We start from the raw sequence: 72,089 nt of genomic DNA on the forward strand, positions 1-72,089 counted from the left end.
TACAGAAGCAGTTTAGCAAAAGTAGAAACTTTCTTGAGGAAAGAGGGAACCTTAGAATCCTACAATGGCTGACATTTCTGGGATTCTATGGAGCGAGGGAGTACCACCTTTCTCCCTCACCTGAGTCTCTGCACTTCCAGAAGTCCCTGCAACCACACACACAAGCCACAGCTGCCACATTATGAACTCATTGGCCCAGCATCACAGATCTTTAAAGCACATACATGAGACCATGGTCTCATGTGGCCATGAGACTGAAGTTTTAATATTGACAACCCAGTAGGAATGTGCCCAAATAGATGTGAAATTATTATAAAAGACATGAAGTTCAACTAACAGAGCAGAATGCTCAAGGATTAATGAACAATATAGTACAATGACATAATGACTCCATTTCAATGACACACAGTTTTCATGTGTGTGTGTGTGTGTGTGTGTGTGTGTGTGTGTGTTTGTGTGTGTATGTGTTTGCCACACTCAGAGGTGCTCAGGAGTTACTCCTGGATCTGTTTACAGGGGTCATTCCTGCTTGTGTTTGGGGAACCATGTAGGATGCCAGGGATCAAATTTGGGTCAGCCGTGTGTAAGGCAAATGCCCTACCCACTGTGCTATTGCTCTGCCCAAAATATGACTATTTTAATAAATTTTGTTTTAATAAACTTTCCCCCCAATAATTCCATTATCATTTATTTGTAACAAGCAGTATTTAGTAAGTTATTTGTTTCTGCTAGAGGCAGGCTTGGAGGATATTGGAAAACTGGGGAAAATGGTGGAAGGAATATTATACTAGCAGTAGAATTGGTGTTGAAACATTGAATGCCAAAAGCAACTGTATTAAGACAAACTTTATAAACCAAGGTGTCTAAAATAAATAAGTTTATAGTAAAAAATAAAGAGAAATCAGAAACTCAGAAAAATGGAGGTGCTGGCCTAGAAACCTTCAGCCCAATGTGTTTGGAGCTAGAAAAGAGCATCACTGTCCTTCCCAGAACAGAAAAACTTCCAGTCTATCCTATTTCTGCTGCCTGCATTTTAATTCCTAAGTTTCTGTTTTGTTTTATTTTTAGACCACACCCTCAGGGAGTCCTCAGGGCATACTCCTAGCTTTATGCACTGTGATCACTCCTGGCAGGGCTCCAGGGAACTTATCCAGTGTAAAGAATTTGAACCCGATGAGCCATGTGCAAGGCAAGTGCCTTAATCCCTATATAATCCCTCTAGCTCATTTAATTCTTAATTTTTTTCTTTAGAACTACCAAGAGAAACAACAACAACAACAACAAACCTAGAGTGAAATGTAATGCTCAGGAGTGGAATTACCTGGATGAATGGTTTTATGTTTTATAAATGAGATAGCAGAATCTTAACATTCAGTAAAGAAAGGTGATGCTTTCTCCAAGAGATACAAAGCAAGTTTTAAAACTTGGCCTCTTGAGATAAGCAAAAAGGATGCTATTTCTCTCTTCACTACTCCTGGGCATGAAAATGCCTAGAATAGCAGCAAACTGTTCATCTTACATGTATCCAAGTGTATTTTCATGTTAAAAGTGAAATGTAAAAATCCAGTCATTTTGTGTTCCTTGACATTTTAAAATGGTATGTTTTTCTTTGGTACCTTAAAACTGAATTCATATTAGATTAGATTAGATTAGATTAGGTTAGATTCAATAGCAGAGCTAAGTTTGTTTTATTCCTTGTATATCCTGTCAAATTTGATCGAAAGCCAAATGAAGGAAGATTCCAATAGTTTCACCAAAGTATGGGAGACTTAAATTCTCCTGGATCTACATTACTAGCAGCATCTTGTATGGCAGACAAAAGCCAGAAATATGGCTTTCATCTGTGTGCTAATTTAATTGTGCTTCTTTAGATCATAGCATCCACGTACCTATTCGTTAGAAATTCCCTAAGGGAGGTTGGTTTCTACTGTTCTTTCCTTTAAAGAAAAAGTGACTCTAAGTCTGGTCTCATGGGGCATGTGGGAAACTTAAAGCAGCTTGGAGAAGAGTTATGGAAATGATTAAATTTTGGGGGAAAAGTGATGTAGGAAGAAAGAGAATAGCAATTGGAAAAAGCAAAGAGCCATGACGAAATGTTGAGTCTTTGCCCCAGACTGCTTTCAGCCTTCCGTCCAAATTCTACTGAAATTGTTTACTATGTTAATTGCATCACATGGCAGGCCCTGATATCTACCTGCCATATATTTATGCCTTTTTTTTTTTTTTTTGTCTTACAAAATTACGATTTTGGTTTGGAACTGCATGTGCCCAGGAAAATTCCTCCTCCACATAGCAGCAGGGGTGGGTTATGTGCTACTTGTCTGATCAGGGAAATATGAGCTCTGAATTTCTGGAAAAGTACTTTTCCCATCCTCTAGAGCAGCATCTCCACGCCTGGTTTTCTGGCTAATGGACAGAAAAGCGTTAAGAGGTTTTTCAGGATTTTCAATCATAACATACCAAAGTGTTCCTCAGGGACTTCCTATAGTTACTTCTAAAGTTTCCTATTTGAGTTAAGTGATTATTACCATTCATGCTGTTGCTAATATAACAAACTTGAATATTATCCTTATAGCCCCCACCCCAGTAGTGCTACTTTGTCTTTTCCCTTTTTAGGTGGAAGTTGGGGGAGAGGGTGGGATGGGGGAACTTTAGAGGAGGCGCAGAGGTGCACAGTGTTTATTACTGGTGGTGCTTGGAGACCATATATGAGGCTGGCCACATACCAGGTAATTGTCTTACCCTCTGTACTATTCTCTGACCCCTCTACTTTGTGTCTTCTTGTATCCTTTTTTTTCCTTATCGTGGAAAAAAAGTCAGATAAATTGGACCACTTAAAACCAGCTGAAGTATAAATTCAGTGGCATTTATTATATTCACAATATTTTGCAGTCATTACCCTTATTTATTTTTAGGATTTTCATCATCCTAAAGTGATGATGATGCTACTCACTTAGCAATACTTCTTATTCACCTCTATCCCTAACTCCTGGTAACCACTATTTTCTTTCTGTCTGGCCTAAATATTACTTTCTTTTGGGGCTTGGGGGAGAAGGGGACACTCAACTGCTCTCAGAGATTATTTCTGGTAGTGCCTGGGGACTATATGTAATACTGGCTATTGAGGGGCCGGTGAGGTGGCACTAGAGGTAAGGTGTCTGCCTTGCAAGCACTAACCAAGGAAGAACCTCGGTTCGACCCCCCAGCCTCCCATATGGTCCCCCCAAGCCAGGGGCGATTTCTGAACGCTTAGCTAGGAGTAACCCCTGAGCATCAAACGGGTGTGGCCAAAAAAAAATTAAAAAAAATACAGGCTCTTGAACCTGGATTAGCTAGGTAATATCTTTCTGACACCTAGCTTGGATCTTTCTTAAGAATAAAATCATAATATGTGTGACTCTTTTAGGTCTAGCTTTTTTCACTCAACATAAAGTTTCCAAAGTTCATCCATGTTGTAGCATGTGTTACTCTTGACAAGGGACACATTCCATTCCATTATGTGGATATACCACATTTTGTTTGTCCATTGCTGGACATTTGTGTTATTTCTACCTTTTGGGTGTTGCAAGTAGAGCTACTATAAACATTTTTGCTCAAGATGTTAACACCTGTTTTCAATTTGGAAGATAAATTTTCTGGGTCACAAGAAAAACTCTGTTTAACTCACTGTGGAATTGCCAAACTTTTTTAGCTGTAGCTGTATAATTTTACATGCCCACCATAAATTGTAGGATTCCAATTACTTCACATTTTTACCATCCATGTCACTTTCTTTTACTTTTTCAAATTTATAGCTATCTTATTTGATTGTAAAGTGATATCTCACTGTAGTATTATTTGCAATTTTAATGATTTTTTTAAAAAAAAGAATAAGATCTCTATTTAGACACCATGATTACAAACATGATTATAGTTGGGTTTCAGTCATAAAAAGAACACCCCCCCTTTACCAGTATAACATTCCAACCATCAATGCCCCTCATTGCAATTTTAATGATTAATATTGAGCTTTCAAATGCTTGTCTAAACAAGTTTGGACACTTGTTTACCTTCTTTAGAGAAATGTCTATTTAAATCCTTTTTTTTTTTTTTGGACTTGTTTCAATTCTGTTAGAAAGGCTGAGTTGAACTTGGGTATATGGATCATACCTGAGTCTCCTGCATGCAAAGCATGCAGCCTATTGAATAAAATGTTTGGCCCCTGACTTGTTTGATTTCTTGTTGCTGAAATGTAAGTGTTCTTTTTTTTTTTTTTTTTTTTTTTTTTTTTTTTGGTTTTTGGGCCACACCCGGTGACGCTCAGGGGTTACTCCTGGCTATGCGCTCAGAAGTCGCTCCTGGCTTGGGGGACCATATGGGGCGCCGGGGGATCGAACCGCGGTCCGTCTCCTAGGCTAGCGCAGGTAAGGCAGGCACCTTACCTCGAGCGCCACCGCCCGGCCCTTTTTTTTTTTTTTTTTTTTTTTTTTTTAATGTAAGTGTTCTTTAGAGGTGTCAGAAAAATGGTTAAAGAACAGTAACGTCAGCATGAAGCACTGCTCAATGTGACCCCCCCAAACAAAACAACCAAGTTCTTTATATATTTAGAACATTGGAGTCTTATCATGTGTGGTTTGTGAACAGTTTCTTCATTTGTCTTTTGGTCTTTTTTAGTAATGTCCTTTGATTAGAAAAGACATAATTTTAGTGAAGTCCAATTAATGTTTTTCTTTATTACCTGTGCTTTACTGTATTGTATCCATGTTTGTGTCTTTTACATCATGCACAGAACAGATAGTTGGCAAATCTCATTTTCTTTTTTCTTTTCTTTTTTTTTTGTTTGTTTGTTTTTTTTTGTTTTGTTTTTGGGCCACACCCGGCTTTGCTCAGGGGTTATTCCTGGCTGTCTGCTCAGAAATAGCTCCTGGCAGGCACGGGGGACCATATGGGACACCGGGATTCAAACCAACCACCTTTGGTCCTGGATCTCCTGCTTGCAAGGCAAACGCCGCTGTGCTATCTCTCCGGGCCGGGCAAATCTCATTTTCACTCCTCAGTGTAACACCTTCAATGCTTTTCCATTGTACAAAGAAGAAGGTTAAGAGTCTGCCTGGATAGGAAAGAAACTGGGGCCATGAGTAATGAGAACTGTGCACTGGTGAAGGATGTTGTACATTGTATGACTGAAATTTAATTATGAACAACTTTGTAACTGTGTATCTCACTGTGATTCAATAAAGAGATTTATTTATTTAAAAAAAAAAAGGAGTCTAAGACATTCTTGCAATAATAATTTTCAGACACAAGAGAGAAAAGAGCTGGAAGTTCCAGCTCACCTCAGGAAGCTCACCACAAAGAGTGATGAGTTTAGTTAGAGAAATAACTGCATTTTAAACTGTCCTAATAATGAGAATGTATGAGGGAAATGGAGGGCCTGTTTAGAGTACAGGCGGGGGTCGGGTGGGGAGGAGGGAGATTTGGGACATGGGTGATGGGAATATTGCACTGGTGATGGGTGGTGTTCTTTACATGACTGAAACCCAAACACAATCATGTATGTAATCAAGGTGTTTAAAAAAAAAAAGTTCACAGTATGGTGAAATGGAAAAAAAAAAAAAAAAAAGGAGTCTGCCTAAAGCTGCAATATTTGTTCCCTCTTTTTTCCCTAATCTCTTTTTTCAATCGCTTTCGTTTCTCTTCAGCTCTTAAGATTTTAGATTCTCTTTACCCCAGAAACTTCTTGCATATTATTGCTCCTACCTGAAAGAGTTTTCACCTTTTCTGTATGTAGCTCATTCTAATTCTTCAATCAAGTTGCGTCAGAATTTTATAAGCCGATTGTGAAAAATAGTCATCACTAAAAATTGTGTAGGCACAAATAAACTATATTAAAATATAATAAAACATGGAAATTTTATTATGTCATTAAGCTCTACTCTAATGATTTTGTTACATAATAGTATTAGCCATGCTTCTGGAGGTTATGTGTATACCAAAAATATAATATGATAGTCTGCTGCTATGCATCACATCTTTTACTGAGAATCAGTCATGCTGATTGTATGCGTGTGTGTTTGGACTACACCCAGCAAATGCTGTGGACTATGCCTGAATCTGTGCTGGGGGGGTATCACTTCAGATAGTAGCCCCAAGATTACTTTATATTTCCAGCGCCTAGCACTGTTCTTGGCCCCTAATAAATGCAGTGCCAGGCACTAAAATGAAGTTGACCATCTCAAGGTAAATGCCTTATCCCATATGCTATCTCTCCAAGCCCATTCATGGTGATTTTGAAAAAAGGCCATGAATTAAGGTTTTTTTGGGGAGAGCAGCTGTCAATATTTTCCAATATATCTCATCCATCAGATTTTCCATTGCATGTTGACACCTGGCATCCTAAATTTTTCTGGTTCTTTCCACACTTGCCTATTTTTATTGTTGTTGTTGTTTTGGTTTTGTTTTGGTTTGGTTTTGTTTAGTTTTTGCGTCAGACCCAGAGACGCTCAGAAGTTACTCCTGGCTCTATACTCAGAAATTGCTCCTGGCAGGCTTGGGTGACCATATGGAATACCGGAATTTGAACCACTGTCTGTCCTACGTCGGCTACGTGCAAGGCAAATGCCCTACTGCTGTGCTATTTCTTGGCTTCTCACTTGCCATCTCTTTGCTCATTTTGAAATGAAGTGCATTTACTTTTTCTCACACGAATAGGAACTGAGTCTTGGTTGTTCCTTATGAATCTATGTATTCCCAACCCCTAGCACTGTTCTTGGCCTCTAATAAATACTAATAACTTTTCCAAAAAAAAAAAAAAAAACACAAGAAAAAGGGGGCCGGGTAGGTGGCGCTGGAGGTAAGGTGTCTGCCTTGCAAGCGCTAGCCAAGGAAGGACCGCGGTTATATCCCCCGGCGTCCCATATGGTCCCCCCAAGCCAGGGGCGATTTCTGAGCACATAGCCAGGAGTAACCCCTGAGCGTCAAACGGGTGTGACCCAAAAACCAAAAAAAAAAATAAAATAAAATAAATACTAATAACTTTTCAAAAATTGTCAGCCAGGCCCATGAGGCAAATTTTAAATATAGACATATTAAGTGACATATTGATGGCAGTACTTTATCGAAAAGAGTATGAACTTTCCATTCCACCAACTGAGCTATTTTAAGGACTTAAGTATTTATGATCATTTAATTACATTCAAAGGTTTATGAAACAGATATTGTTTGGATGCACTTTCATTTATTTTTACCCCATTTTTATTGAGGTATATGATTTATAATACTGTTTTATGCATACATTACCCTAATATGGTTACTCTTAATTAGAAGATAATCATGGGGTCAAAGGTGACTTTTCTCTATGCTCTCATAGCCCTTCCTACTGTGTACTGGTTTCCTAATGTGACTTACAGTACAGATCCTTTGCTTCTGCCTCCTCTTCATACTGTTCATTTAAAAAAAAAATAAATTCTTTAATTGAATCACCATAAGATATACAGTTCTTCTTCTTCTTCTTCTTCTTCTTCTTCTTCTTCTTCTTCTTCTTCTTCTTCTTCTTCTTCTTCTTCTTCTTCTTCTTCTTCTTCTTCTTCTTCTTCTTCTCCTCCTCCTCCTTCTCCTTTTCTTCTCCTCCTCCTTCTCCTCCTTTTCCTCCCTCCCTCCCTCTTTCCCTCTCCCTCTTTCTCCCTCCCTCCCTCCCTCTCTCTCTCTCTCTCTCTCTCTCTCTCTCTCTCTCTTTCGATTTAGCACTGTGGTGAACACTCTACTATGGACTGGTCCTCCTGACCTTTGTCTCTATTGTCTTTGAGTATTATTACCATAGTGTCCTTTTCACATATATCCCACAAATAAGTGTGATTGTTCTATTCATCCCTCTTCCTCTTACTCATTTTGCTCAGCATAATACTCTCCATATCCATTCATGTATGTGCAAATGTTATCACTTAATTTTTTACCAACAGAATTTCCACTCTGTAGATATACTATAGTTTCTTTATCCACTCAGCTGGGGTTGTTTCCAGATTTGAGCTATTATTAATAGTGCTGTAATGAACATAGGAGTGCAGATATCTTTTCTGCATTGTGTTTTTGGGCCCCTAGGGTATATTCCCAGGAATAGTATTGCTGGGTTATATGGGATATCAATTTCTAGTATTTTTTGTTTGTTTGGTTGGTTGGTTTTGGAGTCACACCTGGCAGTGCTCAGGGGTTACTCCTGGCTACGCTCAGAAATTGCTCCTGGTAGGCTCGGGGACCATATGGGATGCCGGGATTCGAACCACTGCATTCAACCACTGGATTCGAACTTCTGCATGCAAGGCAAATGCCCTACTTCCATACTAATTATCCCTAGTTTCTAGTTTTTTGAAGAATTTCTAGTTTTTTTGAAGAATGTCCTATTGTTTTACAAAAAGGCTGATTAGTTGACATTTCCACCAACAGTGAATGCAAATCCCTCTCTCCCCATATCCAATTAAGCACTGGTTATTCTTGTTATTCTTGATTTGTGCCAATCTTTGTGGTGTGAGATGATATCTTATTGTTTTGACTTGCATCTCCCTGATGATTAATGATGTCTTCTCAGTGTTCTTGCTTTGAATCTCACCATCTTTCTATAAATCCTATTGGGGTCCAGTTAAGTACAGTAGAACCTGTTTTAACTAATGACACCTAAAATATCTATCACTTCTATTATATTCACATTTAAGGTATTGATCTTAGGACCTTAGCAAATCAACTTTTGACCAAATGAGTAAAGTGGGGGACTGAAGAGATACTACTGATAACAGAGCCACTTGCTTTGTTCATTGACAACCCAGACTGGATCCCTGCACCATATATGGTTCTCTAAGCCCTGCTAGAAGTGATCCCTGAACTCAGAGCCAGGAGTAATCCCTGAGCACTGCTGGATGCACTCCCCCCAAATACAAACAAAACAAAGAAAAAAATTTTAAAAAGAGGGGCCACTCCCAGTGATGCTCAGTGGGTACATTGATGCTCAGGGACTTTGCTCTCAGGGGTAACTGTTATTGGTGTTCAGGGACACCAGAGAGAATTTAGGGGGATTGAAATCATGTCAGCTGTGTTCAAGGTAATCACCTTAGTAGCTGTACTATTTCTCCAGCTACCCTCCCAATCTTATTTTTGAGAAGCATTTCATCCCATAAGATCTGCAACCCACTCACTTTAGGGAGTACATGCCCAGTGTATTTTAGCCAGCTGGACCCTACAGATAACAGCTCCTCTAGACAGCTTCAAATATTCTTCGGTCTCTTTGATGGTGGCCTGGAGGGTCCTGCAATGCCAGAGATTACCTGGATCACCTTGGTAGTGCCTGGGAGTCTTTCAGGGCACCAGCTATTGATGCATGGGATACAAGTAGTACATGCAAGCCATAAGCTCCAAACTCTGTATTTTCTCTTCAGACTTGAGTGTTTGTCCAGCTCTTTACTTTCTCTTGCTCCAGAACTAGGCTCCTTAATCAGAGGAGGGAGTTCCCAGAACTTCAAATAGCACCCAAGTACAAATATCATCTTTATATCTTGTTAAAGGATTTAAATTAAAGAACCCACAGTCCTTAAGATCCAGGGACTTGAAGCTGACATATGGGCACAAAAATACATTTTTATTCTTCTACTATGAGAGGAGAGAAATGCTCTTAGAATCATTGAAATACAAATGTGATCTCTACCTCAGGACCAGGCCTATGTATAAAGGAGCTAGACTAATGATTGACTAAGACTCACAGGCTCATTCCTCCATAGAAATGGATTCTGTTTCTACAGCCTTCTGAAGATATTTATTTGTACTGAGCATGGATAGAAGCTTGCTGTTTGCAGAATTACAAAGAAACAGATAATTTATCCAAGAAAACTGTTTATTTCACATAAACTAGATAATCCAGAGAGTACCTAGTACTAGGGATTTTGGGTTCTAAAGTGACAAAGTCACTTCTCTAATGGCAACTTTGCAGTGTGATGGCCATACTACAAGGACCAAAATCTTTTGTCTGTTCAAGATTCTGGTTTTAAGCCTTAGGGAGAATTGCGAAGTATAGGAAAGTGTGAACCTGATTTCAGAGTATAGGAAAGAACATGTTCATTAAAATGTCTTAATGAGAAGAAAATAAACTATCCCCCTCCCCTGCCAATCTAATTTACTATAATAGTGATCATTTGTGGCTTAGTAAAAGAAAAAAATCCCTATTATTATTGAGAGTAGCTTAATTATTATCAGAACACTATGATTACCTTTGCAATAGTTCTGAAAACACTGTATTTCAGGTTCTGAAATACAGTTTTATGTAGACTTAGGGAGAATTAAGAACATTTTGCAAAAATATGAATAGGCATTTAGTACCATACACCCTGATGGTTCTTTCAGAGGCCAATATGGCACATTTGAACTTTTGTGAAGGCAGTTGAATTGAAAATTATTGCCATAATTATGTACTCTTCTTTTAAAAGAAGAGTTAAAACTTTTTAGTCTAGCAGATTAAATACTGACTTATATTCCCTGTCTCTGAAATGATAATCAAGGAGGAAAAATTTACAAATGAAAAGTTCTTAGAGATGGAAGTGGAGATGAGACACAAACACACACACACACACACACACACAAACACACACAACACAACATTGGGGGGAACTAGAAACAGAAGAAAGTTGACTCATTTATCAGATCAAAGAAAACAAAATCTCAGAAGGAATCCAAGAAGGAAGTTAATTTGCTCTGCAGAACCCTAAAAAGCCTAGGGAGTCTGAAAAAAGGAAGAGACAGGAACTGATTCCCTGGGTCTATGGAACCAGAGAGGATCCCAGTTTTTCTCTGTAGTTCCATAGAACCAGATGACTACATCACCTCAATCTAGATAGAAAACTAGTGTCTGAGTCTTATCCCAGTCATAGAGGAGAAAATTGAAATTGGGGAAAAGTCTATCAATAAAGCCTCTTTCAGAGAGAGAGTGAAGTAAAATGCCTGCCCCAGAGGACGGCAGGAGAGAGTGGGTGGGAGGGAAGAGGGCATCAGGGAGGATGAGAGGGAAATTGAGTACATTGGTGTTGGGAAATATGCACTGGTGAAGGTTGTTATACATTGTATGACTGAAACGCAATCATAAAAAACTTTATAAGAAAAACTGTATTATGAACAACCTTGTAAGCATGGTATTTAAATTAAAATTTTTAAATGTAAGCAATTAATACATTAAAAAATAAAGCCTCTCTCTTGCTTTATTCTTAGAATACCAGTAGCCAGACACATGCAATCTGTGCAAGACATTGGTGAATTCTCTGCACTCGGGTAAGCTCAAGATAAAGAATAGATCCTGGTGTCTCACAGCAAAATAGTCAGATTTTTGTGTAATCACTCAGAGGGTTCTTAGAGAAGAGCAAATCTTGTATTTGTAATGACAACTGACTACCCTGCTTAATGAGTTCAAACAAAATTCCTGCACACTTGAACAAAAGGGAAACCCTGAGATTATCTGAAAAATTAGAAATTGAGAGGCTTGAGAGATAGGAAAGAAATTTAGGCATTTATTTTGTATCAATCCAGCTCAATCACCGCATCATATGGTCCCTTGAACACCACCAGGAATGATCCCTGCAGAGCTAGGAGTAAACCCTGAGCACCCATGAGAGTGGCTTCTCAAAATGTGATAAAGAGAGAAAGAAAAAAGAAAGAGAGAAAGAGAGAAAGAAAAGAAGGGAGGGAGGTAGGAAGGGAGGAAGGATGGGAGGGAGGGAGGGAGGGAGGAAGGGAGGAAGGGAGGAAGGAAGGAAGGAAGGAAGGAAGGAAGGAAGGAAGGAAGGAAGGAAGGAAGGAGGGAAGGAAGGAAGGAAGGTAGGAAAGGAAGGAAAGGAAGGGAGGGAAGGAAGGGAGGGAAGGAAGGAAGGAAGGAAGAAAAGGAAGGAAGAAAAGAAAGGAAAGAAGGGAGGAAGGAAAGGAAAGAAGAAAATGAAAGGAAAGAAGGAAGAAACAAAAGGAAAGAAGAAAGAAACGAAAGGAAAGAAGGAAGGAAAGGAAAGAAGGAAGGAAAAGAAAGAAGGAAGGAAGGGAAAAAAGAAGGAAAGAAAAGAAAGAAGGGAAAGAAAGAAAGAAAATAAAGAAAGAAAGAAAAAAGAAAGAAGAAAGAAAGAAAGAAAGAAAGAAAGAAAGAAAGAAAGAAAGAAAGAAAGAAAGAAAGAAAGAAAGAAAGAAAGAAAGAAAGAAAGAAAGAAAGAAAGAAAGAAAAAGGAAGGGAGGAAGGAAGGAAGGAAGAAAGCAAAAGGAAGGAGGGAAGGAAGAAAAGAAGAAAGAAAAGAAAGAAGAAAGAAAAGAAAGAGTCAAAGATCAGAAATTAGGATGGCACAGTATGACAGGAAGCTAGAGAATATAGAGAAGCGTGTGACTATCATCCAGAATTTCCTGCTCTGACAATCAAGTGAATGTGAAGACAGTTTAAGTCTGTAGTAACAAGAACTTTGCCTTCTAGTCACTCCCTCTTTGTGGCAACTGAATGATGGTTCATTTAAGTTGGTAAAAAAAAAACAAAAAAAAAACAGAAGAAGCCACAGGTCTAGAAAATGTATACTCAATTGGAAGATGTTTTCTTGGTTTCATAAATGAAGTTGAAAGGACATTATGGGGTCACCAGGAATAATTCCTGAGTGCAGAGTCAGGAGTAAACCTTGAGTATCTCTAGCTGTGACCCAAACAAAAATAAAATGAATACAGATACTCCTCACTTAACCACCTACCTGTTTAGTGAGAGCTCGCACTTATGACCATCTCTTCACTGTTATTTTATTTTATTTTAAATATTCTTTTTCCATCTTGTACACTCTATAGTACAGTACTGTGGTTTTTGGTGCTTTTATGAACCTACTTTACTAACGTTATATTCTGTAATACATTGCAGTGATGAGGAAAAATTTCTTAAATGTTTTTAGGTCTTTTATATTTTAAACTTCTCTTTTTCAAAGACTGCCCCATTTTAGAATTCTAGCCTGCAAACAGAAACCCCTGCCAGAAGAGCAGGGAGCCACAGAGACAAGAGGCCTCAGACAGTTAGAAAGAGGCCTCAGACAGTTAGCTCAAGTTAAGATAAGCAAGTTCTGCTCTCACAGCTCCCAAGGACAGCAAGCCTGGGAGATAAAGACTTGGGCATGTGGGATCAAGGCTCATTTATACTTACTATTATGTTATAGCTGCCACTTTAAGTAAGTTTTAAGTTTTATAGGATATATATGTATAACAATAAGTTAAGTTAGCCATTAAGTATTCTTATATTATTGCTAATAATTATAAGCCTAGAGTGATTTCAGCAGTACCAACCAGAGGGGGCTTTCGGTGCCAGAAAGTCCAACTCCCATGCTTCTGAGGCTGACATATGTGCCACTCTGTGCAAAGGAATCTAACAATTAGCTACATTTGAACCTTGAGTTTTAGTGATCCCGTTTCTTCTCTGTAACTAATAATGCCAGGTTGTTCCCATCCTGACCCACTGTGGTAAGCTGACACGTACAATATGTAACACTGGGGTTGATAAGTTTAATAACCATATCTGTTCATTGAATATGTTTCTTTCTTCTGACTAAGTTATGATGTAAAAATGCACAAACTGTGCCTGCACCTGTAAAAATGATGACACTTTTCCTTTAAGAAATGATCTATATAAACCTTGCTCAAACAAAGCTTGAGGTCTTTGCTTTGGGATCTGTCCTGAGGCACTGACCCTGGATCCAGAATAAAATCTCACCTGTGCTCTAAGTCATTCTTTGGAACTCTCGGGGCACCCTGAGGATGGGGATTTTTCCCAGACCCTAACAGCAGTACTGTGTGTAAATTACACAACTTATACTAATTAAAACAAGTGGAAGTTTTCAGTTTGATCTTTCTCATGATTTTACTTATTCAGTATACTTATTTTCAAGTACTATGCATATACTGTACTACTGTATACAGTACATGCAGTTCCTCACTTAACGACCAAGTTGCTTAATAACCAAGTCATTGAAACGGAACTTGATCATTAAGCGAGGAATATCTGTAAATAAATAAAACATAAAAAATTAGTAATAGAAAAATATCAGGTTGTCTATTCATTCTTATTTCTTACACATTTCACATCATGGAAGAATAGTTAATATAATTTTTATTCAGAAGGACAACAAGTTTCAAATGAAGCAGCATGAACTAGTGTTCAAATTCTAGAAAGTCAACCATTTTCTTTCCGTTTTCTCATGCTAGATGATTTAATCTACTCAAAACAAAATATAATAGAGCAATGAAAGAAATTAAAGAAGTTACAAATAAAGGGGAAATATTATGTGCTCATGGGTTGAAATAATTAATATTGTTAAAATATCTGTAAAATAGGGGCCAGAGCAATAGCATAGCAGTAGGGCATTAGCCTTGCATGCGGCTGTTCCAGGATGGACCTCAATTCAATTCCCAGTGTCCCTTATGGTTTCCCCAAGCCAGGAGTGATTTCTGAGTGCATAGTCAGGAGTAACCCCTGAGCGTCACCGGGTGTGGCCAGAAAACAAAACAAAACATCTGTAAAATAAATGTCCATACTATCCAACGCAATCTACAAACTCAATGGAATTGCTATTAAAATTCCAATGCCATTTTAATAGAAATAGAATAAATAATCCTAAGATGTGTGTGTTATAACAAAAAGATGCCAAATAGCAATACTGAGAAAAAAAAAAAGCTCAGGTATTACACTTCCTAATGTCAAACTATATTACAAAGCTCTAGTGATCAAAACAATATGGAATGTGGCCAAAAACGTATATAGATCACAGAAAACATTAAAAACTGCAAAATTAAACTCACATATAGCCAGTTAAAGTATAACAAAGAAATTAAAAATAAGTAATAATGAAGAGAGAAACTCTGCAATTAGTAGTGCTGAAAGAGACAGCCATATACAAAAGAATAAAACACAAATAATACCCAAGGGCAATAGAAATGACAGTTCAGTTAAGACAGTGAGGGGGCCACTAACAATAACTAACAATAACAATAGAGATATGCACACCCTTTCAGTAACAGTGTTGTAATCCACTGTGCCTAGAAGAGAAAAGGGAAGAGAGTGAGAGGAAGAAAAGGAAGAGGAGAAGGAGGCTAAGAAGAAAGAGAAGAAAAAGAAGAGGTGGAGAAGAAAGAGGAGAAGGAAAAGGAAGAAGAGGAGGAGGAAGAGAAGGAGGAGGAAGAGAAGGAGGAGAGGAGTAGTGTTATCCCTCCCCCAATTTCCTGCCTATCTCACCTGGATAGTGAGACCCCAGGGTATGTGGTTTGTAACAAAGGGGTTGGCTGGGGGAGAGGAGAGGTAGACACAGGATGGATGCAGAGCAGCAGGAAAGAGGCTGCTTAGCTTAGAGGCCATATGAAAAAACACATGGCAATTAGGGCCTTGTAATAAAGCTGGATGTCTCCTGATACTTCATCTGACTACCTGTGGATCCTTTCTTTGTCATCACTTTGCACCTACAGACCCGCAGGCTGAAGGGACTGCAGGAGTCAGGCCAAGCTGAGAAAGGCCTTACCACCATCCACCACACCAGGACTCATTTATAATTAATGCAACAGAGGAGAAGAAAGAGGGGGAAGAAGGAGGAGGAGGAGGAAGAGGAGGAGGAGGAAGAAGAAGAAGAAGAAGAAGAAGAAGAAGAAGAAGAAGAAGAAGAAGAAGAAGAAGAAGAAGAAGAAGAAGAAGAAGAAGAAGAAGAAGGAAGAGAAGGAGGAAGAGGAAGAGAAGCAGAAGAGTGTCTGCTATAGGTGGGAGAAACAGAAGGGAGAGGTAACTGGGGAAATTACTGGTGGGAAATAGACACTGGTGAGCGATGGGTGTTGGAGCATTGTATGACTGAAACTCAACCATCAACAACATTTAAACTCTGTATTTCATGGTGATTTGATTTAAAATTTTTAAAAGAGAATAAAATGATAAAGTATAAAGCACATAGATTAAATTAAAATAGATTTAAGAACTTGAATGTAAAACCTGAAATCATTTAAATCACTGTCTCACATGTGCCCAGCACAATCTGGACAATTTGCTGTTTAAGTCTGGCAACTCTACTGTTGGTAATTCATGGCAACACAGACGATTTCTATCTGTATTGCAGGCAGGTGTGTGTAAGAACCGCAAAGAAAGGATAAATACAATGATGTTTGGCAGGAAAGGCAAGCCTGAGGGAACACATGCTTCAACAGATTCACTCCCAATGAGCACTGTAACTCAGTGCAAGCCCTGTAAAGCATGGGAGCAAACACCCACATCCATATGATCCAACAATTCTATGTCAGGATATTTACCCAAAGAAAAAGGAAACACTAACTCAAATTATATATATACACACACCCTCATGTCTGTTGCAGCATGGATCACAATAGCTAAAAGGTTAATCCAATCTAGAATCAATAAATGAATTAAAGTAAAATGCATGTCAAAAATTATTTAACTCTGGGCCAGAGAAATAGCATGGAGGTAAGGCATTTGCCTTTCATGCAGAAGGTCATCGAATCCCGGCATCCCATAAGGTCCTCCGAGCCTGCCAGGAGCGATTTCTGAGCATGGAGCAAGGAGTAATCCCTGAGTGCTGCCACATGTGACCCAAAACCAAAAAAAAATTAACTCTGGGGCTGGAGAGATAGCATGGAGATATGGCATTTGCCTTGCATGCAGAAGGATGATGTTCGAATCCCAACATCTCCTATGGTCCGCTGAGCTTGCCAGGAGTGATTTCTGAGCGTAGAACCAGGAGTAACCCCTGAATGTTGCCAGGTGTGAACCACAAAGTAAAAAAAAAAAAAAATTAACTCTTTAATGAAGCAGCAAGATAACAGTGATTCCAAATAGTTAACAGAAAAGACAGATTGTTGGACAAAAATTGCTAAGAGAGATACCAAGATGGAAAAGATCACACCAGTAATTAGTATCTTATAGAATAAGGAAATACCTAAATTTTTACCATTTTATGAGGATCTACAATTCTGAAAGTCAGAACTTCACACAGGTATAGTGATGATGACTTACCGTATTTTCCGGCGTATAAGATGACCCCATAATTATGCAGTTAAAACATAGGTGTTTAGGCCTATATTCGCTGTATCAGACAGAACGTTCCTGTGCTGCAACTGTATGTACCACAGTGAGCCAATAACAGCAAGCAAAAGTTCAAAGGTTATACTGTAATAGACTTTCTCTCTGACTCTGGCCAATCTGAGCAGGCTTTTGACAGTGTAGATTTGGATCCAGAACATTGACTAATTTGCATGCATAAAAAGCCTGCTTGGCTTGGGTGAGTTAGAGAGGCAGTCCAAACAGTCTTGCAGTGATTTGTAGGGAGCCAGATTCTCCCTCACAGTCTTAGCATAAGCACTGCCATCTTGTAGCAAACTGCCATTTTCTAACAGGCCTGTCCTTTAGTTGAGCTATACATTGTGTACGTGCCAACTGGCTATGAGTTGATGCAGATTAAAAGAACCATAAGGTCACACTCTTCTGGCTCAGGAACTCAGATCTATAGATAGAGCATTTGGTGTGATAATAGGATGTTCCTCAAGAAACTTGTATTAAATTAACAGGCACATGCCAAACCTTTTGAACTGCATGATGACAAATGCATGCTTGACAAATGTTTGCATTGTTTCCTCCTCTCTTTGTGTAAAAACTGTTAAGTCATGGCATTTCAAAAATAAATTGATGCCATAATCAGAATCTTTGGTGGTCCCCTTTTTCCCACCCATTTCTTTTACAGGTGCAGACCCTTTCCATGACCATGAGTAAACTGAAGCTGCTGGCTGGCACAGTGATTGGTGCAGGATCGAGTTGGAAAATTCGTTTTGTGGCAATATTCAGACAATTTTCGTTTGGCGGCATATTGAAACATTTCTTGGGATATACTCGGCGTAAAAGACAACCCCCAATTTTCGGTTGACTTTTTTTGTTTCAAAGTCACATGTTTGAGGCCTGAGGAATATCTTGACCTTATGATTGTGCAGCTGCAAAGAAGTTTAGGATATCAGTCTGAGGTACTCTTGGTTTATGGTGGGTCTTAGGAAAATAACTACTGATATTTTCCCTTAGAATAGAGGAGAGGTATGGCTAAGAAGATGAGAAATATAGTGGAATCAGTGAAGTGAAGAGACAGAGGTGGAAGAATGCACTGACAGTTTTCACCAAAAACTAGGAGAGTGGACTGGCATGCATTCTTCCACAGGGATCCAGAAGAGACCAAATCCTGATGCCAGGGGATTTCATACTTCTGGTATATTGTGGACATACAAAAGAATGAATTTCTGTTGTCTTCAGCCTTTATTTTTGTGATGATTTTGGGGGGAAGCCACAGGAAATGAATGAAGATGATTTGATTGGAAGTAATCAAAGATTGAAGAAATTATACCTGGTCCCTTTATGTGGCTTTGACTTACCACAGTGTAGCAGATAAATTCCGGGAAGGAGCTACTGAGAGCTAATGTCCCTAGAACAGAACCTTCAAGAAACTAGGGCAGAAATTGCAAGGTTTCTTCTTAAGTGGTGTGAAAATCCTTACACTACTGTGAACAAAGCCCACTCAGATTCAAGCATAAAGAAACTGGACCCCATTTGTCCTTTTAGGTGTGAAAATAGAGACCATCATCTAAATAAAACTGCCTTCAGGACTGTGTCATTTGTTGTAGGTAATAGAATGGTCAAGCTCTGAGCTCTAACAGCAACTTCACATGTGGAAGTTTATAGATGAACTAGATACGCTTAGCCCCAGAGTATAGTGAGAAGGAATGAAATTCAATGGAGGAGGAAAAAAACACAGATATTAAATGATGGGGCTGGGGCCATGTGGTCTCATGTGCATTGGTGGTGTTAAGAAAAGACAAAATAAATATCCAAGCCAAAAAAAACAACAATGAAATCATGAAAAATAAACTTAAACAATCAATACTTAAAATGGGCTTATGATAATAGCAGGTTGGGGGCAGAGGTGGTGGCATGGGCTGGACTCTGGAAACATTGGTGAAAGGAAGCTGACGTTCATGGTGGATTGGCCCTGAAACATTTTATTTCTGAAATCCAACTATGAAAACTTTGGTTTTAATTTTAAAAAGTTTAAAAAAATATGAACTAATTTTAATATATTTTTAATAATATCATTATTTAAGTAACATGATTACAAACATGTTTAAAGGTGGCTTCAGTCATAAAAAGCACACCCCCTTCACCAGTGAGTGTAACCTTTCCACCACCAATGCCACCACTCCCTCTTGCCCCCACCCCTGCCTGTCTCCAGGCATTCTATTTCTCTCATTCACTACCATTGTCATAATTATTAGCATAGTTATTTCTCTAACTGCACTCACCACTCCTTGTATTAGGTTAGGATGAACTAATTTAAAATTATGCAAAATGTTAAATTCCATACCTCAATCCTATGAGCCATCTTTCTCACATCACATTAGCTCAGTGCTTCTCAATTATTTTCTGTCATGTCTCCCTAGGAAGAAGAAAGCATTTTTTGCGCCCCCCCCCCCGCATAACTGTAAATAGTATCTTTATTAAAAAAAAACCTTTAGCTTGCAAAACAAAAATATATAAAATAATTTGAGCTGATTTTTTAATCAGAGGTGATGTCTGGATTAATGGCTACAATGAGCACATTTTGCAATGCATAGCTTTTCGAAGCGGGGTCTGAAGCAGGACACAGCAACTCTCAGCTCCAGAGACATACAGAGACATAAACATGGGGCTTAGCTTGTTATGACAGTGTTTGCCAAGGTGAAATGCGCCCTCCTTTACGGAGCCTTGTGTCCCACTATTTGAGAACCAGTGCATTAGCTAATATAGCTAGTGGCTGCCATATTGGGTAGCAGGGAGAGAATAAGATAAACATTATAGACAATCTATTGTATAGCACTAGACTAAAGAAACAGTATGGCAAAGGCTCTGAGTTGGAAAATAAGCTTATATATAAAATAAAAAGAAGCCAATTTTTAGTGAAGGTTTTTCACTGGTGTATAAGGCCCTGAATAAGGCCTTTAATTTGTGGAATGAAAGAATAATGTATAAGGCTTCTCATACAACACATCTGCTAAGCAAGAGAAGAGTGACTTAAATGAGTTTAAGAGTAGTCAAGAGTTAGATTACATTGGATCTTTCCTAAAGAATCATGGTTTATTCATAGTGAAGCAGAATTTTCTCCAGTACATACATTTGAATAAAGATTTGGCTTAAAATTAATTTGTTGTGAATTATCTGTTTATTATTAGTAGATGCTTCTTTAGCAATAAATAGAAATATAAAAATAACTAGGGCTTACCCAGATTTCACCCTGAATTTATTAAAATGTAGACAAGTGTAGTGAGTTAAAAATAATCAGGAATTGGGGTCCCTGGTTGTGGTTTTCTGTTTATTATCCAAAGTATAAACTTGGTGAGCCTCTTATTACCAAGGAGACAAGAGAAAAGGGGGAACAAGAGTGTGTCATCATCTCACACCCATGAATGCGCTTCAAGATCCTTCATTTAATTACATCAGCAAATGCCTTTCTCCATATTCAGTTACAGAAACAAGAGCTCAAACATCCACTTATGTTTTATTTACTTAATTATTTATTTTTTGGATTTGAGGCCACACCTGGCTGTGCTCAGGGCTTACTCCTGGCTCTGTGTTCAAGGAACATCCATGTGTTTAAGAAAATTACACAGAAATTTTCCAAAAGGTTCCATTGACCAGTACTTTTTCATATGGGACCTACCTTGCAAGGCAGATTAGAAATAGCTTCTTTCTGGGGAGCCTACTCATCTGAAAAAAGAGTCCAACTACTGTGGGAGGAGCAGAGATAGGAGAGGTCGATGCCTTTAGTGTCAGCTGTGCTACATGTATGTTCCCTATTAGACCATGAGCTTTGTTACAAGGGCTTGGGAGCCAGTCTTTCTCCTTTTCAAGTTCCCAGCACCTAACATGGTGCCAAGTATAGAACAACTTACCTCACTGTGTGCTGAATTGCATGCACTGTTTTTTGAATTTTAAGTTGCTTTTAAATTTTAACATCTTTTTTAGAAAATTGTTTTCTGTTCTTGTTCCTTGGTTGAAAGCAGGAGGGCACTGTTCCCCATATTTCACCCTATAAATCTACCTTCTGGAGATAAATGTGTAGAGATTCCTAGAATTCTCTCTACTTCTCCCTTGCCCACTACATACAATGGAATAGTTTCATCCTCCTCCTGCACACTGAGCCTCCAACAATGCATCAGCTTGAGCATTTCTATTAGGAAGGCCCCAGAGGTTATTTGTGTGCTGCTGGGGAGCAGTAGTCTGCTGTCTCCCTGATTTTGACTGGCAATTGTTTCCTGGACACAGTTCTGAGGGGTCAAAGAGGAATTATTGATTTTGTTCAGCTTCTTACTGAGAAGACATTTTCTCGGAAGGAGATGAATTGTAAAGGACCACATTAAGAGAAAAGGTGATGGAAAGTGAAGGATAGAAGGAAACACAAGCAACAAAGTCACAGACAGGAGTTCCATCTTCCCCCTGGCACACTACCAGGGGTTCATCCAAGCAACCCTCCATTTCCTGCTGTCATTTCAGACTTCAAAATAGTGACTTTCAACTCTGACAGCTCACTATACTTTTCTGAGGGAGTTTCTACAAATCCCTGCCCCTTAGTCTCTGTCTCTGTCTCTGTCTCTGTCTGTCTGTCTGTCTGTCTGTCTCTCTCCCTCTCTCTCTCTCTCCTCTCTCTCTTTTCTTCTACAATGATTTTATTATAAATATGTTCTGAGGAAATAAATATTGGTTCAAGACTATCTGCAAACACAATCTAAAGTAATAAAAGGCAGAATGGAACCAATCAGGGACCACGGAGTAGAGACAAATAGCAAAGACATCTGCATGCCATGCTACTAAGCACCTTTACCACAAGACATCAAGAAGGTTAAAGGAAGGATCACATTTCCTGAGCCACTCCATTCAAACAAGTTCTGAGTTTGGTGATTTGTTTTGTAAACTGCACTGCTGCTCTTCTCGTTCCTAGGAAGTAGAACAAGAAGACAGCCAGTCTCCAGGTCACAGCAAACACAACAAAGCTCTTGCCAATTTGTAGCTCTGCTCAGGGCCATTCTGCACACTATTTGCTGAGAGCCATGTCTGAATAGTCAGTCCTTCAGCACTCCTGCCAAGTGTTCTTTATGAGTCTTAAACTGCAGCCTTTTCTGTGAAGCAGGTTTTTTGCTTCTTTGAATAGGGGCCACTTTCTTTGGTCCAGAGTCCTGTATGAAAGAAGTACACTCCACAGTTTCTAAAATTCTTCATCCACAGAAAACTGACAGCTCTTATCATTGAAGAAATTTCTTCTTATCAGGTTGATTAACAAATAGTATCTCATCCCCTTAGGCCTTGACAGCTTTCTGAGAATTGGGTAGTTCTTCCTCTTAAGTCTTCTAAAAGAATTCCTCCTAAGCCTTGCTGGTCATGCTGATCTAAAAGCCTAAGTAGGGCTTTCTTATCTTTCAAATTGTATTTGAACTTGGAGGCATACTTCTCATTTATTACTTCAATTTGGGGATTATTAACTAAAGGCTCACTCATTAGCCATTGTTTCTGCTTGTTGCGTTTCATCCAAAATGTCTTCTAAAGTTAGAGGATGTGTATCTCCTAGTTGATGCTGTATTTTCATGTAATTCACAATCCTAGCAAGAACTCCAAATCTATATTCAGAGCTTCCTGATAGCGCTTGCAAGTTAAATGATCTGTTGCTGTGATCAGAATTTCGTTTAGAGCTCCATGTTCTAGTTCTGCTTTCTTCTTTGATGACGATGAGAACTATGAGCCAGAAATAACAACGTTTTTCAACAACAGGAGTAGAAAGGAAAAGGGCTCGTTTTTTTTTGTTGTTGTTTTTGTTTTTGTTTTGTTTTTTTGTTTTGTTTTGTTTTGAATAGCTCCCATTCCCTCAGGAGGCTTAGATCCATAATGCTGAGCCAGGAGAGCCATCCCACGAGACCCTTGGCCTTCGGCAGTAGCCGACGCTGGCTCGGCAGCGGCTAACTGCCCCTCTGGAGCACCTGCCCCTCTGGAGCACCCCTACATGCTGCCATGGCCACCTAGCATGGCCCCGACAGGTCGGGGTCTCCACGCTGATGGTGGCGGAGGAACCAGGGGCCACTTCCTGACCAGGATGCTCCCCTTGGTGTCTCTTAATTAAAAGTACCTTAGGGGGTTTTTAATATGTGATAGGTATAAAGAATCACTGATCTAGGTCAGTCGTCTTCAACCACTGGTTGGTCCACTGGTTGGTACCAGTTCATAGGTACTGAGAGGTTGTAAATCACTGGCTACTTCCTTCCCATGGACCAGGATACAAGACAGGAGCTGATCTACAGGTGTAAAGAAGTTGAAGAGCCCTGCTCTAGATTCTTGCTTCTCTGATCCATTGTCTAGTTGCCTTGACTACTTCAGAGCTTGTTAGAAAGGCAGTATCTGGACCAGAGAGAGTATGCTTGTGCTTGCCTTGCATATGGTTGACCTGCATATGGCTCCAGCATACCATATGGTCCCCCAAGCATCACCTGAGTAATTCTGAGTGCAGAGCCAGGAGTAATCCTTGATCATTGCCAGGTGTGCACTATTCCCTAAAAAAAAAAAAAAAAAAAAAAGAACGACAACACCTAGGGTCCTAGAAAAACACTATTAAATCAGAACTTGCAGTTTCACAAGATTCGTGGTGATTTCCATGGATGAATATTCAGGTGTAAGAATTAGCAACAAGGCTCCAATCCTCTCACATGAAGCAGAGAATTCCCTGAAATGGGAAATGAAATCCTGTTGTAGAGAACTGAAATCCTACTATAGTTGTGATTCCTCAGGATGAAAAATATTTGGCAATGAGAGAATTAGATCTCTTATCAGAAGGGAATTTCCTCCTTTTGGTCTAAAACATTGAGTTTAGCTTCAAAAAGAACCAGAGTCAAAAGTGTTCTAATGAATTAGCTATAATTTTGTTGTTGTCCAAAGTTAATTGAAGATAAATTCAGCATAGCAAAAAAGATTCCAAAGACTACACATAGTCTCTGGAAACTCATCCCAGCTATTGGCATATGCCTGTATGCCCGAATAACCAGCAGTGTCCAAGAGCAATTCTTTGGAGTCAGAATCCATTTCTGTGATCTCCTTGTCCAGAGCCGAGGCTTCAGGATCACAATTATCTCTTCTTTCTCTCTCTCCTTCCTGCAAGAACATCCCAGAGGCCCTCTCTAAAGGTGCTTTAGGGGATGCCTGCGATCTCATTGGTAATAACAGTGATCACATTCACATGCTTCTTGGTGTGGTCATTGTTGTCCAGGCCTTTGTGATATTTTTCAATGATTACTGGGCTGTCTTTTTCACAATCCAAGAGATGGCAGACTTTGTTGTTGGGTCCCTGAGAAAAGGACTGAATTTCACTGAAGAATTGGGGTTAGCATTGAGGTTTGAGTTAAAGCAGAGATAGCAAGAGACAAAGCAAGAGGACACACATAATGCATCAGTGAGTGGAGAAAATCCAGACATCACCAGTTCAGAGGGGAGGAGTAGTGCTGAGCAAAGGAGGATAAACAGGAAGAACAGGAAGAGGAAGTGCAATGAATGGTCCTAAATACTGGCTACTCCTGAGTTAACTGGTTTCCATCGCACAATTCCTGCTTAACATTTGCTTCCATTAGCTCTTAGTCTCAGTACTTCTTAGGATATAATAATTAACGCATCTGACACTTAACTGCTCATTATTAAGACTGGAGCACAGAGCACAGTCATAGAAAAGCAGTTAAAACTCGAACTTTGGAACTACAAGGCTTGAATTTCAGTCTATTCACTGCCACTTCCTAATTGATAAGTGAAGGCAAGTCAAATGACCTCATTATCACCCTAGTTTCAATTGCTGTACTAAATACAGTACTCTAGGGAAAAGCCAGGAGTGGCCTGTAAGCACAGACTCTAGGTATCATGAGTACCTCTAAATTTGGCCAAGTCCCACTCTAAAGTAAAATAAAAATTTGGACTAATTCAATATAGCCAATATTTGAACACTTTTGATTTATACAAACAAAAGTTTCATTTAGTTCCTTTATGTATAGCAGTTAAATTAAAAAAATCTAGGATTTTCTTAAAAAATATTTGGGGGGCTGGAATGATAATACAAAAGTTAGTAATGTGCTTGCCATGCACAAGGCCAACCCAGGTTTGATACCAGGCATTCCATATGGTCCCCAAGCATCAACAGGAATAAATTCTGAGTGCAGAGCCAGAAGTTTACTCTCAACACCACAGGATGTGGCCCAAATCAAATAAATAAACATATAAATAAAACTAAAAATATTTCTTGGGATCTGAGCACCACTAAGTGTGGCTCTCAAACTACACCACCAAATTTCCCCCCAGTTCTTATGGTCCTCAGATCCCCAGTGTTGCCAAGTAATGACCCCTATTTTATAAAATTTTTATTGAAACAATTGTGACTTACAAAGTTATTCATAGTTGGGTTTCAGATATGCAATATTTCAGGTTCAGTTCCACCACTAGTATCAGCCTCCCTCCACCAATGTTCCCAGAGTTCATCCCATGCCATCACCCTTTGTCCCCCCAACCCCCCAGTCTGCCAGCATACAAGACCTTTTTAATTTTTTGTTGTTAAAGTTTGGGTCTCAGGATTTCATTGAAGTTGACTCTGGCTTGAATATTTAGTTCTGTCTCTTCTTAACACTACCAATGTACCTAAGACCTCTTAGTCTCTGTCCCATACTTTCATATTGGTGTTTATCTCTCTCCAATCAATTTCTTTCCTTCTACTCACTATATTCTGGGGCCTAGAGTGTTCTTGACAACCCCCATTTAAATTATTGCATTTCTTCATACGGGGTTATTCTAAATACCACATATAAGTGATATAAATCTGTATTTATCTTTCTTCTGGCTTACTTAACATATCTTCCAGTTCTATTCATGGTTCATCAAAGTGCATAATTGCATTATTCCTTACAGCTATGTAGTATTCGATTGTATATATGTACCACCTCTTCATGATCCACTCATCTGTTGTTGGACATCTAGGCTGATTCCAACTCTTAACTATTGTACTGAGTGTGATGAAAAGCTGTGTGTATACATACATTTGTATAAATGTTTTTCTGTCCTGGGAATAGATACCCCAAAGCGGGATTTCTGGGTCATATGGCAGATTGATTCTCAATCTACTGAGAACCTTCTCTAAGGAAACAGAGATACTTATGGCCCCTGGTCATATAAGCTGATCCTTTAGGGATTACCAGAAGTTACCAGAAGTCTGCCCCTTGTAACTGCCGCAGGAAGACTGCTCCTGCTGGAGGGTGGCTTCGAATTGTTGAAGAAACTGTTTACAGGACTCCCAGCTCCTATCGCATTTTGCTCTCTTACTGCTCTGAGCCTAACACCCTCCATATTGCTTTCCATAGGGCTTGGCCCAGGCAGCATTCCCACAAGCAGTGGATGAGAGTTTTTTTTTTTTACCACTATCCCACCAACACAAATTGTTCTCAATATTTTTGTATGTGCTATCCTTACTGATGAAAGATGGTATCTCATTATTATCTTGATTTCCCTAATGATAAGTGATGATGGGTATTTTTTCACATGCCTCTTGGCCATCTGTTGGTTTTCCTCAGAGAAGTGTCTCTATTTCCTCTCCCCATTTTTTTTGATGAGATTTAGGCTTTGTGGGGTTAACATTTGTGAATACTTTGTATATCCTAGATATCAACCCATTATCTAATGTGTTGAATAAAAATATTTTCTCCCACTCAATCAGCTGTCTTTTAATTTTAGCCTGTTTTTCTTTGATTCTTTTTAGTTTGATATAGTCCTTTTTATTCAGATTTGATTTTATACCCTTGCTATTGGCATCCTACCATTGAAGTCTCCTTTGAGATCTATGTCTTGGAGTGTTCTGTCTATGTTTTTCTCAATGAACTTTATAGATTCAGGTCTAATCTTTAGGTCTTGATCCACTTTGAATTAACTTTTATGTAAGGTGTGAGATGTGGATCAATCTTTAATTTTTTACATGTGGTTATCTAATTGTCCCAAAAACACTTGTGGAAGAGGCTGTCTTTATTCCATAGCATGTTCTTGGCTCCTTTGTCAAAGATTAATTGACAAAAAAAGATTAATTGACCATATACTTGGGGGTTTATCACTGGATATTCTATTTTTACTGGTCTGAAAGTCTGTCTTTGTTCTAATACCATGCTGTTTTGATCACTATGGCTTTGAAGTAGAACTTCAAGTTAGGTAATGAGATGTTTCCAAGTTTCTTGTTTTTTAATATAGGGTGGGCTATCCTAGGTCTTGTATGATTCCATACAAAATTTATAATTGATTTTTCTAAGTAATGGAGGCTGGAGAAATACATTAGTGTACGTGTGCATGCTTTGTATGCAAGAAATTGTTTATATGGTTTCCTTGCATTGCTAAGAGCGACCATTGAGCACCTAGTGGAGAGTGGTACCCAAAAACAAAGTAATGGGTACAGGGATGTAGTTCTGTGGCAAGACATCAACAACCCACAGTAGTAGAAAATATTTTCTCTTTCTCTCTTTAAAGAAAGTTTATTTCTTTGGCTTAGGCCTCAGAAGAATGGGCATAACCTACACACACCTGAACAATGGATACCATCTATGGAAACAACCACAATTGTCTATAACATTACCAGGATCCAAACCTCTACCAGGGAAGACCTACCACTACTTTGGCATTGACTTACTCCAAAGAGTTCTCCCAACACCCAGACGACTCAGCAACAGTCTGCATGCAGGGCAGATCGCTCCACATTTAATGGTATGCTGAAACTAGAGGATGCTCCACATCAGCCTGACATCAATGAAAGAAATGCACAGAATCCAGAGTCTTTAAATATAAGAATCTGATACCATCAATAGCTAAAGTGTGAAAAAGTTTCACCGGGACCATGGAGAATGACTCGGGTTGGACAGACTGGTATGCCTGGAACCCAGAGTCGGTCTTATGCCAATAAACTTCTGGGGTGAGGCCTTTTTGTAATCAGGTCAAGGATTTTTTTCCATTTTCCCCATTTTTCTGGACCTATGCAAACAACGGCAATTGCCACTATCACACCTTACTATATTTTTTTACTCTTATCCTTTAAGGAAAAAAAAATACAATTTACTGAACTTAAAAACAAATAACTGTAGTAGAATGCCTGTCTCGAATACAGGCAGGAGATGGGAAGGGGGAGAGGGTAATGTTACACTGGTGAAGGGGGGGTGTTCTGTTTATGACTGTAACCCAACTATGATCATGTTACTTAAATAAAAAATATATTTAAAAGAAAAAGAAAGTTCATTTCCTTCAGGCAGATATATTTTAATGAGCTTCTTGGTTTTTGTTTTTTTTTTTTTTTTAGTATCTATGAAAATAAAATCTTGTAAGTCTTTATACAATGACTCAGCTGTTTTACATTGACATTCCTGAAGTGACTTGAAACAAGAGTTAAAAGGACATTATTTCCCATTTGGATCTTTTTTCTTTTTTTTTTTTTTTTTACTTTCTAAAAACTATCCTATTGAGAGGCTCATAAAAATTTTCATCCGGACAGAAACCAGCTCCCTTCATAATAACTTTGTTTCATAGAATGAGCACTCAGATTTAAATGTGTGAGTTTACTACTATTTCTTATCAACAGCACCCTATACCCTACAAACTCATTTGTTTTTATTACTCTTTCTAAAATAATTTCAGATAATCTCACAATATGGTTGAGTTCTGTTTATTGTTCTGTTGAGAAACAATAGCTATCACAAAAAAGTGTGCAGTTCAGCAACTATGACTTTGTTTGCTTGAAAATTTTTTGTTGGGCCCGGAGAGATAGCACAGCGGTGTTTGCCTTGCAAGCAGCCAATCCAGGACCAAAGGTGGTTGGTTCAAATCCCAGTGTCCCATATGGTCCCCCGTGCCTGCCAGGAGCTATTTCTGAGCAGACAGCCAGGAGTAACCCCTGAGCAACACTGGGTGTGGCCCAAAAACCAAAAAAAAAAAAAAAAAAAAAAAAGAAAATTTTGTGTTTGCTTGACAGTCCAAGGTGGTTCTAGAAAGGCCATAACCTGGCTCTCCTGAGCCCTACAGTGCCTTTTCCTCAACCAGAAAGATGAACCTGCTAATCTGGCTCACGCACAACCCATGCTATTTGCTATGCAGAATCAGATGAATGTTTTTCCCAGAGAACAAATTTGTAATCTTCTTTCCAGGGTTTACAAATTATCAATCTCATGAAACTAGGAGCTGGTTGTCCCAGTTTAAATATAGATTTGTAGATACCAAGGTGACAATTTTTTTGAATAGGGCCTCACCCAGTGCAGTGTAGTACATACAAGGCCAGGAATTGAATTAAGGAATATCTTCCTATCCCTAAAAGAAATTATTTTGAATTATGAAATAGCTTATTTCAGAATCAGTCTTTAGTATGATTCTGTGATCTTTCCCCTTTCACTACCAAAATGTCAGAAGCCTAAATTCTTCCCTAAGATTACTGTGGCTTTGCCTTGTGGTCCTTAGGAGCTAAAATTAACTTTAGGTTAAGAACTGACTAATATTAGTTTTTTACCTAGAGTTAATTCCAGGGTGTTGGAACATTGTATGCCTGAAACACAATTAAAAAATATTGCAGGTTATATTATATTTTTAAAAAATTTAAAAGAACTAATATTAGGGATCAGGGAGATAGGATGACAACCTGAGCACATGTGAGAGGCCTGGGATCAAGTCCCAGGACTGCTGGTCCTTCAAGCCCCACTAAGAGCAACATCTTTGCCATCTCTGGCAGAGCTTGAAGGACCATATGTGGTACCAGGGATTGGAATCAGGATCAACCATTTGCAAGGCAAGTACTTTAACACCAGTACTATCTCTCCAGCTAAGAGACTAATTTTTATTGTTGGAGATTCCACAAATGGCCTCACTTGTTGAAATGTATTGTGGTGTGTTACTGTGGCATGCATATTACTTGCCAGCTAGGGAGACTAGTAACTGGTATGGTTATTAGAATGGATAAACGAAACTGTTGAAAACTGTCCAGTGGCTTTCTCAGAGTAAAACTGCAAATGGAGATCAGCAGCACCAAGTACTACCCAACTTAATCGATCTGAGAAAGTATTTCCCAGGAAGAGAGTATCTAATAAGTGACTCAGTTGGAGACACTCAGCAACCTAATTTGAGGACACAGGTGGAGCCCGGACTCTATGTCCATGGGACTTACAACTAAGGATCACAACTAGTGATGCAGTCTCAGTTTTCCAGGGACTGAGAGGCATGAAATAATGATTTCAATCTCCTCTATTCATAACTAACTTCCATAAAGTATGCAAAAGTATTTGTTTTGCTCACAATTGTAGAGAAGAAATCTTTTTCTTTTTTTTTTTTGTTTTTTGTTTTTTGTTTTTGGGCCACATCCTGTAACACTCAGGGGTTACACCTGGCTATGCATGCATAAATTGCTCCTGGCTTGGGGGACCATATGGGATGCAGGGGATAGAACCAAGGTCCATACAGGGTCAGCCACGTGCAAGGCAAATGCCCTACCACCACGCTATCGCTCCAGCCCCGAGGTGAAATCATTCTGAATAAAGATGAGAATTTAGAATATTCTTGAGATCTTTTCCAAATAAGCAACTCCAGTTTCTGTGTCTATATTCTACGTACAATAAAACACTCAATTTCTTTCACTTGGAAATGAAAATTAACTTCAAATACTGTGCAAGTGTTAGGAACTGAAAAATCTTTGTGTGAGAAACCAGTACAACCAGAGAAAAGAAACACCACAAATTCCAGGGCATTTAATTTTGCAGCACATTTTATTTTTACAATACTGGAGAAATAACATATAGTAGCAGCTTATAAACATATATGTAGTCAGTACTCAGTACACTTATGTTAATCACACTAACACAGAATTAAAAAAATGCAACACTAATCTATAATTCACAGCTCTTTTGAAAATGGTGTAAACAAAAATAAAAAGGAGAAAAATTTAAAGCAGACTAATTGAAAGAGTTAAAAAGCAATCAAACACCTGAGGCTGAAGAGATAGCATAGCAGTGGGGCATTTGCCTTACATGTGGCCAACCCAGGAGGGACCCGGTTCAATTTCTGGCATTCCATATGGTCCCCAACCTGCCAGGGGCGATTTCTGAGTGCAAAGCCAGGAGTAGCCCCTGAGCACCACTGGGTGTGGCCCCCAAATCAATCAATCAATAAAATAAATAAAGTTTAAAAAAAACACCTTTCTTCCCACCAAACCAATAACAACAGAAACCAGAGCAATAGTACAGAGTATAGGGCATTTATCTTGCATGCAGTTGTTTTTTTTCCTTAGCTGAACATATGAAAGGGTCTGTTCTCCACATCACCCTGTGAATCTGCTGTGGCTACTGGAAATAAAAGTGTAATGGTCAGAGCCAGAGTAATAGTATAGAGGATAGGTTAAGTTTGCCTTGCATGCGGCAGACCTGGGCTTGAATCCCAGTATCCATCTCATTTGATACCCTGTGTAACACCAGGAGTTGCTAAGTGTGGCAAAAAAAAAAAAGGCAAACAAACAAACAAACAAACAAAATCATCTAACAACAATAAACCCCAAAACAAAAAAACATAAACTACATACATTCATTTGGCATCTCATTCCCAAAGACGACTGTCATTTTATGTTTTCTATAAAAAAAATTAAATGCATATGCACACTCATGTATGTATAATATTCATACCTAGGAGGCAGGAGAAATGCTCAAATTCAAACATCTTATTGATATATATTGCCCAAAGTAATCAAACAGCAATAATAATAATGGCCTTTAAATATTATATTTTAACAGATTTTCATATAATATATTTTGGTGGTTATTATTATTATCTAACACAATTTTCATTATTTGTACAATTTTGAAATGTTGTGCTTACCATCATTTAGAACCTAAATTCATGAATCACTATAAAAAGATTATAAAAACACAAAACGTAGAACATTCTCTAGAACAGAGGGGCTCATACCAAAATATTTTAGAGAAGGGTTTGGTTTGAAGGAGGATTTAAATCATTCAGGGAATCCATAGGGAGCCCAGGCAAAGGAGAAGCAAGGGAGAGGACAAACTCCCTAAAATATTGGGACTAGAGGCTCCAAAACTGGTTCAAATAGAAAAAGAAGGCACTGCCAGTGGTTCACGGTTCCATGTTATTCAACTATTCACTTGATTGACAACAGGAAAATTTCCCACTAAATAAGAAAATCTTTTCTCCCCATGCATTTGATAATTATTTTTTAGCATTTATATTTATTCTAAAAAAGGCATAAAAATCATGACTTTATGTTTTTAGTATGTTGATGCTAGAACTGCAGTTGCTAAAAAAAATTAAACCACATCCAAGTGTGAGTCACTGGTGGTATGTGACAGAATCAACATGATAATCAAGGTCAATAGAAATAAGTAATTCTACTCTGCCTGCCCATCTAACCCATACAACCAGTTAGCTCATTCTTAGAAAGAGCCCCAACATGGTGACGGTGTTTTCCTTCATAACTAGATTCAGTTAAACAAGTTGGCCCTTATCTTTATTTCTTTTGGTTTTGGGGCCACACCCGGTGACGCTCAGGGGTTACTCATGGCTATATGCTCAGAAATTGCTCCTGGCTTGGGGGACCAAATGTGATGCTGGGGATCGAACTGAGGTCCCTCCTGGGTCAGCCGTGTGCAAGAAAAATGCCCTACCACTGGGCTATTGCTCCAGCCCCATTATCTTTATATTTTCAAGGTTTTCAACAAAGAAAAATGATTTAGTCTCATAAAGGGTGGGATTATGTTTGTTTTATAATAAGATGATACAGACATATAGTTTGTTCCTATTTTCAAGCCACTTCATATGTGCTTTCAACTTAACTCACAACAATTTTGTGAGGAAGAGTGGATATGCATTCAAGACCCAGCAACATTGAGGCTCAGAGACCAGTGGCCTGGCTTGTCATGGTCACACACTGATAAACAAATGAACAACTTATAAAGGATTTGGTTGTCCAACAGAACCAAGTAAGGTTTCGTTCTGTCTAATTTATTTTTAAGAGCATTGAGTAGGCCAGGGTTGTTTTCTGATGATATAACTGATGGAGGAACAAGGAAAAAGAGAAAAATAAGTTCAAGAGAAGAAAGGGAGTGAAGAGGTGTTACTTGGCTATTAATATCATACTTTTAAAACAAGCAAAACATATTTCACAGGTGAAATACAAATGTTTCCCAAAATTTCACATAGTTTAGTCTGGGCCTTGAGAATTATACCCCTAAATATTCACTGAGGCTGAAACAAAAATGTATCTTCAAGAAACCTCTGCAAGTCCAATGATTTCTAAAAAAAAATTAGTAAAAATGTTCTAATCTCTTTTCAGAAACCCATTGCAGTCCCATTTCACTTTCAGTACAATTGTAGTAGAATATCTATAAGGGGTCAAGATCTCAGTAGTAGAGTACATGTTTTATATGCATGAAGTCCTGGTTTGATCCCCATAACTTTCACCCCAAATAAGTGTAGTTGATTGAAAAAGTGGCACTGGCTTCCTGATTCCTGGTGAGCAACAACCAAAGAACACCCCAGCAAAAAAAGCTCTCAAGCTTTCAAGTGCCCACCCAATGCCAGGTAGGCTTATTTCTACAACCATAGGGATGGGGGCTAATTCCTGCCTGTGTTTGGGTTAAAGGGGACTCTGTAAAAAGTGGCATCTGTGCCTGGATTCCTGATTTCGGTGAACAAGAGTCAAAGAAGACCCCAGCAAAGAAAGCTCTCAAGTGCCTAGCGCACAGGTAGGCTTGTCTCTGCCCACAAAGGGTCAAGCTGGAAAAGCGTAGCCACTCCCATGCACATCTTCTAGAGACCATGAACCTCATTGCAACATGTAGTAAGGACACTACAAGCGTGGCAATGGGAAACAATACAGGACAACAGCATATATAAGGAATGAAGATGGCAGCTCTGATGACCCAAAAAATACCAACCACCTAATTAGCCTCTCAGATAAGGAGCTTGGAATAGAAATATGGATGTTCATAGAACTCAAAGAAAGCATAGATCGATCTGAACAAACCACAAAGATAGATCAGAAAAGTCAAAACTGAAAATAACAGGACTGAAACGAAACACATGAATAACAGATGAAATAAAAAACTCTATGGAAAGCCTCTTCAACAGAGTAACAACAGCTGAGAACAGAATTAGAGAGCTGGAAGATGAGATACATAACAATTCCATATAGCAGAAAAGATTGGAAAAGAACCTTAAAGCAAAAAAATCAGACAATAGAAAAAATACTCCAAGATTGTGAACATATGAAAATATAAGTGTTCGATAAATTAAACAGAAACATTGGAGTCTCAGAAATCCAGGAAGAATCAACAGTCAAGGACATCATTATAGAGAAACTACCAGAGCTAATGACAACATGCAACCAAATCCTGCATGCCCAAAGAGCTAAGAGACCCAAATGAATGGCTAAAGAAACTGTGGTACATATACACATATACACAATGGGATATTATGCTGCCATCAGGATAGATGAAGTCATAACATTTTCCTATACATGGATGTACATGGAATCTATTATGCTGAGTGAAATAAGTCAGAAGGAGAGAGAGACACACAGAATAGTTTCACTCCTATGGGTTTTAAGAAAAATGAAAGACATTGAAATAATTCCCAGAGATGAGGGCTGCAAGGACCGGCTCACCACAGAGAGTTTTAAGTGCAGTTAAAGAAATAATTATGCTGAGAACTATAATAACAATGTAGTGAGTGAGAATGTAGAAAGCTTCTCTCAAATACAGGTGGGGGGTCGAGGAGGGAGGACATGGGGGCATTGGTGATGGGAAGGTTGCACTGGTGAAGGGGAGTGTTATTTATATGGCTGAAACCCAACTAAAATCACTTTTGTAATCATAGTGTTTAAATAAAGATATTATTAAAGATTTTTTAAAAAGTGTATTTGATTCACTTGGTCAATTTCTAAGATCTAGATTTTACAAATTATCTTTATAATTCTTTCTCTATCCTAAGGGAAATAAGCCTTTTTTCCTCTGGAGATAGGCTTAGAAGACTACAGACAAAATAAAAGCAAAACTCAGAGCTCTTATAATTTTAAATCTGGATTCAATTTAGTGGCTGTAATAATTCAGAAAGTGTCATAATTCACATAATCTTTTCAAGGAAATCCAGTCACCCTTAACTTGACAGCTCCATAAATCTAAATTATACTCAATCCAATGTAAAGAATCATGCATAATAAATATAAAATCTCTGAACCAACAGTTTTGGTATTCTAGAGTATGACACTTTGAACTATAACTTAGTTCTTTCTTTTTTGGTGGGTTTGGGGACACACCCAGCAGTGCTAAGGAGTTACTTCTGGCTCTGCGCTCAGAAATTGCTCCTGGCTTGAAGGATCATATGGGATGCAGAGGATCAAACCTGAGTCCATCCTGGCTCACCGCGTACAAGGCAAACATCCTACCGCTGTGCTACCACTCCAACACTAACTTAGCTCTTTCTAACCAGTAAGTGTGTTGCTAAGAAACAGGTGAATTAAAAAAGAACCCATTTATGACATCATTGTGTGTCAAGATGCAAAACTTATCCTCTTGTATACTACATGTCCCGTCCCACCCCCTTCTCCCAAGCCCTCCCTAACTTCCCCACATTCTAATGGCCCTACCTACAGTCTCCTGACTGGACTGCATGAGACATGTACCAAACTTTATTATGCTTTGGCAACTGGAAACATCTTTGAGCTCTTCTGAGGTAGTGGGAGTTTTTCCTAATATGCTAATAGCTAAGACGAAAGGGATGAACTAAGATCCAAGAAGATGGTAGCTCCTGTGCTTCAATGTTATTCTGAAATGAGAGGTTGAAATGATTATGAACACTACATACTCCAAGCTTCTTCAGTAGAATCCTGGTATGTGGAGAAACGAGCATATTATGGTTGTTGTATGATTACAATAAGTAACCATTTCTTGAAGGCACTAAGTCATTACAACTTGAGTTTAAGTCCTGAATTTAAAGAGTCTAAATCCTACTTAGCCCTAAGTTTCTAAAATAGTGCCTGGCATACAGTAGGAGTTTAATAAATATCTGATGATTGAATGATTAACATCTCTGAATACTTAAGGTCTCTGATTTGTCTCAGTCAAATTATAAACAAAAACATTAAAAAAAAAACTCCAACCAATATCAGGCTAATTTCAAAGATTAGGTCACTTTCCATTTTGTGTAGAATATTAGATCACTTTAAAACTATGAAGAGGTTAAGTGCAAATGATACTGAGCATGGTACAGTTTTCAATCCCATACTTAATTCTGTAACTCCTTTTATCAGATAACTTATTGCCCATCATGATTTAACGTAACGGTGTGATAGTGGGAGTTTTATCCATAAATAACATTTCTGAAGACATAGCGATCCACTCTCTCTGTTGTTCTTCGAGCTTTTCTGACAAACATTTAATCAAGATGGGGTCCACCTTAGAATCAAATTTATTGGCAAACCAATGTCCATCTTTTATAAGCCACCTCAATTCTGCTGTCCCATAGATACACACACTCCGGAGGTGAGAACCAGTACATTTGGGATAGAAAAAGCCTTCATTATAATTCCATTTGACAATGCGAGTTTTACTCTTTAAGTCAGACACATCCTCAGCTGACCTAGAAATCTCTCCAGGTATTCCTGGTAGCCGAACTAAGGTAGCCCAAAAATGCTCATCAGGTGAGTATGTATCTTCAGACCAGGCAAAAAAGTCTTTAACAAGGGAGCTGTTGAAAATATACTTAACAAACGCTCTACTTAAAACAAAATAAGCACTACCAACAAATATCTCAATGTTATGAGGAGGGTCTTTCTTGGAGGTGTTTGTCCTTACCACTTGCTTTTCATGTCCATTGGGTGCCTGTCTGAGTTCATGGTGATACTTGAATCTCTGAATTTTATTTCTAGGGGGTGTCACTGTCTCTAACATATTTGCTCCATTGAGTTTCTTCAATTCTGACACTAATTCAAAGTTTGACTTCAAAGGAAAATCTTGCCCACACAGATTGATGACATATTTCCATTGAACTGAAGACTTAAGGAGGTCTGACAAGCAATTTAGATCAGCCTGGAGCCTGGAAATGTGTGCGTATTGCACAGTCTCTATTTTTGAAGCAATAAAAACATTGGTGAAGCAATTAGCTAAGTTGTTCATGGCAAGTTTGAAGGCATCAGGTGACTTGCGATCATAATGGATGCAGTAAATATTATGCTGGTTGTATATGGCATGGATTAGCCTTTCCACCATAATTGCATTTTTGTGAACAACCAGAGAATAGGCTATTGGGAATTTCTCCTCCTCCTTTGAAACAAGCTTCTGATGGTAATTTCTTAGAGCCTGATATATGTCACAATCACTGGTCAGAGTCACAACATCATCATCATCCAAGTCAATGATATTTCTTCTTCTGATTTCCAGACTTTTGCCAATTTCCAAAGGCTCCTCTTCATAAACACCAGAACAGTTGACTTCATACCTGGCTTCATTCTTCATTTGGGGGTATCTGTTTCTTACAAAAGGTGAGGTACTTAGAGAATGTTCTACCAAGTAAATGTCCTTTTGAGATAAGAGCAATCTTCCAACATTGAGAATCTTCAACAAGGAGAGCAACCATAGGGTTAAAAACAGTATGAAAATTTTCTGCTGTAGGAAGTATTTAAAACAATATCTGAATGTCTTCATTCTATAAAAGAAAGAATACATTTGTTTAAATAATAAGAAGACTGATGAAATTTAACCAAAATTCACTGAGCACCTGACACCTGACACAGGTGAGGGAAAAGCTGAGCCCAAAGATGAGTCTAAACATGGGAATATTTTAAGGAATTTCTCTTTTTTAATTTTTTTCTTTTAGTTTTTGGGTCACATCTGCTGGTACTGAAGGTCACTTTTGACAGTGCTTAGGATATCATTTATGGTGCCAGGGATCAAACTCAGTAGACTATGCACAAGTCAAGTGCCTTACCTGCTGAACTATCACTCTGACCTATTTTGTGGGTTGCAGGACACTGTATAAAATAGTAAATAATATAAACTAAGCTAAATATAGGTACTGTGTCTCTTACATCTATACTTGTGTTTAGTATACGTGGGGAGGGAATATCTCTTTTTAGGCAAATATTTGGATGCAATAAAAAGGTCCTTGGAGAAACAAATGGTCTACCACAAGTGAAAAGGTACCTCAACCTTGATTAACCTTCATATCCCAATGAGTTTAAAAGGCAGATGGAAAAAAACAATAAATTCCATTTCTGTAATATGAATGTATTCACTCTATTCCTGTTTTGAACTCTAATGTAACATTTGTATGCAGGACATTGGGGAGATGAAGAGGCATAACAAATAGAAACCTCATGAATGGGTTCAAGTCCTAGAGACATGAGAGGGTGGTAAGTCGCTCAGTGGTTGAGCATTTGCCTTGCATGTGTGAGGCCCGGAGTTCAATCCCTGACATTGGCCACAATCTAGAAAAAAGAAAAAAAAAGAAAAAAACCTACAACCAAGCACTCAACCACACCCGTACACACTAATAGACACATGCATACCATACACACCACATATACATTCACACTACATACCCAAATGCACACATACATAGAAGTACCCCATTGCCCTTTCTCCCTTTCTGCCATGTCAGAACACTGAGAGACAGCTGGCTATAAGCCAGAAAGACTCTGGCACTGAATCTGTTGACGTCTTCAGCTAGGGCTTCCCAGTCGCTAGAGCTGTGAGAAATATATTTCTATTGTTGGTGAGCCATTCAGATTATGGCGGCAACATATTTGTTATAGTAGCCCTCAGGAATCAAAATAGTCACTTTAGAGAAGGGACAAATACCCAGAGCTAGAGGAGGTGTAGAGGTTATAAGCCACCCTTACCTTTTTGATTTTTAGAAATTACTTTATTTAAACCCCGTGGTTCCACGATTGATCACAATTCAATTTTTTAATCAGTTACAGTTTTTATGATTGAATTTCAGTCCTCTAATATACTAGTTTATGTAGTGTACCCATCACCAGTGGGAAATGTGTCCAGTTTCACTCTCACTCTCCCCTTTACCCTCTCCTCTCTTTTTTGTGGCAGACATTTTTCTTCTTCTTCTCTCTTTCTCCCTCTCATTATCTCTCCCCCCTCTCACTTTCTCTTTTTCTTTTTCATTTTTTCCCCTGTATTTTTAGTGTTAGTTTTGTGTCCTTCTAGGTATGAGCTACTTGGTTCTTCAACATGAAAAGAACCTGACACAAAGAAGGAGGCTGTAATGCACCATGGTAACAGTGTTTGTCAGAAGAGGTTCCATGTGGGCAAGGAAGTTTCTGGAAGTGAGGCACTGATTAGTTACATCCTTGCTTTGTGAGAAAGCCTGGGATAAACATGTTGTGCCCACGTGGACCCATCCCCACCAAATCGTGTGAAACAGAAATACACAAAACACTGGGTACTGCATAGTGTGTTCACAGCTGTATCCCAAATAGGCTATATTATACCCAGTGGGGGACATATAGGGAACACATGCTGGCACATTTCTGCTTCTGTTATAACTAAACTGTTCAACTATGCCATTGCAATGCGAATGAAGCCCACAGAAATGCATAAATGAATGTTACTGTATTCTGATAAAACTTACAAAAACAGGGCCTGGAGAGATAGCACAGCGGTGTTTGCCTTGCAAGCAGCCAATCCAGGACCAAAGGTGGTTGGTTCGAATCCCGGTGTCCCATATGGTCCCCTGTGCCTGCCAGGAGCTATTTCTGAGCAGACAGCCAGGAGTAACCCCTGAGCAACGCCGGGTGTGGCCCAAAAACTAAAAAAAAAAAAAACTTACAGAAACAGGCAGGTGACTGAATCTGGCTCATGAGCTGGCATTTTCGAAATCACTTTGTAAAGATACAACACTGAGAATTGCAGTGCTTTAAGGGAAGGCGGCAATGAATAAAGACTAAGAATTAGGACACTGGATAGGAAAAGGACTTACTTCTCAATGAATGTCCTTTCATACTATTTGAATTTCTAAAAAATGATTATATTTGGGTGCTAGAGCAATAGAACAGTGGGTTGGGTGCTTGCTTTGCATGCAGCTGACCAGAGTTTGATCCCCAGCACCTCAGGTGGTTCTCTGAGCCTCACGAGGCGTGGCCCCCGAGCAGGAGCCAAGAGGGAAGTTCTGTGCTCTTCCTGGTGTGGGCCTAAAACTAATAAAAGACTGTATTTACTTTTTTTCTCACAGAATAGAAGAAAAATGAAGGGGAGGGCAGAGATGTTTCTTTTGGAGGCAGAAAGGAGTCCACCTAGTTCATTCCCTAGGGTGTAAATGCATATTGGCTTGCTGAACTCTAATAGCAGTTTCAATGAGGTTCAAATAATGAGAATCCATGTGTTCTAAGAAATTGTGTGGAAACTCCTAACACATCTCATTAGACCATAAATAAGAACGTAATTATAAATAATTTTCTTACATAGTCTTAGCAAGAAATTGGAACTTGATTTCTTTTTGTAGGTTTCTTCTATATTGATCAATTAAAAAAAATATGTGAAACACTCACATCTACCCTTACTTATCTCGCTGGCCCCTAGACAAAATCCTTGCTGAATCAACACCAAGTTCAAGGGAATCCTAATCAGGCTCATGGTTCTTTGTCCTTTTTCTCGTCCCAGCTTTCAATTCCCACAAAGTAAACTGAATAGTGTTTCATCCACCAAGGCTCAAGGCCAAGGCTCCTGCCAGTTGCTATGAAGCGTGGGAAAACGAACTCCGATTGCTCAAGGCAACACAAACTATAGCTCCAGAACCCTGAGCACATGTTTCGAATTAGGTGCTGGGATAAAACAAGATTTAGAAAATGAATCAACCCCAATCATTTCATCTGAATTGTTATTGTCCTCATCCGTGATCATTAGGCATGAATAGGAAGTAGTTTACATAAAGGATTAGACTTAGACTGCAACTCAGCCAAACCGAAATTCTGCTTGTGTTCCTTCTTTCGCTTGATCAAACTAGAGATTCTTTCATTAGCATCAGTTACTTGGTCCTCCTGCTATCACAGTAAGAAAAAGATTTACCAAGTCTTCCAGGCTGTGATATCATTTACATGAATCAGTGAACTATCTTCTTCTCCTTGTACTTGAAATGTGGGCTTTGTCAGTATCACTTTCTCTTTTTCTTTCCTTAAATGATCACTTCAACACCAACAGAGCGAGTGCTTCCTCTACCTTCCTAATTAAAAAGGAAGAAAGAGAAGGCAAAAAGAAGGAAGGAAGAGCAATGCTGATTCCCATGCTTGCCATCCCTTCCTGAAAATGCCCAGAGCCCAGGGGTCCAGACTCCAGCCTAGTGGCACAGAGTCTGGGTTGCACCAGGCTGCCAGGGTTGCCTGCCTGGAAAGAGAAGGTCATGGGACATTCGAAGAAGGGAGAGGTGTCAGGTACACAGTTCTAAAGAATCAGCTCTGTGTTCTATGTCTAAGCTTCACCAACCAGGGTAATTCATTTCAAGGGAGAGAAAGGGAGATGAGATAGTCCAGGATCACTTTGTGATCTTTGTTCTACATTTCATGCCACACCCAGCATCATTAAGAGGGGATACTCTCATTCTTAAGGACAGCAGTGTGTCAGGGGGAATAAGCAGGCCTCTAATGCTCCCCTGTCCCAAGACAAGCCTCCTACCTACTTCCTTTGGTCATTAAGGACAACCTGGGTCACTCTGACAGTGCTTAATGGCCTCTGGGGCTACTCCCAGAGATGTCCCAGACTATGCAATGCAAGGGACTAAAGTGAAGTCAACCTCCTGCCAGGCAGGCACCTTTGCCCCTTTATGATCTATTCGGCCTTCACTGAGCTCTTTTTCCTCCTGGGTTAAAAGTGAAATGGGGTGGTTGTGCAAATCTTTTGAGGGAAGTGAGCTGGTTGGTGGCCTCTTCCCGAAGTCATCGAAGTATCCTGTTTTCAGGATGGTCAAGATCATGATCTCTCAACCAACAGCATAGTCTCAGAGTCTGCAGGAAGCTGAGGTGACCTCAAATCATCACTGCCCAGGGCAGAACGCCTCTTTCCCTGCCAGATGCAGCCCAGGTCAACTAACATCCACAGGCCCCAACCTGAAGCAGATGGCTACCCATCCGACTTGGGGTGAACAGAGTCCACAGGGCCCAAACTGGCAATTATGCATGCACCCAGTTTCCAAGAGACAGTGTAGTAAAAACCACACCAATCTTAAGTTATCTTTCAGGCCCACAGGCAGGAAGCAAGTAGATGTGTGACTGCCAGGAAGAGACCTTAGAATTACAGATAATTTCCCACCCTGACACATTTCCCCACCCATTTGCCCAGGCCTCAGGGAAGCCCCACCTATGTGGTCCATTGCCACAGAGGTGCAACTTCCTAGAGGCCTGGACATTGTGAGAGCTGCAGTGTGTTTAAATAATTTAACAAAAACCCAAGAGAGATTAAAGAGGCCTTTCCCCCAATACCTTTAGTTCTCACAGTTTACAGACACAAAGAAAACTGAAGGCAAAAACACAGGGAAGAGCTCTGGACTAAGTGGTTCTAATTGCATTCAGGGCTAAGTGGTCTTGGCCATTAGCAGCACTACAACCAGTTCTATTGAAAGGAGCTGCTTCAGAACCTCCCACTGCAGAACTTGAAGAGGGAAAGGAAATTGAGGCAAAATCCTGAAGGCACAACTGAGGGACCCCCCCATCCTTACTGCAAAATGCAATCATCTCACTTCCTCCCTTCTCAAAAACAATTCTCTTCAGTGACTACAGGGAGAGGAATGCTGAGGAAAGAGGAAGGAAGCAGGTGGGCGCATGTGCTCTAAACCACAGCTTCTCCAACTTTTCCTCATCTGCATCACCTGGCCAATGGCTCAAGTTCCTTGATACCCTTCAAATCTTCTTCATAAGAGGAGACCTCAACTAGGACAATGACTTCAGGATCACCTTTCATGAGTTTGAAGTCTATTCAAAGATTCCAGGGTGCAAACAACTTTGAGAGCCACTTCCCTAGATGAAGGAGACTAAAGCGTTTCCCATTTCTCACCATCCTTTTTTGCAACATGTTGAATACTTGGGAAACTCCTTAGAGTCATGACAGTTGGTGTTGAAAGAGTTTTTGGCTGTTGTGCATTCAGAGACCTTTTACTGTGGCCATGCTTTTTGCCACTGCCACCTTCAGTTACACGACTCTATGAAGTCCCAACCCACAGTTTAAGAATCTGAGATCTATTTGTGGAGAGGGGTTGGACCACACTGTTTTGTGCTCAGGGACTGCTCCTGGTTCTGTGTTCAAGGTTCAATCCTGGCAGTTTGAGAGGATCTTATATGGTACTTAGGGGTAGAGTCAGGATGAGCCATATGCAAAGCAGGTACCTTATTCTTTGTACTCTCTCTCTGGCTCCAGAATTCAGGTTCTAAACCAGAACTTAAATTTTTGGAAAAATGTAGATAAAAGATGAGGGAAGGGGGCTGAAGTGATAGAATGGGTAGGGCATTTGCCTTGCACACAGCCAAGACAGTTTCAATTACCAATACCCCATATGGTCCTCTGAGATTGACAGGAGTAATCCTAGAGCACAGAGCCAGGAGAAAGCCCTCAGCACTGTTGGGTGTGGCCCAAACTATCTACCCCCTTCCCCTAAAAAAAGACAATGAAAGGAGGTAACCCCCTCAACTAAGCCCAATTTTCTCTTTTTGAGAGGGAGATTATAAATATCTCCCTAAGACTGGGGAAATAATATAGCTGATAAGGCACTTGCATCATACATGGCTGACACAGATTCAATTCCTGGCATCCAACCTGGTCCCTGGGAACACCACCAGGAATGATTCCTGAGGAGTGGAGAGTCAGGAGTAACCCCTAAGGATCACCAGTATGGCTCCAAAATAAAGAAACAAACAAACAAACAAAGAATCCCTAGCTACTGTTAGGATTAAAGAGACCCTGAATGTGGGGAGGGTGGGTGTGTCCCTGCACAAAGCTTCTTTCTGTTCCAGATCTTTCCTTTTTTTCCTCTACCTAGTAAGCCCAGTACCAACCCCAGGGGAGGAGTGCATGTTTTCCCGAACATTACACAGGACGGGGTTTTTGCTGTGTGTGTGTGTGTAAGAGTCACCACAGTTTTATTCAATGTTAAAGAAACACTTTTCTCACCTTTTTGAGAGTCCTCAAAAGAAAAAAACCGAGCAGAGGCTTTGCTCAGTGACTGAGAAAACAAAGAGGAAGCTGCCCAGAATCCCATAATTCCTCATAATCCCCTCTTGTCCAAGAGCAGAGGTTCCCGCTTGGGGAGCCCCCTGCACTGAGCTCAGGAATGGACAGTTAAGAGCATGGACAAGAGTCCCAATCTTTCCACTCCATATTCTTACCATGAAAGGGACATTAATGAGAATGATGGCCTTACTCGGATTCAAGGCAGCTTCCTCCTCTTCCTCATGTTTCCGTCATCCCACTCAAGTCACCTTCTTCCAAATTCCTCCTCCTCCTCCTCCTCCTCCTCCTCCACCTCCTCCTCCTCCTCCTCCTCCTCCTCCTCATAACTCCTTTAAAAACCCTGCCCCAAACTACAGTTGCTCTTTTCCTTTTCCAGTCAACCCCTTGTATGTTCTCCCAAGTCATAAACTGGTTTTACATTTAAAATTTTAGAATGAATGACATTGCAAAATATACTAGTTTAATCATCATCATTATTCTGGTAGAATTATGAAATAAAGAGCTATTATATGAGCTATGGTTCTAAGAAATTAGAGTTACTGTATATAATAGATAATTCAAAAGGCAGGGTCCTTTTCTCTTACAGCACAGAATTCTGAGACATCAAGCTAAGAAATAGCCAGAGGTTATGGAGCAATAAACTGGACCCACAGAATTTTGTTCTGCAGATAATTTCCTAGCCCTCTAGACAAGAAGTTCCTAAACTTATTTTAAGAAAAGAACCCAGCCCCACAAGAATTATCTACCTTCTTTAAGTGAACAAATAGAAGGTGGCCCTGATTGTACCAGAGAGTCTAAAACCCTTGGAAGTGGGGGACAGGCCATGGATACAGCCTACTTTGGGAAATACTGCTGTTGCATTAACTTCTTAATGGCCCCCATATGCATAATACAAATTAGGGATATGGAAAATGTTGGCAGCAGTCAAAAGTTTCTGAACAACCAATGACCAATTTTAAACTCAAAGTTGAAATAAATGGGAGGTGCTTGTGCCAGCTCACCCAGGACACATTTCTGGGGTAAAAAGTAGCTTCCAGTGCAAAAAAAAAAAAAAAAAATTAAGAGTTGCTCTATCAGGGGGTCTCAAACTCGCGGCCCACGGGCCGCAAACGGCCATCCGTACAACATTTTGTGGCCCTGACCTAGAGGAATCTTTTTTTGTTTTGTTTTGTTTTAGTTGTCTGGGTCACACCCCCCAATGTTCAAGGCTTACTACTGACTTTGCACTCAAGTATCACCCCGACTTTGCCTCCTGCGGCCCCCAGGTAAATTGAGTTTGAGACCCCTAGGATCTCTTCTTGGAAAATAAAGAAAACCTGCTCCATATTTTCCACTACAGATTCCAATCTTGATTACAATCTCTCCTCCCTATGTCTTCTCTGATGCTCCTACAGCTGCAACAGAAACCAACAAAAAAGCATGTTTGACACCCTGGCACCTTCCACCTAGATGAAGAGATTACTATTTTTTCTGTAGAGTTTAGTGTGTGGGAGGCTGCAACCAGTCTATGTGCCAATGAAGAGACCAGACTTGCAGCCTACAAGAAAAAGTCAAGAAAGAAAGACTACTGTTTTAGGGCAATAAGAAATTCTGTTACTAGGCTCCTTACTGATTCATTTGTTCTTGTTGGGACCACACTTGAGGATCCCAGAGAATTGCTGCTTAGTTTTTGTGGTGTCTGGGATTGAACCCAGGGCCTCACACATGTGAGACCAGTGCTCTACCCAGGTTTGGACTGCTACTTATTTTAAAAATATTTCTACGTGAAATACTCCTCTATGTGTTCCCTCTAGGAGCCAGTCACCTTGAAGTTTTCGAACTTTGTATAAATAGAGCCCAGTTGGAAAAATACGATGTGAAGAGTTTATTTATTTAAAAATGTTATGATTTTGTTTCTTTTGGAAGACTCCATCCCTTGAGAACAGCACTGTAAAGATGAGCTCACACACACAAAAATAAAATAAATAAATAAGATCTCAATCTAGATAAATAAACTCAGGCCTCCTACCACAGCTCCTACTTTCAATAAGCCCATTGATTCTCTCTGGGGCAGACATGTGGCTCATCAACACCCAGAGAAAGTTTGTGTTCAGACCTGCCTTGGGAGGATGACTCAGCCAAGGTGCATTTCCTCTCTGCCCCACAGCACCTGAAGATCTGTGCAAAAGAGCAGAAGGACAGGTTTATGCCCAGATAAGCCTCACATATTATTCTCACTGTTCTAGAGAAAGATAGTAAAGGCAAAAAAAATGTTAAGATTCAAGCAGGTAAACAATAACTTTGGAAAACAAGAGCTGCCTGCCTGGATCCATGGCACATGGCACTTGAGGGCAAGCACTTCTCAAATCCTGAGCTTACAGGCAGGGAAAGAACTAATTGTCCATTCTTCTCGAAAGGAAACACACTCTTCTTGATTTTCATCAGAAAGTTTAAGGCAGAAAATCGAGTCAGCGGCCCCATCAGCGGTAGCAAGAACAATGTGTCCTTGGAGACTTGTTTGCAAACACACATCTCTTGGGACTGTTTTACAGACACTCTTTTCTGTTTCTTCCGTTTCCTTCTAAATGAGTCCTATTCTGAGCTATGGTTTGGACACTGGTGGAAAGTAAACACTTTCTAACAGAGGCCAAGAGACTTATCTGTGGAGAAAATACTTAAATACTAGACTTGATGTCTCTGGGCCTACTGTACCAATGCATAATGAAAGAGACCAGGAAGCCTGATGGGCTTGCAGGGCGTGTGGATCCGATTCCTCTTTGTCCTCACGAAAGATAATAGGGGCCTCCCCACTGGCTAACAGTTTCACTGTTGAGAGGCTGAGAACATGGGTCCCTAATTACATGATTGGTACATCCAACTGCTCTTCTTCAAGGGAATGGTCAAAAAGGGGACTTCTGCTTCCCATAGCCAGGCCACACTATGTTATACAGTCCAGATAGGGTCCATTATGCATAGCCATGATTAAGGGATGTATACTAGCTAGCCCTTTCCAATGTTCTGTGCTGTGGTCTATTTTCATTCATGTGCTCTTTTTTAAAAAATCTTTTTGCTTGAGGTACTACGATTAAAAATGATGTCAATAGGGGCCAGAGTGGTGGTGCAGGCCCTAAGGCATCTGCCTTGCACGTGCTAGCCTTGGACGAACCGCAGTTTGATCCTCCGGCGTCCCACATGGTCCTGCAAGCAAGGAGCGATTTCTGAGCACATAGCCAGGAGTAACCCCCGAGTGTCACCAGGTGTGGCAGAAAAAACAAACAAACAAAAAAATGATGTTAATAGTGGTTTCATATACATCATTCCAGCACTATACCACTCATCAGTATACACACCTCACTCTCCTAAAGTCTCCAAGCCACCATCTTCAATCTGCCACCTTCACAAACTCAATTCTGTACAAAAATTCTCCCATTCTAATCACCTGATCTTTAGCCTCTTCAATAAATCTGTGAGGCAAGTACTACTATTATCCCCAATTTTTATATTTAGAAATTGAAACACAGAGGTGAATAAATTTTTATGGAAGATCAAAGACTTTCTCTGACAGCTCAATTTCAGAACCACCACTGATCATGGCTGTATGCTAGTGCTCTTTTTTTGTTTTAGTTTTTGATTTTTGAGTCATATCCAGTGATGCTCAGGGGTTACTCTTGGTTATGCACTTAGGCCTTACACCCTGAACATTGGCATAATGATTTGGCTTAGGCCTCAGAAGAATGGGCATCGCCCACACACACCTGAACAATGGATACCATCTACGGAAACAATCACAATTGTCTATTACATTACCAGGATCTAAGCCTCTACCAGGGAAGACCTATCACTACTTTGGCATTGACTTACTCCAAAGAGTGCTCCCAACACCCAGATGACTCAGCAACAGCCTGCTTGCAGGGCAGATCGCTCCGCATTTAATGGTATGCTGAAACTAGAGGATGCTCCACATCAGCCTGACATCGATGAAAGAAATGCACAGAATCCAGAGTCTTTAAATATAAGAATCTGATACGAACAATAGCTAAAGTGTGAAAAAGTTTCACCGGGACCACAGAGAATGACTCAGGTTGGACAGACTGGTATGCCTGTAACCCAGAGTCGGTCTTATGCCAATAAACTTCTGGGGTGAGGCCTTTTTGTAATCAGGCCAAAGATTTTTTTTTTCCGTTTTCCCCATATTTTTCTGGACCTATGCAAACAATGGCGATTGCCACTATCACACCTTTACTATATTTTTTTACTCTTATCCTCTAAAGAAAAAAAAATACAATTTACTGAACTTAAAAACAAATAACTGTAGTAGAATGCCTGTCTCGAATACAGGCAGGGGATGGGAAGGAGGGGGGGGGGATGTTGCACTGGTGAAGGGGTGTGTTCTGTTTGTGACTATAACCCAACTATGATCATGTTACTTAAATAAAAAATATTTTTTAAAAAAGAATACCTTTCATAGATAAAACACTGGGAAATAGATGTACATGTTACATGTGTATACTTTATTTGCAGTAAAAAATAAAACTTTCTATACATTCCCACTTAAAAAAAAAAGAAATTGTTCCTGGCTTGGGGGACCATATGGAATGCCAGGGATCAAACCCAGGTCTGTCCTGAGTCGGCCATGTGCAAGGCAAACGTTCTACCACTGTGCTATCACTCCGGCCCCTATGCCAGTATTCTTGACTGGAGTAGATCACTATTGTTTTTATATTTAAAAAAATGTAGTTCTGGCTCTAATAAATCTGTAGAGGGCTTCTTCCCTCACTCAGCCCACCTCAGTCTGTGTAATATCTCTTTGTTTGTTTTGATTTTATTTTATTAAAACCATTGTGATCTACAAAGTCCTTCATAGTTGAATTTCTGATATACAGTAAATCAGGGTTATTTCTACCACCAGTGTCGATGAACTTCCCTCCACCAACAATCCCAGAGTGCATCCTATACCACCACCCTCAACCCCCCAGGCTTGCCCAGTATAACAGATTGTTTAGATTGTTAAGACTGTTAAAGTTTAGGTCTCATGATTCTACTGTTGACTTTGACTTGGATATTTAGTTCTGTCCTTTATATCTCCAGATGCATCTGAGACCACCTGGCCCCTAGTCCCCATCCTTTCTTTTTCTTTCTTAATTGTATATAAAAATGCCGAATTATAAGGTAAAACAGAGTAATCCATGTCCCAAGGTTCTATGAAAAAGTCAGGAGCCTTTATTTAAAAGATAGAAAAAGAAAGAAAATAAATGGAGGAGAGTGGCAGTTTTTTGAATAGGCGCAGCAAAAGTTGGGGAAAATAGAAAGGAAGACCTTTGACCTAAGAACAGGGAGACCCTGCCCATGAAACAACCAGCCCTAAGACCAACTAAAGGCTCCAGGTATACTAAATTTGTCTAATCAAAAGGACTGATAGTCAATGGATTTTTTTTACCAAACATCCAAGAGCCACTCAACTAATACAACACATGTCTTGAATGTGAAAGTCCCTGGGTCCAATCACTGCCACTGCATAGGGCCTGAGCACCACTGGGTAGGATCCTGATAGTCTAAGTATTGCCAGAGATGGTCCCACAACAATATTTGTCTGGGGACCATAAGCTTAAGGATTATTGATGGTGGGATGCAGGGGACTATTTGGGGCACCCAGTATTGAACTTGGGTCAGCTACGTGCAATAGAAATGCTTTACTGTACTTTTGCTCCAGATTCAACATTTAAATTTAATTATTAAATAAAATATATTCAAAAAGAACAGCAGCAGAAGTGATAGCCCTGTGCGTAAGTCATTTGCTTTGAACGCGGCCAACCTGAATTAGGTCTCCGGCATCTCATATGGTCCTATGTTCCGGTCCATAAGCCTTACAGGAGTAATTTCTGACCACAGAGCCAGAAGTAACTCCTGAGTGGCCCCAAAATAAAACAAAACGAAAAAAATATTCACAAAGACCAAGTGCAACTAGTTCTGGGTTGCATTAGAAGTGAGCATCAAAGCAGTTTCTGTAACTCTGCTAGCAGAAGATCTCTCTGTCCCCACTAAATTCAGTATTGGTAAGGGCAGTTCTTCCCAGAAATACAGATAATCCTGCTGGGCAAAGTTCTCTCAAGGACTATAGCGCCAAGGGTTCTTTGGCTGAGTGGCCACTCAAAACAGACCCCAATAGTGATACTGCTTGATCAGAACTCAGATAAGTAACTCACTGGAGTAAACAGGTGCTTCCTCCTTAGGAGGGAAGCAAAACAAAGAGGTGAGCCCCCCACCCAGCAGAAGAAGCACAACTGAGTAGTTTCTTCTACAAGCAGTTTATAGCCATTTACAAATTCAGACTTCAGTCATCACTTCCCTCAAGCACAGGTCTACATGATTTACCTACAAGAGTTGAAAATAGGCCTGAATGAAAAGGACGATCAGTCCAGTGATCACCTACTTAGATTTTTCCTTCAACTACTAACTTCACAGGAACTCCTGAGGCTTCATAAGACTTCTGGGTCATATCATGCCAGGTTGCAAAGGGAGCAAGCTATCCACAGCAGGATGCATTGACCAGAGATGGTCGCTCAAGTCATTGATACCTGAGCAAAATGGCAGAACTCAGCCTGCTGTTTCTAGTTCCACTAGTAAATGATAAATAAATTGTATTCTGATCTATGGGACATGTCAGGCAAAAAGCTACATGCCCAAGGGGTATTAGACTAGAAAACCAAATGCCTGGGAATAAGATAATTGAAAAGACAGTTTGTATCTTCATCGTGTTGCATACCACGTTTTTATTTTCCTATAGAAAAAAGGAAACATAGATTTCAAAACTAAATTTTAACTCTGAAAGAAACAACTTAAATCAAATGTTTCCACTGATATAGATCTAAAAGAATACAAAAGAGGGTGGGGCAAATGAAAGCTTTCTTATAAACCATGAGCTTCCTGTTGCAGGTTCTCCTCTGCATTCCAAATTTAACTGACCATGATATAGAACTGAAATATAGTTATGTGATATGCTCTAAGTTTTAAAAATATGAGTTGAGAATATTTTTTCCTATAAAAGAAAAAAAAATGAAAAACATGATGCCCTCCTCACTGTATCCACTCCTCACCAAATGCATATTCAGTCCTAGAAACAAATAAAACATTACTTGTAACACCCAAGGTCTATATGACATGCTTTCCAATATTCAACCTCCAGGAATTTCTGGAAGTACTATTATTTGGGAGGGGCATGCTTTTAAAGCTAAGTGCAGGGACCAAGGATCACTAATGCTGACATTAGTGAGCCAGATAGGATAGCTAATATGATGTTCCTTGGACAAAGTGGTGCTGGAGGCCCCCAGGGCTCAACCAGTAGTGCTCATGGGGGCACGTGATGCTAGGGAGCAAACTTGAGGCCCCTGAGCTTTCTCCTGGCCCTAGGAAAACTAATTTGATATTAACTCGTTAACTCCATAGTATAGATGGCCCAGACCAATTTCTCAAAGGGCTGTAGATCAGCCTAAGAGGCACAGGGACTTCTGAACTCATGTGGATGCAGTTAGATTAAAATGACTCTATCATCCCAACTGCAAAGGAAACACCATACAGGGACAGACAGATGAGAAGCAAAGACTTCCTCAGGCAGAAATGGCTTCAGACCAAGCTACACTCTCAATGAATGGATTTAATCACACTCAGCTATAAATCCTCAAAAGCACTCCTTTGTCTCCTGGGTATTGCCTTATGTTGTGGGGAACTGAGCTAGAGCCTTTAATATGTTTCCACACTTGAATACACTTCAGCTGCAAAATGTGAGGCTGGCAAATCTGGCATGCCCACCATTTAGCTGAAGATCTCAAAATGACTCAAAATGTAGATATGGTCCTAAGTTTGTGAGCAATTGAGAACAATAAAATAAAATTAAGAAACTAAAATTAAGTTAAAGGAGTGAGCAGCAAAACTTATGGGCTCAGGAAAATTCTACCAAAACAGGAATTTTGAAAGAGAGATTTCATATCAAATATCTTCAGCAAAGTCAAAGCCAGAAATGACTCTAGGAAGCTTTCCAGCTGGCATCTTCCACAAAGATGCATTCTAGCAATGGTTTACATTGAGATAATCAGTCTTACCGTTGGGGGGTGGGGGTGGGAATTATTTTGTTAATATAACAAGAAAGTTGGCCAAGGATATAGTTCAAAAAGCTGAAGCACATGATTACAAGTGTGATTCCTGGGTTCAATCTTTGGTACTGTCTGATCCCCTAAGCACAGTTGGGAGTGGCCTCTGAGCACTAATAAGCATGTTTACTCTCAAAAAGTACATACATAAAACAGTTAACATGCTTGTTTAGCCTGTTGCTAACCTGGGTTCACTCCCTAGCACACCTTATGGTCACCTGAGCCCTGCCAGGAGTGATCCGTGAACACCACCAGATATGGCCTCAAACAAAAACACACCAAAAATAGAGACCTATAATAGACAATAAAAGAAAGGCTTAAGTAAAATACTAAACATATGAGCAAACATTTGCCAGCAGTACTGAATGCAAAAGTAAAACCATAGTCTTCCTGGAGTTGGAGTCATAGCACAGAGAATTAGCACTTGTCTTGCACATGGCTGACCCAGATTTGACCTTTGGCATTACATATGAGCCCACCAGGAGTGGCCCTTGATTGCAGATCTAGGAGTAAATCGTGAGCACTTTGAATGTGACTACAAAGCAAAACAAAACAAATAACCCAAAACAATAACTAGACTATTTTCAAAAGGATCATGTGATAGGCATTAAAGTAATGTGGTACTAATGCAAACACAGGTCATGGGGCCAGAGAGAGGGCAGGGGGTTGCAATATTGCCTTACATGTTGTCAAATTAGTTAAATCCCCAACACTACCTATGATGATTCCCTGCACCAGGAAAGATCCCTGAGCGTAGAGCCAGGAATGAGCACTGAGCATTGCCAGATGCATTCAGAAACCCCACCCGCATCCACTGCCAAAAAATAAATAATAGAAATCATTGGGCTAAATTCAGAAGCAAACCTAGAAAGAAGTGCTCCCTGTGAGCCCTAATAGAGATGTTGTCTTCCAGCACCATCCTCTCTTTCCTCCCCACTAAGAGAAGCTGCATGCAATTGGTGGCAGGAATATACATCTCTGAACACCTTTTAGTAGAGAAAAATTCAATGAAACATAATGTGGGAAATGCAGAAAAGTTCTTTAGAGGAATCTGATGCATTCCTCTCCCCTCCCCTGCCCTTCATCTCTTTTTCTGCTTGCAACTCTACAAAGCTGTAGGAGCTCTCCTGGGACCATGGAGAGCTATCAAAGACTTCACATCCTCACACCATTAACTATAGAAAACATCTACTGTGCACTGTTGATGTATGAGAAAAATAAGCCCTTATTTAAGTCATTTTACAAATATAGATTAGCTGACCATATGAAAGAGTAATGCTTCACACAAAACACACAAACTACCTAGAAAGTCAAATAATCCTTCTATAACTTTGACTCTCCCAGATCTTAATCTCTAGGGGACTTGATTCTGCCCCCAGATCCCCGCCTTGCACCAAATGCCAATCTAAGACAACTCAAGATACTTTTAGTTGACTCTCCATATCTGCAATGGCAAATTCCTCCAAGTGACGTCCAGGTTAAATCCATGACTGCAGAAGCCATAGAAAGCAAGCAAGGTATCAATGGACTTATCAGACCAATCCCATATTGGTCAACTGTACTGTATAGTAGATAATGCTGTGTAGAGCAAAAGTACTTAAAGGCATATATCACATGAGGTAAAACTTCTCTGTCTGCTTTAGAGACTGATACAGCTTAGCTAAACCCCTAAATATTTTTGATCAAAAGTCACTAAATCGGCACACACTGTGCAATGCTGACCAGGTCCCTGGTAAACACAGGCAAAATTTGGCAAACTGCCCTGTTAGGCCGTACACAGCAGGCACAAGTTACATAAGCTCTGAAGGTCACTGCCCAGGTAGGCTGCCTTTTTACTCCCCACCTTGTTAGTTTTAAAAAATGAGATCAGGAGACTGGAAAGATAGTACAGGCACTTGGTCAATTGCCTTCCAGGCAGCCAACCCCAGTTCAAATTATCTGCCACCATTTACAGTTCCCCAACTCAGTCAAGGGTCACACCTGAGCCCAGAGGCAAAAATAGCCCCTGGGCACCTCCAGGTGTCACCTAAACATCCTAAAAAGGAGATCAGCACCAGGAAGAGTGAGGCAGAGGCCTAAAGTGGGGTATGGGCCAGTCTCTCTCTCCTCCCCTTCCGGTCTGACCCCATTCCTTTTCTTCTCTGACCTCTTCCTCTCAGGCTCCTGCTTTTCTTTCTTATATACCTCACGGGTTTTGCTATTTAAAGGCTAGAGTTGGATACTGGCATGAATCTAGCTAGCCCTCTGCCTTCTCTTCTGTGAGAAAGGGCATAGACTCCTGGGACCCAGGGTTGGCTGAGCTCCTGTCTGAATATTCTATCAGGAGAAGCTGGTAGGCATGTGGGATACAGGATGGTTGGGGGTGAATTTAAACCAGCAACAGCCAGAGCAGGGAGCCTGAGTACCCCATGACATGCAGAGGCTGTTCTGCCTATAAAGACCTCGTGCTCATGCCTCCCACACTATGTGACAGAGACCAAGGGAGGCATTAACTGTGTGTGTGGGGGTCTCCACAGGCAGGAGGTGCAGCCCCCCCACCCCATGCTTTCCTATTCTTGATCACAGTGAGGGACACTCGGAATCTTCCCATGGTACCATTCTCACAACCTTTCATTCACTTAAAGTTCTGTTCTCATAATTCAAAGAGGATTATTTGAAAAGGAGACTCCGAGGAATACCTATAGGCCAGGGGTGGCAAACACGCGGCTCTCGAGCCGCAAGCGACTCCAGCCAAAATGAATGCGGCTCTTTGCCTCTTCTCATTATTTTGTATACTGTGGCTCTTTGCCAAGTTTGGATTTTGCTATGCTGTTTCTGAGGAGCATATTCTGCTCCCAGGCTGCGTCCTCCCGTCTCCCATCCCTCAGAAACAACTGCACAGGCCAGCGAGCGGGGGACCTGTGTGGCACATGTCAGGTCCCATCTTGCCATTAGTTCTGAGTGTGGAAGACGCAGCACACCCTCACTAGCACTGCAGAATTTTGACCCTCACTCAAAATGGCAAAATGCAATATGTGTTTAATAGATTCTTGTTAAAATTAGATGCTTTTGTTTGAGTGTTTGTCTGTTTTGGCAGGTCACTGCGTAGTGTGGCTCTCTGACTCTCACAGTTTAAAATTTTGGTTCTTTGTGTTGAACTTGTTCGCCACCCCTGCTATAGGCCTTTGAAAGACCCACCTCATATGAGGATTCAAGCAACAGGCTTTTAACCAGCTTTTAAATCTATAGTCTTCTGTCTACCATGTTTTCCAAGTATTTACCTGTTTTACTTCGTTGTAATAACAACAGCTTTGGGGTCTGGGGGTGCAGGTAAGCTGTAGAGCACATGCCTCGCCAAGGTGAGGCCCTGATTCAGGCCCTGGCACTGCAAAACAGAAAAAAGAAAACCTTATTATATTACTGCATATTTCTGGATAAGTCCATAATCAATGAAATTATTCTTCTCTATTTCTTTTTTCCTTTGCAGGGACCCCGGACCATGCATGGCACCAGAGACTAAGCTCAGAACTTTACTCTAGTTGGGAGCACTTCCTGATCACTGAGCCATCTCCTGGTTCCTTTCCTTTGGGAATCCTCAAGAGCAGCACTGTAAGGGTGCTGTAGCACCCCAAAAGCAAGACAAGTGTTTTCAGACCCTGAACCCTTTTTCCTACCCTCTTCACTGGGGATCAGAAACAGTGGAACTGTCCTGAGACCTCAGAGTACTTGTCTCGCAACTGCCTAAAGTATGAAATCATGTATAAGACACATGTAATATAATATTTACCATTTTAACCACTCTGCTTATTTGTACCTATGCCACACTTGGTGGTGCTCAGGTCTTACTCCAAGAGACCATATAGGATGTTGGTGATTGAACCAGGGGCATACAAGGCAAGTGCCTTATGCCTACATTATCTTTTAAGCCCTGACCCTTTGAGGGAGGGGAGCATACCCAGTATTGCTCAGGGATTACACTCAGGAATCACTCCTAGGAGACTCAGGGAACCATGTGACATGCCAGGGATCAAACCCAGGAGTACTGCATATAAGGCAAATGTCCTAGCCCCAGGCCCTGACCATTTTTAAAAGAATATTTTTGTGGCATTAGTACATCCAAAATGTTGAGCAGACAGCATCACCTCCCTTCCATGAAACACTTCATCTTCCCCACGGCAATGTTGAACCAACAAAACACTAATTCCCATTACCACCCACTCTCTAGTCCTCAGAAACTACCATTCTTCTAGGAATCTGATGAGTCTCAGAAGCTCAGAATAGAGGAATGATAGGCTCTTAATCCTTTCAAAACTGACTTCCTTCACCACTTTATGTCTTTAAGTTTAGTTCGTGTTATGGCAGGCATCAAAACAGACTATAGGGGACCCAAGAAATAATAGAGGTTAAGGTAGCCTTGAATAGAGCTGACCCTGATTCTATCCCCAGTACTGCATAAGGTCTTTAGCAGAGGTCTCTGAGTATTAGATCTCTGAGCACAGATCCAGAAGTAAGCCCTGAGCACCACCAGATGTGACCCAAAGACCAAACCAAACAAAAAATTCTTAATTTCCTTTTTACCTTTGGGTCTTCCAGTGTTTAGGACACATGGGGGTGGGAGAGCATATCCCTGATCCCTGTCAGAAGTAATCCCTGGGCACAAAGTCAATCATTTAAGATCACAAAGAACTTCATTATTTTTCCCACCTCTATGCCCTCCACTTGTTCAGATATGGAAAAATATCACACTGAAAAAAGGTATGGTAGCATCGTGGAAGAAGCAAGCAGGTCAGCGTTTAATTGACACCAATTTCTGCAGTTTGGGGTCATTCAAAGCAGGGAGTGCCTGAAGTGATGGTAGAGGGGTAGAGGTGGAAAGGTGAGTAAAACTGGATAAGGCTCCTAAGTGACATAATAGTGTAAGATTCCAGGCACTTTTTCACACTGGCAAGCATTGCTAAAGGCATTCTTGCCATTCTTGTTCTGTTTTTGGCCTTCTAAAACTCGATTTTTCCAATAGGGGCTACAAGCCATACCCACCAACATTTGGTCCCAAGGTGTAGGTCTCATCCACGAGTCAGTGTTTGACCCAGCGTGTGTGCTTGGGGTCTACCAGGCCACATCTGGCAGCATGAGAATGCCATAAATTGCCAGGGATTAAACTCAGGAGCCCGCACATTTAAGATATATACTTCCTTATTTGGGGGTGGGGGTCATTCTAAGCAGTGCTGTCAGGATGCAGGATAGATTGGGACAGACTTTGATGAGCCAGAGAAATGCCAAGGCACAATTCTGACTTTCTTGTATTTTGAAAATTCTGAATTCATCTTTCTCTGTTCATAAGAAAGTTGAAACTTTACTTTGTATCACCAACAAACAACAAAACAAGCTGATGTAGGTACAAAAAAGAAAAGGAAGTTCTGTCAGTCAGACAGAATTAATAGTCAGAACAGGGCTTCTTAAACTTCTCACTGTGAGTCCATTGCCCAGAGAAATGCAACCTGGAAGAAAGGGCATTGCAGACATCTCAAATTTGGAATTAAAGTTTTGATCATTCAGAAACTTCACAAAGTTTTCACGACTCCCACTTACCCCACATTCAGTTATGCCGCTTTTTTTCAGAAGATGATAAGCTGGAAAGAGAGTTACCCACAACCTACTAGGGAGAAAGCTGATGCTTCCTTAGAGCTGACATTTAGATGCGAATACTGAGGGCACCAATGACAGTGATTCTCCTGATAGTGGCCCCACAAGGACTGCAAAAGATTTCAGGTTTATGTTGTTGCTATTGTTTGTTGTGGGGATGCTCCCAAGCAGAGGTGTGAGGGGGTGAGGGAGGTGGAGGACATTTGCTGCCCCTCTAACTCAGTGCTAGAACCTGAGAGTGTGGAGTTGTTCAGGCTCTGTGCCAGGAACCACCACTAGCTAGAGGCAATTGGGAAGCCACAGGGATGCCAGAGCCCCAGCTCCTTTCTAACCAGCTGCCTATCTAGGAGATAGAACCCTCTCTCCCAGCTGCCAGATGGTGGCTTTTCAAGCTTCCTTAAATGCCAGGAAGACCTCAATAACAAAACTCACATTGGTGATGAGAATGTTGCACCGGTGAAGGGGGGGTGTTCTTTACATGACTGAAAACCAAGTACAATCATATTTGTAATCAAGGTGTTTAAATAAAGATATTAAAAAAAAATACGTTGCGTCAGTTCCTCCCCAAGCAGGACTTGGGCAGCAGCGCACAGCAGTTCCCAGGGATGCAAAATAGATTGAATAAACTTTGATCTAACCAGATGAGCTTTAGTAGAGTAGAAAAACTGACTACCACTGTCAACTCCAGTGTTAAATGTGAGCCCATGAAAGAGTGTGGCCAAACAGGAACCTGTACTGCAAACAGCTCAGTATTTTGGCTGACTGTACTCTTGGGAGGAGGCAGTTTCCATGGTATGAGACTGCCAAAAGATTTTGTTGTATTTTTTATTTGGGTCACACCCGGCGGTGCTTAGAGGTTACTCCTGGATCTGAGCTCAGGAACCATTCCTGTCAGGGTACGGTGGACCATATGGTATGCTGAGGCATATGGTGCAAGGGAGGCACCATACCCACTATTACTCCGGCCCCTGACAAAAGATTTTTTACAACAACAAAAAGTCAGCAAAACCTTGAGCAGCATGAGAAGCCCAGAGCTGCAGGATGCCTGAAGAGATCTTCGGTTGCATCTTTCACCATTTGGAGCCAGGAGAAGAACTGCACTCTGTCCATCTGTGTTTTTGGCCAGGAATCAGATGGGTGAAGCAGCACAGAGAAGAGCCAGTCACCACAAGAGGGACATGGATGGTGAAGATGGAACAAATGACAATTCCAATGGAATAAACAGTAACTTCAAATATTAAAACACAAGTTGCAGGGTCCCCGCCCTGGACAATGATTCTGATCCCATACATCCACCATGGTCTTGGGAATTCTGATTTTCCCGGTAATAGTAATCCTGTGGATTCAAGGATTGCATTGAGAACCATAGTTCAAATCAAACAAAAAGAAACCTTTAAAAATGCATTTGTAAGATTTTCACTAAGGTGCAATGCCCTGTTCAGTTAGTCCACCAGATGTAGACTTGTTGGTATTAAAGTTCCACAATTTGATTGTGCTTCCACTGTAACTTTACCCTGTCCTCTTTCTTTACATCTTTGTTGTCATAATTAAAATAATAATAAAGAAAATAAAGTTCCACAATTTGTAATTAAGACTATGTACTTTTTGAAATTTCAGAGACCAGCCTGTTTCACCTCTAATCTTTTTAGTCACCATAAAATTACAGTTGTCCATGAAGTCAGGGATGTTTCAGGAATACAATGCTTTAATATCAATCTGTTAACTAGTCATTATCCTCCATCAATGCCCTTTTTTCTTTGTATAAGATTCTGCACTGTGTGTTACAGTACTACTGCTGATGCGGTTTTTGCATATAACACGACTACCTTTCAGCACCATCTCCTCCTCCTGGTTGAGCACTTCCCTTCTCAATATCATTGTCCCCTTCCTGTCCTATTCTTCAGCCCTTTCATTTACAGATACACACACACACACACACACACACACACACACACACACACACACACACACTCTTCCTTAGAGCTGTCATTTAGATGCATTTAGCTGTCATTTAGATGTCATGTATCTTATTAAAGACCAGTTCTCATATTTACATTGTTTGGGGGTATTAATTATTTTACCATTCTATTTCTTTATATTCCACACATGACAGAGGTCATTCTGTGTTGGTCTTTCCCTCTGACTAATTTCTCTTAATATGATACTCTCCAGATCCATCAATGTAGCAGAAAATTGCCTGACTTTATCTTTTCGTGTGGCCAAGTAATATTCCCTTTGTATATGTACCATAGTTTCTCTATCCAGTCATCTATTTCGGACACTTGGTTGGTTTCAGATTTGAGCTATTGCAAATAGGTCTACAAGGAACATAGAGATGCAAATTGTCTTTTCTCCCTTTGATTTTGGACTCTTGGGATATATTCCAAGAAGTGGAGTTGCTGGGTCAAACTGTACATCAATTCCTAATTTTTAAAATAATGTCCAAATGTTTTTCAGAAAGATTAAACTAGTCAACATTCCTACCAACAGTAAATGTGGAACCCTTTTTTGACCATATCCTTGCCAACACTAGTTTTTTTGTTCTTTCTATGCCAATTTCTATGGTATGAGGTGGTATTTTGATTTGCATTTCTCCTGTGATTAGTGATATAGAGCATTTTTGACATGTTTTTGGACCATATGTATTCTTTGAGGAGTCTTTTCTGCCCATTTTATAATGAGGATGAATTTTTTTCTTGTAAAGTTCTACCACTGTCTTACATATCTTTGATATTAACCCCATATCATATGAGAAAAATAATTTGTCCAAGTCTGTGGGTTGTCCTTGGATTCTGGTCTTCATTCTTTTGATGTTCAAAAGTCTATTTAAAAGTAGTTTTGTTTTCTTTGCTTCCACTTGTTTGGCCAGTGCTGTTTAATCCTGAAAGATGCTTTTAACTTCAGTATTATGGAGAATTCGGCCTATATTTTCCTCTAGGTACCTTATGGATTCAGGTTTAAAATCAAGGTCTTTAATCCATTTTTTTGTTTTGTTTTTTGTTTTTTTGGGCCACACCTGGTGGTGCTCAGGGGTTACTCCTGGCTATCTGCTTAGAAATAGCTCCTGGCAGGCATGGGGGACCATATGGGACACCGGGATTCGAACCAACCACCTTAGGTCCTGGATCGGCTGCTTGCAAGGCAAACACCGCTGTGCTATCTCTCTGGGCCCTTTAATCCATTTTGATTTGACTATTTTTGCATGGCATCAGAAAGAGGTCTGAGTTCCTTTTTTTTTTTTTTTTTTTTTGTATGTAGCTAACCAAATTGTACAAGACCACTTGCTAAAGAGACTTTCCTTGTTCAACTCCAAGTTTTTTGTTCCTTTGTCAAAGATTAGTTGACTTCTGAGCTCTTCCTGGTGTACTTATTATTATATAATTATATTATTGTTATTATTATTTGGTCTGTAGGCCTCGCCCAATAATGCTCAGGAGTTAGTTCTCCGCTCTCAGGAATTACTCCTGGTGTTAAGGGGACAAAAAGCCAGAATTCAAATCTGGGTCAGCTGCATGCAAGGCAAGAACCTTACCTGCTGTTTATTTCTCTCACTCCAGTATCTTTTGATTAAGAAATGCCCCTCGGGCCGGAGAGATAGCACAGCAGCATTTGCCTTGCAAGCAGCCGATCCAGGACCAAAGGTGGTTGGTTCGAATCCCGGTGTCCCATATGGTCCCCCATGCCTGCCAGGAGCTATTTCTGAGCAGACAGCCAGGAGTAACCCCTGAGCAATGCCGGGTGTGGCCCAAAAACCAAAAAAAAAAAAAAAAAAGAAAGAAATGCCCCTCCTCATCTTTTATAATTTTTTTGAGTCTGAAGTCTATGTGGCCTAATACTAAAATGGCAACCCCAGCCTTTTTGAGGGAGTTGTTTACTTCAAATAATGTCTTCCAACCATTAACTTTGACTCTGATGATCCAAATGTAGTTCTTATAGGCAGCAGAATTTTCTAATTCATCCTGCCTCTTTGTGTCTCTTAATTGGTGCATTTAGCCTGTTGACACTGAGATATTATTGTCAAGAAGTTTTTGCCTTCTTTTTGTAGGTTTTGTAAAAGTTTTATTTCCTTTTTGTCTTTCTTTAGTCTTTCTTATAAAGATGGTTTCCAGTTTATAATGTTCTTAACTGGTTTTTGTTCATGAAATTGTTTACTGTTCCTTCAAATCTGAATGCATGGTGAAAAATTCTTGCTGAGATGTTCATTTTATTAGTTGTTTATTTTTTTGTTTTTTACTGTATCCCACATTATCTTTGATCCCAGAGGTTCTCATTTGGCAACTGCTGTAAACATTGAGGATACTTCTTTGTAAGTAATTTCCCTCTTTGATCTTGCTTCTTTCACTATATCTTTCAATCTCTATATCTTTCGTCATTCTAGTTACAATTGTCTTAGAGTATTTTTATTTTAATCTCTTCTATCTGGTACCATTCTGGCCTCCTAGATCTGAGTGTATGTGCTCTTCAGCTCTAGGAACATGTCAGCAATGGTATCTTTGGCTATTGCTGCTTCATTGGCCCTCCTAGGGCCCCATGATTTTTATATGTTCCTCTTATAACTCATCCCAAAGTTCTCTTGTCATCCGTTTATTTATTTTGTGACTTGCCTCCTCCCCCATCGTCTGCTGTTGTCTGGAGCTTTTCTACACCTCATTTTGGAGCTCACTGGTTCTGTGTTCAGCAACTGTCATTCTGCTAATGAGACCTTCCAGGGAGTTTTCCATTTTGCCCACCGATTTTTTTCAGATATGACATTTGTTTGTAGTTTTTTCAGTTCTGGTCTCATATCCTTTTTTATTTTATTGGTAGTCAATTCCATTGTTTCTTTGAGCCCATTAAACATTCTTAAGTATTTCCACTCTGAAGTGAAAATCTTTTCAGAAAGATTATATAGGGAGTTACTACTGAGAGTCTTAAGGATTACATTCTCCATTTATCTGGACTGGAGTTCTGCACTGCCTTACTTTGGTTCCTTTTGTAGTCTGGAGCTGTATCTTATCACTTCACTCTCAGCAACCCCACCAACTTCCCACTGCCAGGGAGATCTCCGGGGAAAATTCTGTGAAGTGCAGGTTCCACATGTCAGCTTTGATTGTTGTTGGGTTCTTTGCTCCTTCCTTCATCTCCTGGATTGCAGGAGACTTACCTCAAATCTTTGAACCTTAGTGTTTCTTTTTGGTTCAGCTTCATAATTTGAAGTTCTGTGTCTGCTTTGTTTTCTGGCATTTTATATAACTGCTTGCTTTGGTCTCCTTCCACGGTTCCTTTTTTTTTGTATTATGTTATTTTCAGAAGATCGAGTTTTAGAACATATTAAGATGGGACCTGCTTTTACCAAAAGGTAGCTGGCTTCCCACATTTCCTGAAATAGTAAATTATCGATCTCACCCTTTTGCCTGAAGACCCCATTGATTTGCCCCCCACCAGTTCCCAGGCTCATTTAGTTTTGAAGTTGCTGTATTCAATTTTTGATTGATTTTATTTTATCTTATATAATTAAAGTTTCAGCCTTTGGATCCCACAAGGAAAATTACCAGCATATGGAAATGCATATAAAATGATATGCAAAGTAATGCAAATTAATACAAAACATACATCTAAATTATTTGAGAGAAGTCAAGGCCTCACTGCTGAGAGAATCTGCTCTGCTGCTCTACTCCCAAGTGGGACTGGGTTTGATTCAGTTAAGGCTATTCCACTTTGGCACTGACTCACAGGCACCAACCATGCCCATGTATCAGGTAAAGGGAAACCTTGCCTTAACTCTGGCCATTTGTCTCTTTGGCCTGAACAGGGCCTCAAAATTCCAGATCCAACATCTGGAAATGAAGGCAATGACATCATCATCACTAAAGCACCAGCCTTATGACAATCCAATGAATGCTCACTACACCCCAGACATACAGCCAAGGGTACAAGGGACCAAGTGTGTGCAAGTACATGCACACATGCAGTCATACACCCCATAGAGCATGTACTCCTTCCTTCAGTGACAGGAAACTAAAGCAGAAAGTTTGGGGAATAAGGACAAGACCACAGACTAGGGTGGGATAGGGCCAGTATGCGGAGCTCCAAGTCTCCCCAAAGAGAAGACACCCTGATTCCCAACTTTGTTTCTTCTGGTCATTAAGTGTTGTGATCAAGTGAGTGAAATGCAAATCTCACAGTCACACATACTGCAAAGTAAAGCTCTGAAGGGTCACATTCTCTAGGAGATTGGTTGAGGTGTGATTCCCACCTAGCTCCCAGACAGGAAAGGCAGTTCCCATGCCCCTGTCCAATTCAGGAAATCCAGAGCTCAAGCAAGGAATTCAAAACACCCAAGCTCTCTGCTCCTAAGGAGGAGCACTGCTCAGTGGAAGACCCTACTTTCCTCAGACCCCTGCTTTTAGAGAAGAATCAGATTCCACCCTAGGGTGGGAAAAGAATACCAAGTAAGGAATAATCCAATATACTATCACCAGATTGCCCCCTAGGGTGGAATACAATTATTGATTAGGATAGGATCAGTAACCCAACATCAAGCTCCAGTAAGATACTGATGGTTTATGCTGCATGAGCTTGAGATCAAAATGCTTGTGCAATCAGACTGTGACTATCAAATACTCTAAGAAAAACAGGGATTTCTAATACACTGCAGGTTCCACCACTCTGTGATTCACATATCCCATTCATAAACAAGTGTGTGTGCAGATTCCTCTGACCAGAGAGAAATACATGCAGTAGTGTGTACCCTAGCCTCTCTGTTACCCATGAAGACAGAATCCAAACATTACTCAAAACAGATGACTCCCAACTTCTTTGGAGAACCTGTGGGGTCCCTTCTATGCTGTCAATAATTATTTCCACTGGGAACTTTAAAAACAGCTCAGACCTGAAACCCAGGTTGTGATGCAAGTGGTAAAGCAGGGGCTTGTGTGCAAGACCCTGGGTTTGGTCCCAAGAGACACATGATCCAGGTTCTCCAGCATTCACAGGGTACTGCTTTGTATTCTTGCCTGCACCCTAGGGAGTGTGGCTAGCCCAGGAACACTGTCACAAACAATAAAAAATCTAGTAATTAAACCAAACTAAACTCATCTTCCCTCCCAAGATCCCCCTTCTTTCCAGGTTCCTGTTTATGGTCTACTCAGGTGTTGAACTTGTCGTCACCCCCAATCTCTCACACAAATTGGCCACTGAAGCGCCCTTGACTATCCCTAGAACATGCCCTTGGATACATAGTCCTGTGCCATTCCCTCAGCCTATCCTGCCAGATCTTTTGTATACATTAAACCAGCCCTCCATAGGCTCTTCTCAAACCCACACAGCAACCATATTTCTGTTTTGTTTTGTTTTGTTTGTTTTGAAGCTACACTTGATGATCCTCAGGGCTTATTCTTGACCCTGTACTCAAAGATCACTCCTGGTAAAGCTTAGTTGACCCTATGGGGTTTGGACCTGGGTCTGCTATATACAAGGCAACTCCTCTGCTAGTTCTCTGGCCCTGGAGTTTTATTTTGAATCTAAATATCATCCGAATACTTTCAGGTGTGTAACTGTCTTGAGCAATTCAAGAGTTGCCTGACAACCCTCAGTCTTAGTATTCTTTAAAAGCCCTGGGACCTGCTGAGCATACCTGGTGCCAGCCTCTTTTGAGAAGAGGCTGAATCTCTTCTATCCTTGTCCTCTCCTCCCATTCCTCGGGGTAGGCTAGGGATCCTCCCCCCTTTCCTCCTTGCTCCTCTTCATTTAGTTTCCATTTATCCTTCCATTGCCACTGAAGTGAGCCTAGCACCTCTGTGCTTCCAAGGTCCCCTCCCACGTGTCTTGGAGCACAGTGAATACACAGTAAAATTGTGTGGCGAAACTGATATTCAACTTTGTATCAGAAAATCCTTATCTCAGTGGGGCCAGAGAGATAGTACAGAAAATAAGAAAGATACCTTGCACACAGCCAACCCTGATTTCATCCCTTGCACTGCATAAGGCCCCTTCACCCACCAGGAAGGATCCCTGAGCACAAAAGCCTTGGGCACTGCAGGGTGTGGCCCAAAGCAAACAAACTTTAGTCTTAATGTTTTGTTTCTGCTAACCGTCTAAGGAAAATCTCTCCAAGTTGACCTTTCTCCAATTTGACGCTTTTACTCCTAGTTTATGGGCCTATGTTAAACTCCAGGTCACTAAGTCACTCTCACAACACCAGTTACCAAGGGAGAATCTGGGCTTGCACAGGAGGGGAATGGTGGGAGGGGCTCCTGGAACACTGAGGGAGGGAAGCAGGCACTCTGGCGATGGATGAGATGGATGAAACGTTGGAAGTGATGTATTCATGAAAAGTATAATTACCAGCATTGTAAGTCCTGATGCTCCCTTAAAAATGATGACATGTACAGTTTCTACCTGCATCTCAGCGCCTGAGTGCATTCAAGGTTCATTTGAAAATGATGAATATAACCTGTCTACTGACAAGTTATAGATGATTATAGCCTGTCTCTATGGGTGATAAGCTTAGTTAATGTCATATATGAATTAGGGGTCCTATTCTGCCACTGCTTGTTACCTACCTCTATGAAGAGAACGTGGTCTTAAGCAAATTATTGTAAACTTGGCTCCCCAAAGAAAGGTATACATGTAATACACAAAAGGGAAACTTCCCCCTCACTCCTGGAAATTCTCCTTTTGGACTTTTGTTTTTGGTGCCCACAAGTTCTTTGTGTACTGTTTTCTCTGTTAATACAGCTAGTTCATTAGACAGCATATAAATTGTTGATTTCTTAGAGAGAACTTAGAAAATGCCACGAGGAGCTCTGTAATCACTCATTAAAAAATTAATAAAAAAACTTTAAGACACATGTCACAAAAGCTGCTCAAAAGGGCAATTCCAGTCTAGAATGTCTTAGGTCGATCATTTTAATACTAAAGAGATGCTTTATGCCTTTAAGAGCAAAACAGGGATCTACGGAGGCTTTTTCACCAAACTTCACAAGTCACTTACTCTATTAATATTTCTTCTAACTTAGTTTTCTGCTTTGCTAGTCTAGGGTGTGAAGGACAAACTCGAGATATAAAACTTGAGCCCTGGGACTATTAACACCTGCGTGTAGTTTCCCAGAGGACAGCAAAGGGGTGGAGGTGGGGGCAGGAATCGCCTTTTGCGGAGAAGGCGCAGTTCTATAATTTCGAATGAAAGTAAATTTCCAACAATATCCACCCCTTGGCACCGCTATCCAAGCTTAAAAAAAGTAAAGCCAACACGCGATTCCAAATCTGTGAGCTGGGCTCCCCCAGGCTCCCAGAGCTCGGGGATCCTGTCGGGAAGCGCCACCATCCCGCAAGAGGACAGACCCAAACCTTACCTTAAACAGCGCAGAAGCTCTTCTCTGCGCCAGAGCAATGCAGGGGAGCAATTGTGGCTTCTAGCCACCAAACTAGGAAGACCACAGACCCTACCCACCCACCTCTCACCCCTACATTTGCAAGGCCCTGCAAAGCTGCGCGACCTCCACTCGTGCGGCTTTTTCCTCCTGCCGACCCCCGGCTTCTCCAAATCTCAGGTGGGATCTCTGCCCCCACAGTCCCCGGCGGGGGAACGCTAGCTACCTCTGTATCCCCGCAGAATAAAAGCTGCGCGCGCGGAAGCCCTTTGCATCGCAATCCAAGAGCACCCATAGACACCCCGACTCTGCCCCCCCCCCCCTATTTGCTCCACGTCTCCCAGCACCGCGCTATTTCCCAGGGCACCCTCCACGGGCCGTTGCCCGCGGCCCCGTTTCCCAGCTCTCGCCCAGGGAACTTTGCAGCGTCCCGGGGAGGGGAGCGCAAGTTGCGGGGTGCGAGTGGCGCAAGGAGGGGGTGCTCGGGTCTCCTGACTGCGCTGGGGCTAGGGCTGCGGTGACCTCCACCCGGGAAAAAATAAAAAAAGCTTCCCTCCTGAGAGGAATGAGGTTCCCCCAAGTTTTCCCAGTGGGAAAACGAGTCATGAGAAGAGGTTCTGCGGGAGGTCACCCCGCGGCTGGGACACCCCTGCAAAACAAACAAAAAAAAAAAACAAACAAAAAACCAACTAAGCCCCGAGCGTTCCTCGCTCTCTGGCCTGCGGTGGTGCCGAAGTCAACTTACCGAAGGGAAAAGGGAACCCCGATCGTGGGTCCCCGTTGGGAGAGGCTGCCCAGGAGGGAAGCCCGGAGCTGCTCTCCCGGCTCCCGGCCGCTACGCGGCTCTCCAGCCTCCCGCCGCCTCCTTCTCCGGCTCCTCCAGAGTTCGCCCTCGGCCGGGGTGGGGAGCGCGGAGCGGCCCCCGTGACGTGGAGAGGGAAGGAGGAGCGTCTCCGCAGTGCTCCTGCGGGGTGTGTGCTCCTGGGCGCTGTGCTCCAGGGTCCCGGCGGGCTCTGTGCTCGGGACCAAGTTGCGCGGAGCGCGCCAGTGGCTCAGAGGACAGTGACAAAGCAAACTCGCCTCTGCAACTCTCAGTGCTCCCCACGCTAAGCAGGGCTGGGTACACTCCGGACTTGCAGAGGTTGGTCCCACTGGCCTGCAAGACGAGTTCGCTGTCATTGCTAAAACGCATCCAAGTCCCACGCAGCTCGGAGAAATAGCACCGAGGAGCGAGCGTGGGAAGGAAGGTGCTTTTTTTTTCCCTCCCCCATAAATTGGTCCAAAGTTGTTTTTTCCTCCCGTGTTTACATGCCAAACAGATACTCCTGGGATGTCTCCAGACACTCCTTCCAAGCCAGGATGGGGTTGGCAGGTCGTGCGGACTCTGAACTCAATCCCTCTCGCCTTTAAGTCGCAAAGAAAAAGGCTGTAGGTTGCGCGCAGATGCATTTACATAAGCCAGGGGTTGGTGCGTGCACGCGCTGGCGCTAACTTGGTGTGTTCGCCGGTGGTGGCAACTCCCGACCTTCCAGTGTCCTCTCCAAATCGCGCGCTCGGAGCTCGCTTGGCGGGGAGGGGCCCCTAACTGGGTGTTAGATTAGTTCCTTCTTTCCTCTGCCAGCCTTTGTTAGCCGAGGGCCTTCTATTCCCCTCAGTGGAACCCATTCACCTGGATTCAGGTAAATCACAAAGACTGAGCGCTGCAGGGGACCCCATAGCCTTTGTATCCAAAGTCAGCAGGGATAATAAGCCTAGCTTGCCTTTAAAAAAGAAAGAAAGAAAGAAAGAAAGAAAAGGAAGGAAGGAAGGAAGGAAGGAAGGAAGGAAGGAAGGAAGGAAGGAAGGAAGGAAGGAAGGAAGGAAGGAAGGAAGGAAGGAAGAAAAAGAAGCTCCTTGCTCCATGGGAACAAAGACGTTTATTCAGTTGTGTATTTATTTAGATTTTTTTTTTGGCTACACCCTGTAGTGCTGGCTACTCCTGGTTTTGTGCTCAGGGGTCGCTCCTAGCTGTGCTCTGGGGGCCATAGGCAGTATGCAAGGATCAAAGGGGGTTGGCAGCATAAGAGCCAAGTGCCTTAACCACCGAACTATATCTCCACTTGAGCCTGGGAGGATTTTTATATCCATTGACAGATATTTCCCAACGGTCCTCCTCAGCAGCCTCTGATCCTCAGTGGAATCTTGCTTTATCTGAAAGAGTCAGTGATTCACCCTTTCTCTGAATGTCATTATCATGATAAGAAGCTTAAACCAGAAGTATCAACTAACTGCCCCACCCTTGGTGCCATTCTGTTTCAGCAGAGAACTTTTTCAGTTCTGAGGCTCTTTCGAGGAGGTCTGATTTAGCTGTAGGGGGAAAGGAGGTAAAGGAAGTGAAACAAATTATCAATACATTTTAGAGCCAGGCAAGCTGTCAGGCTGATCCTGCTGGAATGATTGATGGAAAGGAGGCCCCAGGCCTGAAATACAAAAGGCTCCTGGGCAACCTTAACCCTGACTCATACTAGGGGAGTTTCCGCTTATCTCAAACTAGGGGTGCTCTAACCATCCCAACTCCCGTCAAACTCCATCCTCCAAACACATATACATCTCCTCCTATGCAGTCTTTTGTGGTGCCAGGGATTGAACTAAGGGCTTCAAAGATGCAAGGTAAATGAGCTACCACTGAGCTATATCTGTAGGCCCACCTTTAGATTTTGAATAATGCTGTTTTAAAGTAGTTCACTTTCATTCACTTGCTCCTAAGTCTCCCAATTCCTAGATCAACCGGAAGCAAACTTTTTGTGTGTGGTAGGATCACACCAAACAGTGCTCATGGTACACTCTTGAATATAAGCTCAGGGATCACTCCTGGTGAGGTTTGCAGGGGCCTTTGGGGGACTGAGGATTGAACCTGGGTCAGTTGTATACATGGCTAGTACCATATCTGCTATACTGAAGCATTAGGCTCCAGTCCCTGAAGAACTTTCTGCAAATTCAGGGCAGAGCCAAAGGATTGAGCCCATGCTTTGCATGCAGAGGCCTGGGCTCTATCGCCCAGAAAGACAAGGTCTCTCAAGAACTGCTATGTGTAAAAAACATACACATCCCCCAAAACAAATTGAAACAAGAACAATTTTAATATAATTTGTAAGTTGTGTTCTCAGTGTTATGATACTCTTTCCAGTCACTGCTTCCAGCGATTTAATTTTCTTGTCATAAAACCTGCTGCCCTTCAGTGGTCCTTTCTTCAGGAAGCTGATTGCCCAAAGGTTGAGCAGTGGTTTCTGGATATGGGTACAATGCACGACTGCTACAGCATCCCAGGATTAGCTTCCTGGGGCTGCCTAAAGAAATTGTCAAATTGAGGCTGGAGAGATAGTAAAGCAGGTAAGATGCTTTCTTGCCTTGCAGTCACTTGACTTGGGTTCAATTCCTGACATCCCATATGGAACCATGAGCACTGCTAGTATTTATTCCTACGTTCAGAGCCAGAACTTATCCCTAAGCATTGCTGGGTATGACCTCAAAACTAAAAAATAAAATAAAAATGAAATGAACCCAATAAAAGGTGACGTGAACAACCAGAATGAATTTTTTCACAATTGTGGAGATTAGGATGTTAGCAAGGTCAAGCTTTCTCAGAAGACTTGAGGAGAGATTTTTTTCTTCTCTGTTTATTTGACTCTGGCCAATATTTTTTGTCCTTCTATGACACTAGACATAATTTAGGGCATCCTAATTGAATAATTCATATTGAATTATCTTAATTTGATCCTATCTGCAAAGATTGAGTTGGGGCTGGGGCTGGGGTTAGAGAACTTTCCACCAAGTGATGTTTGAATGAAGGGGAGGGGCACAGGTAGACTAGTAATTTATTTGGTCATTTTAAATATCTTCAGTAAAAAGGCATCCAATCAAGATAAATCATGCGATGGCTGAGGGTGGAAATAAAAGAGAAAAACAGTTTAGAACCTATGCTCAAACACAGGATAGTAAAGATATGGCATCATCCACAGGCATGTGGCCAGAAGCCAAGGAAAGCTGAGGGGACATTGCTGAGCTACAGCCCATAGAAGTACAGGGACAAGTAACAGAGCAGCAGATCCCAGCAAGGGCACATACTGATTAGGTTTCAGCTATCTATTTCAGACTAGGACACAGAAACTTGTCAGAGAACACCATAGGGTAGGGATCAGACCAGGACATCATAGTACAGACTAATCATTGAAGGACAGGGCAAATGACTTTGTACACAGGTAAAAGGAGAGGCCTGGACATTTTGGGGTGTGAGACCTGGATACATCTACTTCAACTACAAAAACCTGCCACTGCTAAACATCTGATTTTTATGTACTCTGTACAATTCTCAAGAGCCAAAGAGCTCAGGAATAAATCCACTTTTGCAGTAACAATATAAACTTCAAGAGTCACTTCTAATAAAATGAGTTGTATGATCCAAGGAAGTAAAGCAATAGAAAAGAACAAAATAGCCGCAATCAGGAGATTCTTCCTGCCAACCACTTGGGACCAATAGACTGTCCTTGGGCCAAATGGTTGCTCTGTTCAAGGAATTCTGCCAAGGCATGCAGCAGTCCCCATGGACACTACTAATAGACTTCTTCCAAGTGGTGGGAGGGCCAAGAGTTTCCTGGAAGGAAGAGTAGGAAAAACATAAAGGCTTAGCTCAGCTGGAACCTGGAAG

General features: G+C 40.9%; 1 protein-coding gene and 1 pseudogene across 1 annotated transcript; both read right to left on the reverse strand.

Moving 5' to 3' along the window:
• Positions 1 to 22,094: 22,094 nt before the first annotated feature.
• On the reverse strand, positions 22,095 to 22,938 carry LOC126001524 (general transcription factor IIE subunit 2-like; annotated as a pseudogene).
• A 13,476-nt stretch (positions 22,939 to 36,414) lies between these two features.
• On the reverse strand, positions 36,415 to 37,785 carry GCNT4 (glucosaminyl (N-acetyl) transferase 4). Its single transcript, XM_049769076.1, has one exon. It carries the CDS (start codon positions 37,783 to 37,785, stop codon positions 36,415 to 36,417), a length of 1,371 nt encoding a protein of 456 aa, XP_049625033.1.
• Between the last annotated feature and the right edge of the window lie 34,304 nt (positions 37,786 to 72,089).

The sequence above is a fragment of the Suncus etruscus genome, chromosome 2, assembly GCF_024139225.1.
Source record: "Suncus etruscus isolate mSunEtr1 chromosome 2, mSunEtr1.pri.cur, whole genome shotgun sequence".
NCBI lineage: Eukaryota > Metazoa > Chordata > Mammalia > Eulipotyphla > Soricidae > Suncus > Suncus etruscus.

Bases quoted from the DNA above. Each gene is read 5' to 3' on its own strand.
- GCNT4 (XM_049769076.1), bottom strand. From the start codon at position 37,785: ATGAAGACATTCAGATATTGTTTTAAATACTTCCTACAGCAGAAAATT.